Source organism: Triticum urartu, chromosome 7, assembly GCF_003073215.2.
Source record: "Triticum urartu cultivar G1812 chromosome 7, Tu2.1, whole genome shotgun sequence".
Lineage (NCBI taxonomy): Eukaryota > Viridiplantae > Streptophyta > Magnoliopsida > Poales > Poaceae > Triticum > Triticum urartu.
The window spans coordinates 193459633-193531721 of NC_053028.1; the positions used below are offsets into that span (position 1 = coordinate 193459633).

General features: G+C 45.7%; 1 protein-coding gene across 1 annotated transcript; it reads right to left on the reverse strand.

The window, feature by feature from the left end:
* Positions 1-16809: 16809 nt before the first annotated feature.
* LOC125520829 lies at positions 16810-18306 on the reverse strand. Its single transcript, XM_048685859.1, has 2 exons — positions 17824-18306; positions 16810-17678 (listed from the first exon to the last, which is right to left on the reverse strand). Exons 1-2 carry the CDS (start codon positions 17960-17962, stop codon positions 17020-17022), a joined length of 798 nt encoding a protein of 265 aa, XP_048541816.1. The 5' UTR covers positions 17963-18306; the 3' UTR covers positions 16810-17019.
* Positions 18307-72089: the final 53783 nt, after the last annotated feature.

A 72089-nucleotide genomic window follows, 5' to 3' on the forward strand; every position in this document is an offset into this window, starting at 1 on the left:
CAGCAAGGTATTTTTGTATTTTTGGTTTAATAGATCTGAAAATAAAAGCAAAGGAAAAGTAGATCGCAAAGGCAAATAATGTGAGAAAAAGACCCGGGGGCCGTTGGTTTCACTAGTGGCTTCTCTCGAGAAAAATAGCAAACGGTGGGTAAACAAATTACTGTTGGGAAATTGATAGAACTTCAAATAATCATGATGATATCCAGACAATGATCATTATATAGGCATCACATCCAAGATTAGTAGACCGACTCCTGCCTACATCTACTACTATTACTCCACACATCGACCGCTATCCAGCATGCATTTAGTGTATTAAGTTCATGGGGAAACGGAGTAATGGAATAAGAACGATGATATGATGTAGACAAGATCTATCTATGTATAGATAGACCCCCATCATTTTATCCTTATGTAGGATCAAAAGTATGTCTAGATGTGGGGTGATTAGACTACTTGACCAAATAAAAATCTAGCATTTTCCCAATTTTAAGTCTTGACAGATTTTAGCAAATTATCACAAGTCAAGCAATCAACCTACACATGCAATTCTGAGAGTATAGCAACGGAATGTAAATAATTGCATATGAAGGTAAAGGGGAGGAGTTTGGAGGGAGAAAACGCAATGTAGACACGGAGATTTTTGGCGTGGTTCCGATAGGTGGTGCTATCGTACATCCACGTTGATGGAGACTTCAACCCATGAAGGGTAACGGCTGCGCGAGTCCATGGAGGGCTCCACCCACGAAGGGTCCACGAAGAAGCAACCTTGTCTATCCCACCATGGCCATCTCCCACGAAGGACTTGCCTCACTTGGGTAGATCTTCACGAAGTAGGCGATTTCCTTTCCCTTACAAACTCCTTGGTTCAACTCCACAATCTTGACGGAGGCTCCCAAGTGACTCCTAACCAATCTAGGAGACACCACTCTCCAAAAGTTAATAGATGGTGTGTTGATGATGAACTCCTTTCTCTTGTGCTTCAAATGATAGTCTCCCCAACACTCAACTCTCTCACACAGATTTGGATATGGTGGAAATATGATTTGAGTGGAAATCAACTTGGGGGAAGGCTAGAGATCAAGATTCTTGTGGTTGGATTGGAATATTTTGGTCTCAACACATGAGTAGGTGGTTCTCCATCAGAAAATGAATGCTGGAAGTGTAGGCATGTTCTGATTGCTCTCTCCACAAATGGAGGATGGGTGGAGGGGTATATATAGCCTCCATACAAAATCTAACCATTACACACAATTTACCAAACTCGGTGGGACCGAATACTGAAACTCGGTCAGACCAATTTAGTTCAAAATGTGAACGTTAGGCTTTTTGGTGGGACCGACATGTCAACTCGGTGGGACCAATTGTGTTAGGGTTACGGCATAACGTAATCTCGGTGAGACCGATCACATGAACTCGGTGAGACCGATTTCTGTAATAGGCAAACAGAGAGTTGGTCAGGCAAACTCGATGGGACCGATCGTTCATTTTCGGTGAGACCAAAATGTTACAAAAAGGAAACAGAGAGTTTGCATTGTGAACTCGGTGGGACCGATCGCCCATCTCGGTTAGACCTAAACGTTACGAAGGGAAACAGAGAGTTTGCAATCCCGTCTCGGTGAGACCGAGATCCCTATCGGTGAGACCAAACTGATTAGGGTTTTTGGCTATGGCTATGTCAAATGAATTCGGTGGCGCTGGATAGATCAAATCGGTGGGGCCGAGTTTGACTTTTGGATTGGGACATATGTGGATATGAGAAAGTGGTTGAGGGATTTTGGAGCATATCACTAAGAATTTTGAGCAAGCAAGTCATTAAGCAACACCTCATCCCCTTTTAATAGTATTGGCTTTTCCTATGGACTCAACGTGATCTTGGATCACTAAAATGAAAATTTAGAGTCCTGAGCTTGAGCCAATATGTGTCCTTAGTATTTTGAGGGGTCCACATCTCTAGTCCATGCCATGCCAGTCATTGAACTTTCTGAAATGATTATCTTTAAAAAGTATTAGTTCAATGAGCTATATGTTGTTAAAAATTACCAAAACCACCCAGGGATTAGTTGCACTTTCAATCTCCCCTTTTTTGGTAATTGATGACAACATATAGATCAAAGCTTCGACAAGTGATTATAAGAATGAAATACATCGTCGCTTTGAGAAGTATGTGATAAGCAAGAGCTCTCCCTAAATTTGTGCATTATTTAAAATTTGTTTTTGAATTCAAATGCATAATCGATTAGAATCATGGGTTACTCTTCCATGCCACATACATCTTGGTGGAGCGCTCAAAATGATAGAATATGAAATATGCACTCATCCCAAGGCAAGATGTGAATGATCATACATGAGAGATAGATAATATCATCATCCAAGCACAAGCATTAACGTATGATATGATCAAACACATGAACATACAAGTATCTCACACACACATAGAGTATCATCCAAGCAAGCAAACAAATAAGTAGCAAACAAGTAGCAGCAAAAGAAGCAAAGCTCTCTCTCTCTCTCTCTCTCTCTCGAAGCCTATGATCTATTCACTTTCCCCCCCTTTGGCAACAAGTTACCAAAAAGCTCGAAAATGCATAGTGTTATGCGTCTCTCTAAGCTTGATCTTCGGGAGGTGGCGTGGAGAGGACTCCCGCGACAAATGCATCTGTTGGGGTTGTAGGAGCTGGTGGAGTTGCAACCGAAGGGGTAATTGAAGTTGTGGCTGCAGGTGATACGTCTCCAACGTATCTATAATTTTTGATTGTTCCATGCTATTATATTATCTGTTTTGGATGTTTAATGGGCTTTAATAAACATTTTTGTATTATTTTTGGGACTAACCTACTAACCAAAGGCCCAGTGCAAATTGCTGTTTTTTTGCCTATTTTAGTGTTTCGCAGAAAAGGAATATCAAACGGAATCCAAACGGAATGAAACCTTCGGGAGAGTTATTTTTGGAACAAACGTGATCTAGGAGACTTGGAGTGGAAGTCAAGAAAGAAGCAAGGAGGCCACGAGGCAGGAGGGCGTGCGCAGGGGGGCCAGGCGCGCCCCCCACCCTCGTGGGCCCCTCGCAGCTCCACCGACCTACTTCTTCCTCCTATATACCCATATACCCTGAAAACATCCAGGAGCACCATGAAACCCTATTTCCACCGCCGCAACCTTCTGTACCCATGAGATCCCATCTTGGGGCCTTTTCCGGCGCTCCGCCGGAGGGGCAATCGACCACGGAGGGCTTCTACATCAACACCATAGCCTCTCTGATAATGTGTGAGTAGTTTACCACAGACCTTCGGGTCCATAGTTATTAGCTAGATGGCTTCTTCTCTCTCTTTGGATCTCAATACAAAGTTCTCCTCGATTCTCTTGGAGATCTATTTGATGTAATTCTTTTTGCGGTGTGTTTGTCGAGATCTGATGAATTGTGGGTTTATGATCAAGATTATCTATGAACAATATTTGATTCTTCTCTGAATTCTTTTATGCATGATCTAATATCTTTGTAAGTCTCTTCGAATTATCAGTTTGGTTTGGCCTACTAGATTGATCTTTCTTGAAATGGGAGAAGTGCTTAGCTTTGGGTTCAATCTTGCGGTGTCCTTTCCCAGTGACAACAGGGGCAGCAAGGCACGTATTGCATTGTTGCCATCGAGGATAAAAAGATGGGGTTTATATCATATTGCTTGAGTTTATCCCTCTACATCATGTCATCTTGCCTAATGCGTTACTCTGTTCTTATGAACTTAATACTCTAGATGCATGCTAGATAGCGGTCGATGTGTGGAGTAATAGTAGTAGATGCAGAATCGTTTTGGTCTACTTGTCGCGGACGTGATGCCTATATACATGATCATGCCTAGATATTCTCATAACTATGCAATTTTCAATCAATTGCTCGACAGTAATTTGTTCACCCATCATAGAATTTGATATCTTGAGAGAAGCCACTAGTGAAACCTATGGCCCCCGGGTCTATTCTCCATTATATTATTCTCCCGTCAACAAGCTATTTCTGTCGCCGTTTATTTTGCAATCTTTATTTTCCAATCTATACAACAAAAATACCAAAAATATTTATCTTATTATCTCTATCAGATCTCACTTTCGTAAGTGACCATGAAGGGATTGACAACCCCTTTATCGCGTTGGTTGCGAGGTTCTTGTTTGTTTGTGTAGGTACGAGGGACTTGCGTGTAATCTCCTACTGGATTGATACCTTGGTTCTCAAAACTGAGGGAAATACTTACGCTACTTTGCTGCATCACCCTTTCCTCTTCAAGAGAAAACCAATGCATGCTCAAGAGGTAGCAAGAAGGATTTCTGGCGCTTTTGCCGAGGAGATCTATGCACAAGTCAAGACATACCAAGTACCCATCACAAACTCTTATCCCTCGCATTACATTATTTGCCATTTGCCTCTCGTTTTCCTCTCCCCCACTTCACCCTCGCCGTTTTATTCGCCCTCTTTTCCGTTCGTCTCTTTTTGCTTGCTTCTTGTGTGCTTGTGTGTTGGATTGTTTGTCACGATGGCCCAAGACAATACTAAATTGTGTGAATTTTCCAATACCAACAATAATGATTTTATTAGCACTCCGATTGCTCCTCTTACCGATGCTGAATCTTGTGAAATTAATACTGCTATGCTGAACCTTGTTATGAAATATCCGTTTTCTAGCCTTCTTAGTGAAGATGCCGCTACCCATCTAAACAGTTTTGTTGATTTGTGTGATATGCAAAAGAAGAAAGATGTGGATAATGATATTGTTAAATTGAAGCTATTTTCGTTTTCACTTAGAGATTGTGCTAAAACTTGGTTTTCCTCTTTGCCTAAAAATAGTATTGATTCATGGAATAAGTGCAAAGATGCTTTTATCTCTAAGTATTTTCCTCCCGCTAAGATCATCTCTCTTAGAAACGATATTATGAATTTTAGGCAACTTGATCATGAGCATGTTGCACAATCTTGGGAGAGGATGAAAGTAATGATACGTAATTGCCCTACTCATGGATTAAACTTATGGATGATCATACAATTTTTTATGCTGGATTGAATTTTGCTTCTAGGAATCTTTTAGATTCAGCCACGGGAGGCACTTTTATGGAAATCACTTTAGGAGAAGCTACTAAACTCCTAGACAATATTATGGTTAATTATTCTCAATGGCACACCGAAAGATCTACTAGTAAAAAGGTTCATGCGATAGAAGAGATTAATGTTTTGAGTGGAAAGATGGATGAACTTAGGAAATTGTTTGCTAATAAGAGTGTTTCTCTTGATCCTAATGATATGCCTTTGTCTACTTTGATTGAGAATAATAATGAATCTATGGATGTGAATTTTGTTGGTAGGAACAATGTTGGTAACAACACGTATAGAGGAAACTTTAATCCTAGGCCGTTTCCTAGTAATTCCTCTAATAATTATGGTAATTCCTACAACAACTCTTATGGGAATTTTAATAAGATGCCCTCTGATTTTGAGACTAGTGTTAAAGAATTTCTGATTTCGCAAAAGAATTTCAATGCTTTGCTTGAAGAAAAATTGCCTAAGATTTATGAGTTGGCTAGGAACGTGGATGGAATTTCTCTTGATGTTGATTCTTTGAAACTTAGATCTATTCCACCTAAGCATGATATCAATGAGTCTCTCAAATCTATGAGGATTTCCATTAACGAGTGCAAAGAAAGAACAACTAATAACATGCCCATCAACATTATCGACCACGAGATCTTTAACCATAGCAACATTAGGTTCAACTTTAATTTGTTCAGAGGGTCTAGGTGTTCTAATATTACTTTTGTTAACCACGGTTGAAACCTTAGCATGTTCCTTTATCCTAACAGGGAAAGGTGGTTTCTCAATTTAAGCAGTAGGAACAACTGAATCAAAATTGTAAATGATAGTTTCATCTTTAACTACAATGGGTTCCTCAATCTTTTCTTTAATAGGGGGGAGGTGATATTTAAACCACTTCTGCTTAGGGAGATCAACATGAGCAGCAAATGATTCACAAAAGGAAGTTACTATCTCAGAGTCAAGTGCATATTTAGTGCTAAACTTATGAAAAGCATCGGTATTCATAAAAGATTTAACACAATCAAACTTAAGCATTATACCTGACTCTTTACCTTTGTCGAGTTCCCAATCTTCAGAGTTGCATTTAATTCTTTCTAGAAGATTCCACTTGAATTCAATAGTTTTCTTCATAAAGGAACCAATTGAAGAAGAATCAAGCATGGTTCGATCATCATGAGAAAGCCGAGCATAAAAGTTTGTAAGATGATTTATTTTGAGAGGTCATGATTGGGGCATGTGTACATCATGTGCTTAGGCCTCCCCAATTTTGAGTGATACTTTCTCCTGTTGGGGAACGTAGTAATTTCAAAAATTTCCTACGCACATGCAAGATCATGGTGATGCATAGCAAGGAGAGGGGAGAGTGTGATCTACGTACCCTTGTAGACCGACAGCGGAAGCGTTAGCACAACGCGGTTGATGTAGTCGTACGTCTTCACGGCCCGACCGATCAAGCACCGAAACTACGGCACCTCCGAGTTTTAGCACACGTTCAGCTCGATGACGATCCCCGGACTCCGATCCAGCAAAGTGTCGGGGAAGAGTTCCGTCAGCACGACGGCGTGGTGACGATCTTGATGTACTACCGTCGCAGGGCTTCGCCTAAGCACTGTTACAATATTATCGAGGATTATGGTGGAAGGGGGCACCGCACACGGCTAAGAATATGATCACGTGGATCAACTTGTGTGTCTATGGGGTGCCCCCTGCCCCCGTATATAAAGGAGTGGAGGAGGGGAGGGCCGGCCCTCTCTATGGCGCGCCCTAGGGGAGTCCTACTCCCACCGGGAGTAGGATTCCTCCTTTCCTAGTCCAACTAGGAGTCCTTCCATGTAGTAGGAGTAGGAGACAAGGAAGGGGAAGAGGGAAGAGAAGGAAGGAGGGGGCGCAGCCCCTCCCCCTAGTCCAATTCGGACTAGGCCTTGGGGGGCGCGCGGCCTGCCTCTCCCTCTCCCCTAAAGCCCAATAAGGCCCATATACTTCTTCTCCCGTATTCCCGTAACTCCCTGGTACTCCGAAAAATACCCGAACCACTCGGAACCTTTCCGATGTCCGAATATAGTCGTCCAATATATCGATCTTTACGTCTCGACCATTTCGAGACTCCTCGTCATGTCCCCGATCTCATCCGGGACTCCAAACTCCTTCGGTACATCAAAACTCATAAACTCATAATATAACTGTCATTGAAACCTTAAGCGTGCGGACCCTACGGGTTCGAGAACAATGTAGACATGACCGAGACACGTCTCCGGTCAATAACCAATAGCGGAACCTGGATGCTCATATTGGCTCCCACATATTCTATGAAGATCTTTATCGGTCAGACCGCATAACAACATACGTTGTTCCCTTTGTCATCGGTATGTTACTTGCCCGAGATTCGATCGTCGGTATCTCAAATACCTAGTTCAATCTTGTTACCGGCAAGTCTTTTTACTCGTTTCGTAATACATCATCTCGCAATTAACTCATTAGTTGCAATGCTTGCAAGGCTTATGTGATGTGCATTACCGAGAGGGCCCAGAGATACCTCTCCGACAATCGGAGTGACAAATCCTAATCTTGAAATATGCCAACCCAACATGTACCTTTGGAGACACCTGTAGAGCTCCTTTATAATCACCCAGTTACGTTGTGATGTTTGGTAGCACACAAAGTGTTCCTCCGGTAAACGGGAGTTGCATAATCTCATAGTCATAGGAACATGTATAAGTCATGAAGAAAGCAATAGCAACATACTAAACGATCGAGTGCTAAGCTAACGGAATGGGTCAAGTCAATCACATCATTCTCCTAATGATGTGATCCCGTTAATCAAATAACAACTCTTTGTCTATGGTTAGGAAACATAACCATCTTTGACTAACGAGCTAGTCAAGTAGAGGCATACTAGTGACACTCTGTTTGTCTATGTATTCACACATGTATTATGTTTCCGGTTAATACAATTCTAGCATGAATAATAAACATTTATCATGAAATAAGGAAATAAATAATAACTTTATTATTGCCTCTAGGGCATATTTCCTTCATCTCCTTCGCGAGGCCAAAAATTATATATATAATTTCGATCACGATGAACCAGATGCATAGGATAAAACTTTTGATGAAATTCCAATCTCAATCGGTTTCAATCCCAAGTTTGAATATCATCACATAGCCTATACCATGTAAATGCTTTTCCCCTCAAAGATAAAGGGAAAACCTTCTTCTTAACTTCATCTCTAGGTAGACCTGCATCTTAAATAATCCACAAACTTCATCCACATAGATTATGTGCATATCAGGATGTGTTGTTCCATCTCCCACATAATGATTTGCTAGTAGTTTCTATATCATACCCTAAGGAATCTCATAATAAATATTTTCAGTAGGTGCAGTAGGTTGAGGAGCAACTCTTTGTGCTTCCGGTCGAGGTGAAGATACCCCAAACAAACCCCTCAAAGTATTCTTTTCCATAGTAACAAGTGAAAGTAAATTTTAGCACGCAATATAAATGTTTCCTTACCAAATTACACTCACCGAAGGCGCTTCACTCCCCGGCAACGGTGCCAGAAAATATTCTTGATGACCCACAAGTATAGGGGACCAATCGTAGTCCTTTCGATAAGTAAGAGTGTCGAACCCAACGAGGAGCAGAAGGAAATGATAAGCGGTTTCAGCAAGGTATTTTCTGCAGGCACTGAAATTGTCGGTAATAGATAGTTTGATTACAAGGCAACTTGTAACAAGCAAATAATAGTAACAGTAACTAAGGTGCATCAAGGTAGACCAATCCTTTTTGTAGCAAAGGACATGCCGGAAAGGTCTCTTATACTAGTAAGAAAAGCGTTCTTGAGGACACACAAGAATTTCATCTAGTCATTTTCATCATGTTTGTTTGGTTCACATTTGTTACTTTGATAATTTGATATGTGGATGGACCGGTGCTTGGGTAATGTTCTTACTTGAAAAAGCCTCCCATTTATGATTCCCCCTCCCGCAAGCATCTGCAACTACGAAAGAAGAATTAAGATAAATCTAACCATAGCATGAAACATATGGATCCAGATCAGTCCCTTAGAGAATAGTGCATGAACTAGGGTTTAAGCTTCTGTCACTCTAGCAACCCATCATCTAATAACTACTCCACAATACTTTCCCTTAGGCCCAAAGATGATGAAGTTTCATGTAGTCGACGTTCACATAACACCACTAAGGGAAATGATGACGTACATATCATCAAAATACCGAACGAATACCAAATTCACATGATTACTTATGACAAGACATCTCCCATGCCCTCAAGAACAAATGTAACTACTAACAAAACACATTCATGCTCAAGATCAGAGGGGTATTGAATAGCATAATGGATCTGAACATATGATCTTCCACCAAATAAACCAACAACATCAACTACAAGATGTAATCAACACTACTAGCAACCCACATGTACCATTATGAGGTTTTGAGACAAAGATTGAATACAAGAGATGAACTAGGGTTTGAGATGAGATGGTGCTGGTGAAGATGTTGATAAAGATTGGTCCTCCCACAATGAGAGGATCATTGGTGATGACGATGGCTTCGATTTCCCCCTCCCGGAGTGAAGTTTCCCCGGCAGAATCTCCTCGTCGAGAGCAAAAGTGCTCCTGCCCAGGTTCCGCCTCAAGGGGGATCTCTCCGCCGGCGCAACCTATTAATGCTGGATCTAGTTTTAAATATCTCAAGGGGAGATAACCAATCGTTAAAATGGTCCGGGATTTGGGCTCATGGTTTAAGAGATAAAACGTTTCGAATAGACGAATCTACGAAAAAAAAAGAAAACTCGCAGGTTCCGCCAAGTGGCCCACATGTAGTGCGCCACATGTCGCGAATAGGGAAGGTTGAAGTGATCTTTGGAAAGGGTACTCCTTAACTACTAATTTCGAATGTCTCGCTTGTTGCGAGACGTACGACAGCCTCGCCTCTGCACAAGTGACATTGGGCCGGCCCAGTGCACAGCAGGCCACATGCCACATGCAACCGCTTCGTTCTTTCTGTTTCTTTTGAGTTTTTTTGTTTTTGATTTGTTTTTTACCTTTGTTTATATTTACAGATATTCCAACTATATATAATATATTACAAAAAAGTTATATAAAACATTTGAAAAATATTAAATGTGTATAGAAAAGTATTTCTCGTGTATAGAAAAAATGTATACGAAAAATATACAATGTTTAAGGAAAAAATTGTTCATGTATTTAAAAAATGTTAATCAAACTTTTGAAAAAAAAATTAGTGAAGCTTATGAAAAATGTTAATCAAGCATTTGGGAATTGCTAAATGTGTGTAAAAATGTTTTGATGTATACGAAAAATGTACAAATGTGTATGAAATTATAGGCATCAAAACATATATAATAAAAAATGTTAATCATACATTTATAAACATGTATAAAAAGTGTTCTTAATGTATAAAAAATCTACAAAGTTTATGAAAATATAGACATCAAAACATGTGTATGAATTTTTAATCATGTATTTAAAAATGGTTAAACTTGTGTAGGAAAATGTTCCTTTGTATTAAAAAGGTAAAATTTATGTATAAAAAATGTATAATATGTATAAAAATGTAGAAATTAAGAAGTGTATTTGAAAAAATGTTAATACTATACTTACAAAATGTTAAAGTGTATAAATAAATGATTATGATGTATATAAAAAAATTGTACAATCTGTATGAAAAAAAGTAGACATCAAAAAATATATCTAAAAAATATTAATTATATATTTGAAAAAATGTTAAAGATGTATAAAAAAATCTTTATTGAGTATAGGAAAAATGTACTATCTGTATGAAAAAAGTGGACATAAAATGGATACTGAAACATATATTATTAAGTATTTCTAAAATGTTAAATGAGTAGAGAAAATGTTTCTACTGTATCAAAAATGTATAATCTATATGAAAAAAGTAGACTTTAAAAAATATATATTTCGAATAAAAAATTATCATGTATTTTGAAAATGATAAGCATGTATTAAAAATGTTTCAAGTTGTATACGAAATTTTACAATTTGCAAGAAAAAGGTTAAATAACCAACAAAACCAGTAAGAAATAAAGAAGATAATAAAAGGAAAACAGACAAAACTGATCCAAACAGTGCAGCATAGTGAAAAATGAAAAACCTGAAGAAAACCAAGAAAGAAGCAAATAAAACCAAAGGAAAAAAGATAAAGAAAATAACCAAGAGGGAACAAATGCAAACCAGGAAAAAATTCAAAAAACATGTTATTTGTGTGAAAACACAGGATATTTATTTAAACAAAAGAAAAAAACAAAAACAAAAACAGAACTAAAAAAAACAGGAGACCCCCCCCCCCACCCCCCCACCACCCCCCCCCCCCTCCCCCCCCCCCACCCCCCACCCCACCCCCCCCCCCCCCCCCCCCCCCCCCCCCCCCCCCCCCCCCCCCCCCCCCCCCCCCCCCCCCCCCCGCCCCCCCCCCCCCCCCCCCCCCCCCCCCCCAAAAAAAAGAAGCAAAACAGTGAACACAGTGAAAGAATGGTGTACAACACTGAGCGGGCTCAGCACTGTAGCGGCCAGAAAGTGCTTCAAGCGAGAGAAGCATATATGTCGCTAAAAGCGAGATATAGGTCTCAGGCATGCTGTAGTTCCCTGTTGATAGTTCTAGCTTGGTGCTCTGTTTCCCTCAAAAAATAAATATGCTTGATGCTCTGTTGATAACCATTCATGTGCTGGTTGATCCGGTTTAGTTGGCACTTTGGCCAGGGGATTGTGCCCTTTTGGTTGTGATACGTTCCTTTCTTTCAGTTTGTTTTCTGGACTTTTTTCAGCGAAGAAATAGTTAGTTGTTTTCTAAAACTGGTGTTCTATTATGACAAGTAATGGAATCCGGTCTCCCTTTGGGAAACAAATGAAAACAAGGTTGGAGTGGGGAGCCCACCGGTTCAGACATGATTTTTTTTTAAGTTTTATTCGAAGTTAGCCAATGGTCAGAGAATAATTTGTAGTTTTCTGAATATTTTTTCGTAGTAATTATGCGAATATGATACTTGTAGTAGTGTGTAGAACAGTAGGGGAGGCTAATGACACTAGTGTGTTTTAGTTTTGTGATGAACACCATAAAGTTTAGTGGTGCTCTCTGGCTGGTGGTCATTTGTTCTATGTTTTGGCTTATATTCTCCCTGTCCCGTGGGTTGCATTTTTCAGAGAAGTCGGCGAAGTAATTACTCCCTCCGTCCCATGATACAATAACGTGTAGTGTCAAAAACACTCTTATATTATGATATAAAAACATGTAGTGTCTCAAAAAAAAGACAAACTAAAAATTTACATTTAACCACTTCAAAAAGAAGACGCAGTTTTACTATCTAAATTCACAATACGGAAAATCAAGTTGACACTAATGCTCAACGGACCAGTAGCCTCCCATTGGTAGTGGTGAGGGTCATCACTTACGGGTCACCACCGACCTATCGGTGTTGATGTTTAACACCACGGGTAAAAAAGCGACCGATCATGTTTTACACTAAATTTCTCATATGATATTTAGTCAGTGGTTACAAAATCACAATCGTGAAGTGCTTTTGAGTACAAACCAGGTCCGGTCTAAGATTTCAGGGGGGCGGGGCGAAAAGAGAACATGGGGCCCTTTAAAATAATTCTATTATTCTTAGTCAAGAACAATGTATCAAAAAGGAGAATTGGAGATATGTCTTCTTTGACATTGTGCCATCAGGATTCTTCTCTCGACCACTCCCCTCTCAACATGGCCTCGTGGGGCTGGTGATGTGACATCTTCAGTCAAATCGTACTGGAGACCAAGCTTTGGTGGTAGGCAGGAGGCAGCCATGCATGGGCCGATTGCACGAGACATTCAATTTTCCTTTACCATCATCTGAGCCAAAATGTTTCTTAATTTTTCTTTTCATATGGATAGCACCATGATGAAATATTGAAATATATGTGATTAAAATTACAATCAGCCAGATAACCACTACGAACAGCCTAGACGAACATACAGAGACCAAAGTATGATATAAAAAAGTACAAAAATAAAGTTTTTTTTTTGAAGGGAAGTACAAAAATAAAGTTGATAGAACAATCAGCTAACTTGGAATAAAACCTTTTTAAAAAATCATGTTTGAACCCGTGGGCTCCCCACTCCAACCTTGTTTTCATATGTTTCCCAAAGGGAAACCGGATTCCATTAGTTGTCATAACAGAACACCAGTTTCAGAAAACAACCAACTTTTTCTTCCCTAAAAAAAGTTCAGAAAACAAACTGAAAGAAAGGAACAGATCACAACCAAAAGGGCACAATCCCCTGGCCAAAGTGCCAACTAAACCCGATCAACCAGCACATGAATGGTCATCAACAAAGCATCAAGTTGTTTTTTTGAGCGAAACAGAGCACCAAGCTAGAATTATCAACAAGGAACTACAGCATGCCTGAGAGCTATAGCGACATATATGCTTCTCTCGCTTGAAGCACTTTCTGGCAGCTACAGTGCTGGCCCCGCTTAGTGTTGTAGCACCATTCTTTCGCTGCGTTCACTGTACCGCTTCGTTCTTTGTTTTTTTCTGTTTTTATTTATCTTTCTTGTTTCCGATTTTCTTCAGTTTTTTTTGTTTTTATTAGTTTTGACATTGTTTCACTGTTTTACATTGGTTTGTTTGTTTTTTATTTTTATTTTTCTTTTCACTTCAGATTTCTTCGGTTTTATTTGCTTCTTTTTGTTTTTCCACGGTTTTATTCATTTTTCACAATGTTGCACTGTTTGGATCAGTTTTCCTATTTTCCTTTTATTCTCCTCTTCTTCATTCTTCGGGTTTCTTTGTTTCTTACTGGTTTTCTTGGCTTTTTAACATTTTTCTTACACATCGTATATAGCATGAAACATTTTTATACATGTTTATCTCAAAATACATTATTAACATTTTTCTAAATATATAATGTTTGAGGTCTACTTTTGTCATACAGATTATAGTTTTTGATACACTAGAAATATTTTTTCTAATCATTTAACATTTTATAAATACATATAATACAATTGAGGGTATAATTTTTCTTGTCTACTTTTTTTCATACATATTACACATTTTTCCTATAATTAAGAAACATTTTTTATACATCTTAAACATTTTTCAAATATATAATTAATAGTTTTTTCAGATATACGTTTTGATGTCTGCTTTTTTTCATACAGATTGTACAATTTTTTTATAAAAAATAATAATCATTTATTTATGTACCTTTAACATTTTGTAAGTATAGTATTATGATTTTCCTAAAATATACAATTTTATTTATACATTTTTAAGCATATTTTACATTTTTTATACATCAGGGACATTTTCCTATACAAGTTTAACATTTTTTAAATCCATTATTAACATTTTTTTCGTATATATGCTTTGATGTCTATTTTTTCATATACATTGTACATTTTTACATACATTAAGAACACTTTTCTAATATATATGTTTTGATGCCTATTATTTCATACACATTTGTACATTATTTTTATTTATGAAAACATTTTTAGACTCATTTAGCAATTTCCAAATGCTTGACTAACATTTTTAAAAAACTTTACTAACATTTTCTTTCAAATGTTCGATTAATTTTTTTAAATACATGAACAATTTTTTACATGCACGTAGTAGAATTTTTCTATACATGAGAAACATTTTTTCTATACACATTTAACATTTTTCAAATGTTTAATGTAACTTTTTTAATATATATAGTTGGAATATTTGTAAATGTAGAAAAAGGTAAAATGGAAATAAAAAACCAAATACAAAACCTCAAAAGAAACAGAAAGAACGAGGCGGTTGCACGTGTCCTGTTGTGCACTGGGCCGGCCCGGTCTCACTTGTGTGTAGGCGAGGCTTCCCTACGTTCGCAACAAGTGAGACATGCGAAGTCACTGGTTAAGGGGTACCCCTTGCAAAGATCATTTTCACCTTCCCTGTTTGCGACAGGTGCACTGCGTGTGTACTGCTTGGTGTAACCTACGAGTTCTCTTTTTTCCGTAGATTCGTTTATTCAAAATGTTTTATCTCTTAAACTATGCCATTTTCACCGTTAGATTTCTCGCATCAAGACCTTCGAAACTAGGTCAATGTTAGTAGGTTTCTACAAACTTTTTTCATGAAAAAACCCAAAAGCCCGGAAGAAAAAATGAGCCAGAAGCATGGTTTTATTTTTCACCTTTTTCCCTTTTCTGGGAGGCACTGTTGAGTATATGTGTTGTGCATATTTGTGTATTGTGATACGTTCCTTTCTTTCAGTTTGTTTTCTGAACTTTTTTCAGCGAAGAAATAGTTAGTTGTTTTCTAAAACCGGTGTTCTATTATGACAAGTAATGGAATCATGTCTCCCTTTGGGAAACAAATGAAAACAAGGTTGGAGTGGGGAGCCCACCGGTTCAAACATGATTTTTTTGTTTTTAGTTTTATTCCAAGTTAGCTGATTGTTCTATCAACTTTATTTTTGTACATTTTTCGTATCATACTTTGGTCTTGGTATGTTCATGTAGGCTGGTTGTAGTGGTTATGTGGTTGATTGTAATTTTAATCACATATATTTCATCATGGTGCTATCGACATGGGAAAAATTAGTTCATCCTCCTCTAGGGCATGTGATAGCAATTTTGGCTCACATGATGGTAAAGGAAAATTGAATGTCTCGTGCGATCGGCCCATGCCTGGCTGCCTATGACCAACGCTTGGTCTCCAGTGCAATTTGACTGGAGATGTCACATCACCGGCCCCACGAGGCCATGTTGAGAGGCGAGTGATGAAGAGAAGAATCTTGATGGCACAGTGTCGAAGAAGACATATCTCCAATTCTCCTTTCTGATATATTATTCGTGATTTAGTATTATCTAAGAATATTAGAGTTATTTTAAAGGGCCCCATGGTCTCTGTTCGCCCCCCCCCCCCTTGTTCAGCATTTAGGCTCGGACTAGTCCTAGTTTGTACTCAAAAGCACTTCACGATTATGATTTTGTAACCATTGGCTAAATATGCTATGAGAAATTTAGTGTGAAAACATGATCGGGCGTTATTTTACCAATTGTGTTAAACATCAACAATGATAGGTAGGTGGTGGCCCGTCAGTGATGACCCTCACCACTACTGATAGATGTCTATTGGTTTGTTCAGCATTTAGGCTCGGACACTAAGAGCATCTCCCCCCCCCCCCTCCAGGACGCTCTCAGGACACTTTTTTAGGCTCGGGCGACGCTTTTGCAAAAAACGGCCCAGCCACGCCCCCAGTGCCTCCCAGGACGTCAAATTAGCGCCGGCAAACCCAGGCGAAACCCAGTGCGTTGGGGGGCTCTTGGGGGCGCCAGCGAAAGTTTCGGCGAATCGTGTCTCCCCACATGTCCTTTTTCTTGCCCCATTTAATCATTTCCCTCACAAATTTTTGGTTGGGTTGGGGTGTGGCTAAGAAGGTGCCCTTCTCATGCACTTCTATTTTGCTTGGATGAAGCATTTGGCCCCTCAAGACACCATTTTTTTTGTTCGGTGGTGTTCTTGGAGGCTCCAACGGCTGGAGATGCTCTTAGTGTCAACTTAATTTCCCATATTGTAAATTTAGATAGTAAAACTATGTTTTCTTTTTGGAGTGGCTAATGTAAATTCTACATGCTTTTATATTATGGGACAAAGGGGTAGTTACTTCTGCCGACTTCTCTGAAAAATGCAACGCACGGGACAGGGAGAATATAAGCCGAACCATAGAACAAATCCATTCCACCAGCCAGAGAGCACCACTAAACTTTACGGTGTTCATCACAAAACTAAAACACACTACTGCCATTAGCCTCCCCTACTGTTCTACACACTACTGCAAGCATCATATTCGCATAATTACTACTGTACGAAAAAATATTCAGAAAACACAAATTATTCCCTGAGCACTGACCGCCCAGTGGTTCAGACTATGGTGCAAGCGTTGGGATTCTCCTCGCTGAAGATGGCCGTGAGCCGGTTGGCGTCAGTGGCCATGCTGTAGATGCCCTCGCGCACCGGGGTGGGGTAGTACCACCGGTACTCGCCTGAGAAGTACTCGTGCCGCCTCGGCGTGCCCCCGGCGCCCAGCATCTCCCACCGCGTCAGCGGCGACGGCGCGTACCTGCCGTATCCGTATCCGTACCCGTGCCCGTGCCCCTGCGGCGGCGCTGGGGCGTACGCGTGGGAGGCCGCCGCGTGGTGCTGGTGCTGGTCGCCGTACGCCGCGTCACCGCTCGTCCCTGCCGCCGGCGGTGCATGCTGATGCTGGTACGCGTCGGCAGCGCTCGGCGGCGGCCCCGGCCCCGGCCCCGGCCCCGGCGTGTTGAACCGGACGTGCTTGGACTTGGACTTGGACTTCTTGCGCTTGCGTGGCTTGCCGTCTGCTCGAGGCGGCGCGCCGGCGGCAGGGCCGTACGGGCCGTGGACTGGCGGTTGCTGCGCCGGCATCGCGTGGGAGCTGGGAGGGTTGCTGGTGGTGGTGTAGGTGACCGTGCGTGCGTCTGGCCGCACGTAGTGTGTTTGAGCGTGAGGGTGCGCCATGGCGTAGTCCAGATGCTCGTGCCTCGTCCGTCCTCTCCGCCCTGTGAGACGTTGCACCGAAATTGAGATAGTCGTACATGATTCAGAAGTGAGACTACAGAAAAAGCTCACAAGGAGAGACGGATAGAAACTTGTATATCATGCATGATTTGGACTTTCAGTATGAGTAGTATATATATAACGTACCGTTGCATTTCTTGATGACTTTAGATATCATCCTGCCCAAGGGAAAGCAACCCATTTGCCTATCAGGAGCTGCGTAAGCGTAATCCATCTCTCTCGCTCTCCCATCTGCGTATATATGTGTCCGCACATGTGAACTCATCGACTTTCAGCTCCCACACTTCTTAACGAACGTCTCTCTCTCTCTCTCTCTCTCTCTCTGTGTGTGTGTGTCTCTCTCTCTCTATATATCTATCTATCTATCTATCTATCTATCTATCTATCTATCTTTCTCTCTCTCTCGTCCAGTCTCCAGAGTATGTAACACATGGATTAGAAGGAATGATCTTTTGATCAAGAATAGTCCTCTTTTGGCTCGGTTGGTGAAGGAAATTGTGCTAAAGGGAGCTAGGTAGCTACGGAGAATCGAATGACAAAATGGGCTCACCAACCTAATGCACGGTGCCATGGATTGCACTGCATGTTGCTTGTAAGTCTAACGGAAGGAGTTCAGCATCTGGGCCAGAAAATGTAGGTAAAAGCGCACAAATTAATGGTCCCTTGTTTTGTCGTGTGGATAATATACACAGAGCAGACGACGAAGCGGAGTCAGTGGTGTCAGAATATATGCTTCGGGAGAAATATCAATTCATCCGAGAAAAGCGACTTTGCTCGGATGCTTGTTCCTAGCTGGTCCAAATCAGGGAGATATGAAGCGGCTTATTTTATTTTAAGCACAAACCGTAGAACAACAATTGTTCTACGCAGTGGCGAATCTTTGATGAAAATGAATGGCATGCTCAACTTCAGTATAAGGGGCTGGAACGGGGAAACAACAGGCTAGACACTTAGATAGTGGGTTGAGATAGGCTGGGAACTAGTAGTAAATTTTTGTTTTTCAATTTTGAAGGGCAGGCTTGAGCCTGTTGAAGCATGCCCAGCAGAATCGCCACTGGTTCTACGGTATTTTCATTAATTTAATTATTAAAGAAGTAATATGTACAGACAAAACAAACAAAAAGAATAAGAAAATAAGAAGGCTATCCAGTTCCAAGTTGGTATCATCATGAGTGGAAAATTCTGGTGGAAAGCTATCCTCAACCATGAAGACATCCCATGGGTCAACATTATATGGGAGACTTATTATCAACATGCATTACCTAGCAACAGAGAGATTCGATCATTCTGGTGGAAAGCTATCCTCAAACTACTACCTTGTTATAAACATCAGGCCACATGCATAGCAGGCACAAGGAACACCATTTCTTTCTTAGAGGATGTTGGCATGAACAACCATTGAAACTTGCTTGGCCAGAACTATACTCATTCACCAACAACCGGGATATCTCTTTGGAGAAGGCTCAGATGACAGAGGATCTTGCTCAATTATTTCATAGACCCTTCTCACAGCAAGCATTCCAGCAGTTTACTCAACTCAATTTGTTACTTGCTGATGAGAACCACTATTCATCTATGAAAATGTATAAGTACCTGATGGGACAGAGCATTGCTCATTTCATCTTCAAACTTATTTGGAGAAGCCCAGACAGGCTCAAACATAAAATCTTCTTCTGGTTGCTTCCGTATGACAGAATCAACACAAGAAATCTTCTCCACAAGAAAACCATGTACTTGGAAAGTTACAATTGTGCTATGTGTTCATACCACACCAAAGAAACACTCTTCCATCTACTCTGGGATTGTCCATTTGCACTTCCATCCTGGGATCTTATTTTGTCACAGAAGCTAAGATGAATTTCTAGCTTTGATGAGCTCAGTATATCTTTAAACTTGTTACCAGGAGAGATTGGTATGACTATTCTCGTTGAGGGTTGTTGGGGCATTTGGCATGTTCGTAATAACAAGATTTTTAGAAGTGTTTTCCCTCATCTACACGGCTGGACTTACCACCTCAAAGACTTAAAGCTACTATGATTAGAGCCAAGCTAGCACTGCTGAGAAGATCAAGAACTGGATTGAGCTTTATCTCTAATTTTTTATAATGTTGTTGTTTCCTAGAACAGGTGTTGGATGAGGACTCTATCCTCCATTTAATTTACCTTTTGTACATATTTAATTAATGAAATACCATAGAACAATTGTTCTACGGTCATGAGATTCAAAAAATGAGTGGAAAAATTTAGCAATATGGTATCATCCTCCTAGATGAGAACTAATCCAATCCTTGAGTGTTGTCACACGCTTTTGCTTGGTCATGTGTACTAGAAGGGAAAGGTCCTTCTTGAGCATGTATTTCCATGAGTTTCTGCATGTCACTTCTCTCCTAAACACTTACCATTTCTTTGATTCCAAATACTCCAACATCCAAGGACGAGGATGTCCGTCGCAATAGCTTTAGCCAAATTTTAATGAGCTATAGCAGATCATCATCATAGATAGAAGTTCCTCCATGTCTAGAGGGGATGATGGGGGCCTAGCAATCCTGAGCAAATGTGCAATACTGAAAGAGATGTAGTGAAGTCTCTTTGCCTCCATCATTGTAGAAAACACAGTCATATCAATCTAAGTGCATAGATTTTGTCTTGATAAGATTCCTTGTGATGAATCTATCATGAAGCAACAACCAGAAACATATTTTGTGTCTAATTATGCTAGCACTTCTTCATAAGCATTTGAAAACTATATGGCATACATTGAGATTGAGGAGTATTTGTTGCCTACACCTTGAAAAATCCACTTATCTTGACCTTGCTTGTTTGTTTGTTGATCAATCAAGAGTTGGAAATCAGTCAGTTGCGCAAATGCTCGAGCTGAGATGGGGTATGGAAAAATTCAGAGATGTCCAAAGAATTAACCATATAATTCAGGAATTGATTTTCATTCTTAGCAAAGGAGTGTAACTCAAGGAATTTTGGCCGTAGAGGCTTGTCCACCCAAGTATCATGCGAGAGCTTAATTATGAAACTAGAGGCAACCTTCCAAGATATATTTCTTTTAAAAGCTAGATGGAGATTAATATGAGCCCTCCACCAACAGATCCCGCCATTCTTTCACCAAGGATCTTAGTGGTTTAATATTTTTCACAAATCATATGCACCCAAGGAAGATTTTTCTTTGTTTAAGAACTTCTAAAGGTTTTTCATGAGCAATGCTTTGTTATGAACATCAACATTTAAAATCCCAGTACTACCTTGATCTTTTGGATTGCAAACTTTGTCCCATCCAATTAGGGTTGAACATGTGCTTTCCTGGCCATATTTCCCCCAAAAAATGCATGAGATATTTATTCACTTGCCTAAGATACTAGCGAGAAAAGCAAGTTCACACACATGAATAAAATAGGTAGAGGTCATAGGATATCAAAGTGGAGCATCCGGTGAATCTTACTTCAATTATCTGACATATGGGAGTGAAATCTTCATTCCTTATTCTGTTGGCACTAAGAGGAAGCCCAAGATAAGTGAATGGAAATTTTCTAAGTTTGAATTCTAATAACCCAAGAATTCTATTAAGTTTGTCATCGGGTACATTCACGGGTACCAAAACTGACTTGTTGTAATTAATAATCAAACCAGTTTGTGTAGAAAAGTGAGCCAACAGATTATTGATTTGATGAAGTTGAGCTTCTACTGCAGGATCGAAATTTTCATCTACATAATGTATAACTAGAAAGTACTTATTGGCTTGAGATAAAATTGGTACCTGAAAAAGCTGAACCTTCATGGCCCAATTCCGAATGGACTGCAAGAGATCAACAACTAGGATAGATATGAGAGGAGGAGAGAATCACCTTGCCTCACCCCTCTATTACATTGAAATTTCTTGACTAACACACCATTCAACAACAATGAAGAGAAACCAAAGCTACAAATCATGGAAATCCAATTGATTCATCTACTGCCAGAACCATTAGCTTTCAGAATTTGGAAGATTGTTTGTTCAATCATATCAAGGCTTTCTCAAAGTCAAGTTTCAGTAACACAATTTTCTGTTTTCGTTGTTTACGCTGATGAATTTACTCAAAAGCCCATGCCAAACAATTTTTAATAAATCTAATTTGTAAGAATCCATATTGATTTGTGTGTAACAACTAGAGAATGACTTTCTGTCGTCTGTTGGCCAATAAGTTGGTGGTGATCTTCATTGTACAGTTGAGCAAGGATAGTCTAAAATCATTAGGAGTTGAGGGTTGTCTTTTTTAGGGATCAACGTAATAAAAGAACTATTTGAAGGAAATATGCCCTATAGGAAATAATAAATTTATTTATTTCCTTATATCATGATAAATGTTTATTATTCATGCTAGAATTGTATTAATCGGAAACTTAGTACATGTGTGAATACATAGACAAACAGAGTGTCCCTAGTATGCCTCTACTTGACTAGCTCGTTAATCAAAGATGGTTAAGTTTCCTAGCCATGGACATGTGTTGTCATTTGATGAACGGGATCACATCATTAGAGAATGATGTGATGGACTAGACCCATCTGTTAGCTTAGCACTATGATCGTTTAGTTTATTGCTATTGCTTTCTTCATGACTTATACATGTTCCTATGACTATGAGATTATGCAACTCCCGGATACCGGAGGAACACTTAGTCTGCTATCAAACGTCACAATGTAACTGGGTGATTATAAATATGCTCTACAGGTGTCTCCGATGGTGTTTGTTGAGTTGGCATAAATCGAGATTAGGATTTGTCACTCTGATTGTCGGAGAGGTATCTCTGGGCCCTCTCGGTAATGCACATCACTATAAGCCTTGCAAGCAATGTGACTAATGAGTTAGTTGTGGGATAATGCATTACGGAACGAGTAAAGAGACTTTCCGGTAACGAGATTGAACTAGGTATGAGGATACCGACGATCGAATCTCGGGCAAGTAACATACCGATGACAAAGGGAACAACGTATGTTGTTATGCGATTTGACCGATAAAGATCTTCGTAGAATATGTAGGAGACAATATGAGCATCCAGGTTCCGCTATTGGTTATTGACCGGAGATGTTTCTCGGTCATGTCTACATAGTTCTCGAACCCGTAGGGTCCGCACGCTTAATGTTCGATGACGATGTGTATTATGAGTTATGTGATTTGATGTACCGAAGGTTGTTCGTAGTCCCGGATGAGATCACGGACATGACGAGGAGTCTCGAAATGGTCGGGACGTAAAAATCGATATATTGGAAGGCTATATTCGGACATCAGAAAGGTTTCGAGTGATTCGGGTATTTTTCGGAGTACCGGAGAGTTACGGGAATTCGCCGGAGGAAGTAGCGGGCCTTAAGGGAAAGGAGAGAAGGGCCTCAAGGGTTGGCCGCATGCCCCCCATGGGCTGGTCCGAGTTGGACTAGGGAGGGGGCGGCGCCCCCCCCTCTTTCCTTCTCCCTCTCCACTGCTTCCTTCTTCTCCTACATGGACTAGGAAAGGGGGAAACCTACTCCTACTAGGAGTAGGAATCCCCCCTTTGGGCGTGCCCCTTGAGGCCGGCCCTTCTCCACCTCCCCTTCTTTATATACGGGGGAGGGGGCACCCCATAGACACACAAGTTGATCTCTTAGCCGTGTGTGGTGCTCCACAGATTTCCACCTCGGTCATATTGTCGTAGTGCTTAGGCGAAGCCCTGCACCGGTAACTTCATCATCACCGTCACCATGCCATCATGCTGACGAAACTCTCCCTTGGCCTCAGCTGGATCTAGAGTTCGAGGGACGTCACCGAGCTGAACGTGTGCAGATCGTGGAGGTGCCGTGCGTTCGGTACTTGATCGGTTGGACCGCGCAGACGTTCGACTACATCAACCGCGTTACTTAATGCTTCCGCTTTCGGTCTACGAGGGTACGTGGACACACTCTCTCCGCTCGTTGCTATGCATATCCTAGATAGATCTTGCGTGATCGTAGGAAATTTTTCAAAATACCGCGTTCCCAACGGTGGCATCCGAGCCAGGTCTATGCGTAGATGTTATATGCATGAGTAGAACACAAAGGAGTTGTGGGCGTGGGTATATACATATTGCTTGCCGTCACTAGTTGTTTCTTGATTTTCCGGTATTGTTGGATGAAGCGGCCCGGACCGACATTACATGACCGCGTTCATGAGACTGGTTCTACCGACGTGCTTTGCACACAGGTGGCTGGCGGGTGTCAGTTTCTCCAACTTTAGTTGAATCAGATTCAATGAACAGGGTTCTTTCTGAAGATCAAAAAGCAATCACTATACCGCGTTGTGGTTTTTGATGCGTAGGTAAGAATGGTTCTTGCTAGAAGCCCGTAGTAGCCACGTAAAAATTGCAACAACAAAGTAGAGGACGTCTAACTTGTTTTTGTAGGGCATGTTGTGATGTGATATGGTCAAGATGTGATTATATAAATTGTTGTATGAGATGATCATGTTTTGTAACGAGGTTATCGGCAACTGGTAGGAGCCATATGGTTGTCGCTTTACTATATGAAATCCAATCGCCATATAATTGCTTTACTTTATCACTAGGCGGTAGCGATAGTCGTAGAAGCAATAGTTGGCGAGACGACAACGATGCTACGATCGAGATCAAGGTGTCAAACCGGTGACGATGGTGATCATGACAGTGCTTTGGAGATGGAGATCAAAGGCACAAGATGATGATGGCCATATCATATCACTTATATTGATTGCATGTGATGTTTATCCTTTATGCATCTTATTTTGCTTAGTACGGCGATAACATTATAAGATGATCTCTCACTAAATTTCAAGGTACAAGTGTTCTCCCTGAGTATGCACCGTTGCGACAGTTCGTCGTGCCGAGACACCACATGATGATCGGGTGTGATAAGCTCTACGTTCACATACAACGGGTGCAAGCCAGTTTTGCACATGCAGAATACTTGGGTTAAACTTGACGAGCCTAGCATATGCAGATATGGCCTCGGAACACTGAGGTCGAAAGGTCGAGCATGAATCATATAGTAGATATGATCAACATAGTGATGTTCACCATTGAAAACTACTCCATCTCACATGATGATCGGACATGGTTTAGTTGATATGGATCACGTGATCACTTAGATGATTAGAGGGATGTCTATCTAAGTGAGAGTTCTTTAGTAATATGATTAATTGAACTTAAATTTATCATGAACTTAGTCATGATAGTATTTGCATATCTATATTGTAGATCAATTGCTCGCGTATAGCTTCCCCGTTTTATTTATGATATGTTCCTAGAGAAAACTATGTTGAAAGATGTTAGTAGCAATGATGCGGACTAGCTCCGTGATCTGAGGATTATCCTCATTGCTGCACAAAAGAATTATGTCCTTGATGCACCGCTAGGGGACAGACCTATTGCAGGAGCAGATGCAGACATTATGAATGTTTGGCAAGCTCGGTATGATGACTACTTGATAGTTTAGTGCGCCATGCTTTACGGCTTAGAACCGGGACTTCAAAGACCTTTTGAATGCCACAGAACATATAAGATGTTCCAAGAGCTTAAATTGGTATTTCAGACTCATGCCCGAGTCGAGAGGTATGAGACCTCTGACAAGTACTTTGCCTACAAGATGGAGGAGAATAGCTCAGCTAGTGAGCATGCGCTCAGAATGTCTGAGTACTACAATCACTTGAATCAAGTGGGAGTTAATCTTCCAGATAGGATAGTGATTGACAGGGTTCTCTAGTCACTATCACCAAGTTACTAGAACTTCATGATGAACTATAATGTGCAAGGGATAACGAAAATGATTCCCAAGCTCTCCGCGATGCTGAAATTGGTGAAGGAAGAAATCAAGAAAAAGCATCAAGTGTTGATGGTTGACAAGACCACTAGTTTCAAGTAAAAGGGCAAGGGAAAGAAAGGGAACTTCAAGAAGAATGGCAAGCAAGTTGCCACTCCCGTGAAGAAGCCCAAAGTTAGACCTACCCTGAAATCGAGTGCTTCTACTGCAAAGGGAATGGTAACTGGAAGCAGAACTACCCCAAATACTTGGCGGATAAGAAGGATGGCAAAGTGAACAAAAGTATATTTGATATACATGTTATTGATGTGTACTTTACTAGTGTTCATAGTAACCCCAGGGTATTTGATACCGGTTCAGTTACTAAGATTAGTAACTCGAAACAGGAGTTGCAAGATGAACAGAGACTAGTTAAGGGCAAGGTGAGGATGTGTGTTGGAAATGATTCCAAGGTTGATAAGATCACCATCACACACTCCTTTTACCTTCGGGATTAGTGTTGAACCTAAAATAAATGTTATTTGGTGTTTGCGTTGAGCATGAATATGATTGGATCATGTTTATTGCAATACGATTATTCATTTAAGTCAAAGAATAATTGTTGTTCTGTTTACATGAATAAAACCTTCTATGGTCATACACTTAATATAAATGGTTTATTGAATCTCGATCGTAGTGATACACATATTCATAATATTGATGCCAAAAGATGCAAAGTTGATAATGATAGTGCAACATACTTGTGGCACTGCCGTTTAGGTCATATTGGTGTAAAACGCATGAAGAAACTCCATGCGGATGGACTTTTGAAATCACTTGATTATGAATCATTTGATACTTGCGAACCATGCCTCATGGGAAAGATGACTAAGACTTTGTTCTCCGGAACAATGGAGCGAGCCACTAACTTATTGGAAATAATACATACCGATGTATGCGGTCCGATGAGTGTTGAGGCTCGCGGCGGGTATCGTTATTTTCTGACCTTCATAGATGATTTGAGCAGATATGAGTATATCTACTTAATGAAACACAAGTCTGAAGCGTTTGAAAAGTTCAAAGAATTTCAGAGTGAAGTGGAGAATCATCGTAACAAGAAAATAAAGTTTCTACAATTTGATCGCGGAGACGAAATATTTGAATTACGAGTTTGGCCTTCAATTGAAACAATGTCGAATAGTTTCACAACTCACGCCGCCTGGAACACCACAGCGTAATGGTGTGTCCGAACGTCATAATCGTACTTTATTAGATATGGTGTGATCTATGATGTTTCTTACTGATTTACCACTATCGTTTTGGGTTATGCCTTAGATACAGCTGCATTCACGTTAAATAGGGCACCATCTAAAAACTCCGTTGATATGACACCGTATGAACTGTGGTTTAGCAAGAAACCTAAGCTGTCGTTTCTTAAAGTTTGGGGTTGCGATGCTTATGTGAAAAAAAGTTTCAACCTGATAAGCTCAAACCCACATCGGAGAAGTGCGTCTTCATAGGATACCCAAAAGAAACTGTTGGGTACACATTCTATCACAGATCCGAAGGCAAGCTATTTTTTTGCTTAAAATGGATCCTTTCTAGAGAAGGAGTTTCTCTCAAAAGAAGTGAGTGGGAGGAAAGTAGAACTTGATGAGGTAATTTTACCTTCTCCCAAATTGGAAAGTAGTTCATCACAGAAATCAATTCTAGTGATGCCTACACCAATTAGTGAGGAAGTTAATGACGATGATCATGAAACTTCAGATCAAGTTACTACCGAACCTCGTAGGTCAACTAGAGTACATTCCACACCAGATTGGTACGGTAATCCTGTTCTGGAGGTCATGTTACTTGACCATGATGAACCTACGAACTATGAGGAAGCGATGATGAGCCCAGATTCCGCAAAATGGCTTGAGGCCATGAAATCTGAGATGGGATCCATGTATAAAGAACAAAGTATGGACTTTGATTGACTTATCCGATGATCGGCGAGCCATTGAGAATAAATGGATCTTCAAGAGGAAGACGAACGCTGATAGTAGTGTTACTATCTACAAAGCTCGAATTGTCGCAGAAGGTTTTCGACAAGTTCAAGGTGTTGACTACGATGAGATTTTTCTCACTCGTATCGATGCTTAAAAGTCTGTCCGAATCATGTTAGCAGTTGCCGCATTTTATGAAATCTGGCAAATGGCTATAAAAACTGCATTCCTTAATGGATTTATTAAAAAAGGAGTTGTATATGATGCAACCAGAAGGTTTTGTCAATCCTAAAGATGCTAACAAAGTGTGCAAGCTCCAGCGATCCATCTATGGACTGGTGCAAGCATCTCGGAGTTGGAACATGCGCTTTGATGATTTGATCAAAGCATATAGTTTTATACAGACTTTTGGAGAAGCCCGTATTTACAAGAAAGTGAGTGGGAGCTATGTAGCATTTCTGATATTATATGTGGATGACATATTGTTGATCAGAAATGATACTAAATTTCTGGATAGCATAGAAGGATACTTTAATAAGATTTTTTCAATGAAAGACCATGGTAAAGCTACTTACATATTGGGCATCAAGATCTATAGAGATAGATCAAGACGCTTGATAAATTTTTCAATGAGTACATACCTTGGCAAGTTTTTGAAGTAGTTCAAAATGGAATAGTCAAAGAAGGAGTTATTGACTGTGTTGCAAGGTGTGAAGTTGAGTAAAGACTCAAAACCCAACCACGGCAGAAAATAGAAAGAGAATGAAAAAGGCATTCCCTATGCCTCGGTCATAGGTTCTATAAAGTATGATATGCTGTGTACCAGACCTATTGTATAACTTAGCATGATTTTGGCAAGAGAGTACAATAGCGATCTAGGAGTAGATCACTGGACAACGGTCAAAATTATCCTTAGAGGACTAAGGAAATATTTCTCAATTATGGAGGTGATAAAAGAGTTCGTCATAAAGAGTTACGTCGATGCAAGCTTTTGACACCAATCTAGATGACTCTAAGTCTCGATCTAGATACATATCGAAAGTGGGAGCAATTAGCTAGAGTAGCTCCGTGCAAAGTATTATGGACATAGAAATTTGCAAAATACATACTGATCGGAATGTTGCAGACCCGTAGACTAAACTTCTCTCACAAGAAAAACATGATCACTCTTTGGGTGTTAATCACATAGCGATGTGAACTAGATTATTGACTCTAGTAAACCATTTGGGTATTAGTCACATGGAGATGTGAACTAATCACATAAAGATGTGAACTATTGGTGTTAAATCACATGATGATGTGAACTAGATTATTGACTCTAGTGCAAGTGGGAGACTGAAGGAAATATGCCCTAGAGGAAATAATAAAGTTATTATTTATTTCCTTATATCATGATAAATGTTTATTATTCATGCTAGAATTGTATTAACCTAAAACTTAGTACATGTGTGAATACATAGACAAACAGAGTGTCCCTAGTATGACTCTACTTGACTAGCTCGTTAATCAAAGATGGTTAAGTTTCCTGGCCATGGACATGTGCTGTCATTTGATGAACGGGATCACATCATTAGAGAATGATGTGATGGACTAGACCCATCTGTTAGCTTAGCACTATGATCGCTTAGTTTATTACTATTGCTTTCTTCATGATTTATACACGTTCCTATGACTATGAGATTATGCAACTCCCGGATACCAGAGGAACACTTAGTGTGCTATCAAATGTCACAACGTAACTGAGTGATTATAAAGATGATCTACAGGTGTCTCCGATGGTGTTTGTTGAGTTGGCATAGATCGAGATTAGGATTTGTCACTCCGATTGTCGGAGAGGTATCTCTGGGCCCTCTCGGTAATGCACATCACTATAAGCCTTGCAAGCAATGTGACTAATGAGTTAGTTGTGGGATAATGCATTACGGAATGAGTAAAGAGACTTTCCGGTAATGAGATTGAACTAGGTATGAGGATAGCGACGATCGAATCTCGGGCAAGTAGCATACGATGACAAAGGGAACGACATATGTTGTTATGCGCTTTGACCGATAAAGATCTTCGTAGAATATGTAGGAGACAATATGAGCATCCAGGTTCCGCTATTGGTTATTGACCGGAGATGTGTCTCGGTCATGTCTACATAGTTCTCGAACCCGTAGGGTCCGCACGCTTAACGTTCGATGACGATTTGTATTGTGAGTTATGTGATTAGATGTACCGAAGGTTGTTCAGAGTCCCGGATGAGATCACGGACATGACGAGGAGTCTCGAAATGGTCGAGACGGAAAGGTCGATATATTGGAAGGCTATATTCGGACATCGGAAAGGTTCTGAGTGATTCGGGTATTTTACAGAGTACCGGAGAGTTACGGGAATTCGCCGGAGGAAGTAGTGGGCCTTAATGGGCCATATAGGAAAGGAGAGAAGTGCCTCAAGGGTTGGCCGTGCACCCCCCATGGGCTGGTCCGAATTGGACTAGGGAGGGGGCGGCGCCCCCCTCTTTCCTTCTCCCTCTCCACTCCTTCCTTCTTCTCCTACATGGACTAGGAAAGGGGGAAACCTACTCCTACTAGGAGTAGGAATCCCCCCTTTGGGCGCGCCCCATGAGGCCGGCCCTCCTCCTCCTCCCCTCCTTTATATACGGGGGAGGGGGCACCCCATAGACACACAAGTTGATCTCTTAGCCGTGTGCGGTGCCCCCCTTCACAGATTTCCACCTCGGTCATATTGTCGTAGTGCTTAGGCGAAGCCCTGCGTCGGTAACTTTATCATCACCGTCACCATGCCGTCGTGCTGACAAAACTCTCCCTCGGCCTCAGCTGGATCTAGAGTGCGAGGAACGTCACCGAGCCGAACGTGTGCAGATCGCGAAGGTGCCATGCGTTCGGTACTTGATCGGTTGGATCGCGAAGACGTTCGACTACATCAACCGCGTTACTTAACGTTTCCACTTTCGGTCTACGAGGGTACGTGGACACACTCTCCCCGCTCGTTGCTATGCATCTCCTAGATAGATCTTGCGTGATCGTAGGAAATTTTTCGAAATATTGCGTTCCCCAACACTATTGATTGATTTCAGATCAATGCTTCCATGGTAAAAATCTTCCATAAGCTCATAGAAGTCCTTAGAGATAATGTCCCAACAAGCTTTATAGGTCAGTAAAAGGCCAAGGGTCTTCACACCGCGCAGTAAAACTCACCAGTTCCCAACATATCGTGCAATATATGCGCGCGAGGATTACGAGATTGTGTTGATGATATCGCTTGAAATCCGGAGCACGACCTCTTTATTGACAAGACATGCCAATAGAAACAGCCTTGGGCAGCGACGTAGCCAGTAATAACTGTTGACAAGATGACTCAGCTGCCCAATAAGTGGTGAAGGTTCGGTTCTTAGCCATAAAGTTGTCAGGGCTCAACCCACTCACCTGTCGCACCCACATGGCAAGCCTTCATGGCTAAGTTAAAGGAGTCTTCAGACCAAGTAAAAATGAAAACTACCTCAAGGAGTGCTTTGTAAAAAAAATCTCCCCTTTATTTGATGGAGTAAATCATGGAGCACATCTATGCCCGGTAATGTTCAAAGGGAATACTAATTATCAAGAACATAAAGGAGAGACTTCGGATCAATGGGTCCTCAGATCTGGAAGCCGACATGGAAGATAGAACTTGCCTATGAAGCCGAAGACCACAACATTGAAGCTATTGTGAAGATAGAAGCCCAAGTCCTCGGCTTGAAGACCATTCTAGGGGCTACTGACGGTGTCCTAGATTAGGGGGTGTGCATCATGTCGGCCCGTCGATCATGGGCCGGGCCGAGGGCCCGATCACAACTGAAGAATGGGCCCCATATGCCCTGGCCCTCGACGTACTCAAGATTGAATCCTCTAAAGACTTGGCTTACACTTCAAGATGTGTTTAAATGTTCAACATGTTTATCCCTAGATTGTAATCGACCATATGTAAACCCTAAATACCCTCGGTGCCTATACAAGTCGAGGGGTTTGTCGGATTTCGGGTTCCGGTAGACCCTTGAGGTTCGAACACTGGGGTGCGCGCGGAGATCTCTCCCCTACCGATCTACGTCCAATCTCCTCGCGTGATCTAAGTTGGAAACAACGAACAACACAAGGGACACGAGGTTTATACTGGTTCGGGCCACCGTAGTGGTGTAATACCCTACTCCAGTGTGTGGTGTGGTGGATTGCCTCAAGGGATGATGATGAACAGTACAAGGGGAAAACAGCCTCGCGAGAGGTGTTCTTGAGCCGGTGCGATGAACTGTTTGGGTGAGTTCAGTCGCCCCTCTCTCTCTCTCTCTGCTAGGGCTCTACCAGATCTCTAGATGTCCTCCCCCTCTGCTAGGGCTTTACCAGATTTCTAGATGTCCTCTCTACTTTGTGGTGGCTAGCTCTATTTATAGAGGCCCTGGGCCTCTCCCCAAATAATGAGCGGGAAGGGCGCCAACAATTGGCCATTTTGAAGGGGAACATCTAGTACAAGTTATCCTGACCAAAGGTGGTCTTCGGCTGCCAAAAGCACTGGTGGTGACGCCGTCTTGGGCTCCACAGTGACCTCCGTCCTGCCGCTCTGCTGGTCTTGGTCTCGTTGCACCGGAATGGTAACCTTTTCCCGATGCCTTGGCCTGTGCTTGCCCCCTTTGCACCAAAGGGGAAACAAGGACACTGCGCAGGCCAGCGCCCGCCTGGTCTCGATCGTCAAGGATTGCGTCACGGCCTCCTCGCGAGGTACCTCTGCCTTGATCTCTTCGCCTCCTTGTGAGCCTGCCTGATGAGGCTGCCTTTGAGGAAGCTTTCGGTCGTCCGCCCCACGAGGCTTGGCCCCTCGCAAGGGTCTTTGAGCTTGAGCTGATGAAGATGGGTCGCGCTGGGCCCCCACTTGAGCCACGCCATAGGCTGCAGGTAGGCAATTCTGGGGAGCCCCGTTCCCAGAATGCCGACAGGGTTTAATCTATAGAGGCACACATTCAAGGCTTAGAGGTTAGAACTCATTCATATGATCTCGAGGTAGATCATCTGTATTTTGTACCCCATCCACAATCAATGTAATACAAGCATGACGTAGGGTTTTGCCTATTCGAGAGGGCCCAAACCTAGGTAAAACGGTGTCCCCTTTACTTCCTGCACACCATCGTACCAAGATCACCAGCTCGGGACCCCCTACCAGAGATCCACCAGTTTTAGCATTGACAGCAGACCAACACCAAGACGGGCACGCAGCAGGCCAACACCAGGACGGGCACACAACAGCCGGTTTGGGCCGCCAGACAATAGTGGGAGGAGGAGGAGGAAGATGAGGGCGAGGACAATGATGTTGGGTAACATTGCATGGGAAACAAAAAAATTCTACGCTCACTAAGATCCAATCTAGGAGATGACCATCTACGAGAGGAGAGATTGGATCTACATACCCTTGTAGATCTACGAAGGGAGTTGGTGGATGTTTCTCTATGGATGATCGAGGTGTTGTTTTCTTTGAGAATCGCTTGGTGGTTCCCAAGAATCAACATCTGCGACAACTGATTCTTAAGGAGGCCCATGAATCTCCTTTCACAATTCATCCCGGTAGTACTAAGATGTATCAGGACCTGCGCCAGAGGTTCTGGTGGACTAGGATGAAGAGAGAAATTGCTCAGTTTATTGCTAACTGCGACGTTTGTCGTCGCGTTAAGGCAGAGCATCAAAGACCTGCTGGCACCCTTCAACCTTTAGCTATTCCTGAATGGAAATGGGATAAAGTTGGTATGGACTTCATCACCGGCTTTCCCAGGACCAAGAGAGGGAATAATGCTATCTTCGTAGTCATTGACCGTCTTTCCAAAGTGGCTCACTTCCTACCTGTTCGAGAGAGTATCACTGCTAGTCAGCTCGCTGACTTATATATTTCTCGAATAGTGTCACTTCATGGTGTTCCACTAGAGATCAATTCAGACCATGGTAGTCTTTTCACTTCTCATTTCAGGGAGAGTTTCCAAACTGCCATGGGCACCCATCTTTCCTTCAGTACCGCTTTCCACCCTCAATCAAGTGGTCAGGTGGAAAGGGTCAACCAAATCCTCGAAGACATGCTTAGAGCGTGTGTTATCTCATTCGGTATGGATTGGGAGAAGTGCCTTCCTTTCGCCGAGTTTGCTTATAACAATAGCTACCAATCCAGTCTCAAGAAAGCTCCTTTTGAGATTCTGTATGGACGAAGATGTCGAACACCTTTGAACTGGTCAGAAACTGGTGAAAGACAATTCTTTGGACCAGATATGATCCAGGAGGCAGAAGAGCAAGTTCGCATCATTCGTGAGAATTTGAAAACAGCCCAATCTCGTCAAAAGAGCCAGTATGACCGTCTTCATAAGGAAGTGGCTTATGAAGTTGGCGACAAGGCTTACCTTCGGGTTACCCCTTTGAAGGGTACCCATCGTTTTGGTATCAAGGGCAAGTTGGCTCCTCGTTACATTGGTCCTTTTCTCATTCTCGCTAAATGAGGAGAGGTTGCCTACTAGTTGGAACTACCCCCACATCTTTCCCAAGTTCATGATGTCTTCCACGTCTCTCAACTCAGGTGTTGCTTCTCGGATCCCATCCGCGGAGTGGACCATGAAATGCTTGATCTCCAAGATAACCTCACATATCGAGAGTACCCCGTCCGCATTCTGGATCAAGCAGAGCGTGTCACTCGACGTCATAACATCAAGTTTCTCAAGGTTCAGTGGTCTCATCATTCTGAGAGAGAAGCTACCTGGGAGCGTGAAGATCGTCTTCGACTTGAGTACCCCGCTTTCTTTCCACCAACTCCTGAATCTCGGGACGAGATTTTTTCGAGTGGGGGCGAGTTGTCACATCTCTAGTTCTGGTATGACCTAGACCAGCTAGTCAATTGTGCATCATGTTCAAATTCCATTTAAATATGAAATGGGGATTTGTGAAACCCTCAGAATCATTTCTGGAAATAACCCAGATAAAAATTGCTCCAAAAAGGTCCAAGAAAATGTTCATGTAGCTCTCTGAAAATATTGGTTAGAGGTAAAATTGAAACAAATATTTTCAGGAGCTCATAAGTATTTATTTTGGCCATTTGGAATTAATGCAATAATTATTTGCATTGGATATATATATGCTATATTTATTTATATATGTCCAACAATTCTGATTTTTATGTGAGGGGCTCTGGAATACTTCAACTAGCTCCTACAATAAATTTCAGAAGAAAATAAATTGATTTAGTATTTTTATTAAATCAAAACAAATGTCAGACAATAGAAAAGAAAAGAAATGGAAAAACCTACCTGGACCTTACCTGCGGCCAGCTCCTGTGCTGGCCCAGCACTGTGCGGCCTGGCCCGGCCCAACTGGCCAAGCCAGTCATCCTCCTCCTTGCCAGGAGGAGGCGAAGGAGGGCACGGCGAGCGCGCGCATGCACGCCACGCTCCTGCTTGCCTGCCCCCTTCCCCTCGGCGCTGTCCACCCTAGAGAGCTCCACCGAGCCCCCTGGCCTCTCCTCACTCTCTCCCGAGCTCTCTCCTCTCCTCTGCTCGTCTTCTCTCCTGCGCGCGAACGCCACCGCAGCACGTCGCCATGAGCCACCACGACCATCGCCACCGCCCCGTCCCTTGCTGCTGTCCAGGAGCACCGCCGCCCTCGACTACGCCTCCTCGTCAAGCAGGACGACGCCAGGAGCACTGCAGTGTTGCCACCGCCATCATCCCCTTCGTCGGAGCCGCGGATCGCCGCCGCTAAATTCGTCGCCGACTGGTCCTCCCTGAGCGCACTGACGACGCCTTCGAGTTCGCTGTGAGCTCCCCTTCCTCCTCCCCTAGCCCCGTAGCTCGAGCGCCCCCTAGCCCTGTCGGCCACCTTAGCCGAGAGCTCGGCTCCGCCGTTCATGTCGCCGTCGTGGCCACAGCCGAAACAGCTCGCAACCGAGCTCACCGCCGTTCTCAGTGCCCTCCCGCGCATCGTTTGCACCCAACCGTAGCCCCCCTAGTGCCCCACAGCACCTAACCTGCACGCACCCGACTCCGGCCGCCGCCGCGAGCTCTGCTCCGGCGAGCTCCGCCGTTCCCGCGGCCTCCCCTAAGCGCGGCTGGATGCGCCGTGCACGGGCTACCCGCCGGTGGCCTCCGTGTGCCAAACCATGGCCTCCAGCTCGTTCCGACGAACTTCCGCCGTGGCTCGAGGTCGTCGCCGGCGAAACTCCGGCGGCTGACGTGGCGCGTGATTAGCTGCTAACCCTGCCACTTAATCCACCCCTAAGCCACTGACTATGGGCCCCAGGTCTCGGTCAAACCCTGGTCAGCTGGGTTTGACTCGGGTTTAGCCCCGGTGTCACTGACGTGTGGCCCCCACACGTCAGGTTTGACCTAGTCAGCCCTGCTGACGCCTCTGTGACGTCATGCTGACGCAATAATGATTTTTTCTGGATTTTAAATAATTCAGAGAATTCCAGAAATTGATATAAACTTCAAAAATTCATATAAATTCAACCGTAGCTCAGATTGAAATAATTTATATATGAAAAATTATCAGAAAAATTCAATCTATCCATCTATACATGTTTCATGCATGTCTAACCAACTTTTACTTGCTGTATAGTTGAAAACATATAAATGGCATTTATAAAGATTTAATTTAGAGTTGCATTTGAACCTTTGGTTCAAATGGACCTCTTCCAAATAGAATGCTAAATGCATTAGCTCAAAGCACATCACATACTCATGCCATGATTATGCATCATATTGTTGCATATGCTTGTGTTTGATTATCGACACCATTCCTTCTTGATAGGTCCTGCTCCGGAGACCTTTCCAGAGTACCTGTCTGAGGAGCAGTGCCTTCCTTGTTGATCTACCAGGCAAGCAAACCCCCTTGTTCATTCCGATACAATCCTACTCTCTCGCTCCTGCTCTCATTTATTGCATTAGGACAACAACTATTCAACTGCTACTTTATGCTGCGGTAGTTGAACCCATTCCTCTGCATGACCTGTCATTGCCACAGTAAATAGTTAAAACCCACTAGCATGTGTAGGAGTTGATTGAGCCATGTTGTGTTCTTGCCATGCCATGCCTGCTATTGCTTAGAGTTGTGTCAGGTCTGATTCATCGAGAATGAATTGGAGTGGTACGATATGTTCTGGTGCTGAGAGTTAAGCGTGTGAACACGATTTGGTAAAGGTAGCGATGAGAGGCCATGTAGGAGTACATGGTGGGTTGTCTCATTGGAACCGTCCTTAAGCACTGAGTTCCGTGTATGTTGTCCAATTACTAGCTACTACCACACATTGGAATGCTTAAGTGCCCCTCTCGACTTATTAGCCAACTTGATCTCTGTCCAGGAGTCGCAAATAGTTTCTGGTGTTTGTAGGTAGTGTTAGTAGTCTACCAAGTGGCACCCGGCCAGGTGGTCTTAGGACAGACTAGGCACAAGTGGCACGGTGTACCAAGCGTAGATCCATCCGGCGAGGTGGGCTTGGGAACCCTACACATATCGTTTGGGGCCGTGAGCGACACCCCGGTCGGATCTCCTTGCGGATGGACCCGAATAGGCGATAAACCTGGACTAGAGTCTTGTGTGGTTAGTCAGGTCATGGCCGACACCATCGCCAGGCTTCCGCTTGAAGGTTGCCGAGATACATGACGTGTACATGGTGATAAGTGGTGAGAGCGTGTGTGAAGAAGTACACCCCTGCAGGGTTATCATGATCTATTTGAATAGCCGTGTCCTCGGTTATGGACTTCTTGGATTCTTACGTGGTACATAGACAACTTAAAGCGGATACCCTAAAATGCTCAAGACAAGTGTGAGTGCTATGGATGGCCTTCTCGTAAGGAGACGAGGATGAATCCATAGTAGTGTATTTGATGTGGTGTTTAGTGGACTCGTGTGCGCTGCCTCACCTCAAAGAAGTTTCTCGTTGTCGTAGAACAGGATAGCCACTGAGTCAAAGCTGGCTTGCTGCAACTAAACCCCACATTAACTTCTTGATACAAATGCATGTATGATAGGATCTGATGTAAGTCTTGCTGAGTACCTTTGTACTCACGTTTGCTTTATTTATGTTTTGCAGGTGAGACATCTGTCTCACTAGTAGTACCGCTTGGACTTCGACGAGTAGCGTGTTACCTCAGCTACGATCTTATACCCTTGGGAGGGACTTGTAGATAGTCAGGCTTCTTAGCCTTTTCCTTTTGTAGTTGTCTGTACTCAGACATGTAATGCTTCCGTTGCTTGTATGCTCTGAATGATGGGTCATGTGACCCCTGTTTGTATTAATGCTATGTGGCTCTTCTGGGCCTTAGCTATATGAGTTGCGTTATGTTGTGATGCCATGTTGTACAGCACATACTTGCATGTTATGCGTACGTGTATTGCTATGTGTGAGATCCGACAATCTAGTTGTTTATCCTTGGGAGCCTCTCTTATGGGGAAATGTAGTCTAGTGCTTCTTTGAACCATAGTAGTCCGCTACAGCCCGGTTCACCGGAGTCCTGCTAGCCCAGCACTACTGCTCAGGACACTTGACTGGCCGGCATGTGTTTCATTTTGTTCCTGTGTGTGTCCCTTCGGGGAAATGTCACGCGATGACCTCCGGAGTCCTGTTAGCCCAGTGGTACAGCCCGGATTCACACGCTGCTGACCGACATGCTCGATGTGAATCATGTATGCCTGTCCCCATAGGTTAGTGCCGCTTTGGGTTCACGACTAGCCATGCCGGCCCGGGTTCTCTGTCATATGGATGCTAGCGACACAATCATATACGTGAGCCAAAAGGCGCAAACGGTCCCGGGCCAGGGTAAGGCGACACCTGTGGGAATACCGTGCGTGAGGCCGCAAAGTGATATGAGGTGTTACCGGCTAGATCGATGTGACTTGGGATCGGGGTCCCGACAGTTTTGGTATCAGAGCCTGACTGCCTGTAGGATTTCCAAGCCAACCTGGTCGAAGTTGAGTCTAGAAACTCTTTAGTTATTTAAGGGAATTGATTGTGGAATGGAACATAAGGCTCTTTTTACTCCTTTCACCTCTTGGCCTTCTGATCTGAGTCATCCTATATTTCCTACGAGGTTAAGGAACTAGGCTTCCTCTTCTGTCTATCAGGATCACGTGTTACTACTCCGTAGTCCCATAGGATTGGTTGATCAGAGTCATATTCCAGTTTTCAAGTACTTCCGGTGTATTCTGCTTAGTAATATCTCAGAACCCTGAGTGATGATGTTGAGTTTGGTGCTACCCCGTCCTTACAGAATGTTTCATTTGAGCATTCTACTACCGTTATGCTGCCGGAATTGTCCTAGGAGTTCAAGAGATAGTATTTTCCTTGTACTATATTCTACATCCTTATGATGATGCTGAATCCATCCTTGTTTCCGTGGTTTCATTCTTCAGGATGTTGTCGGTTAACCGAAATTCTGTTGCTCGTAGCCGGAACCACGGAGATGGTAGGGATGAGGATCCTCCCGATCAGTCTTCGTTGGAAAAGTTCATGTTAGAAGTTGAGATGAACAAGCGTGAGACCAACCGCTTGTTAGCACGTATCGAGGAGAACACCGCACCCAAGTGCAAGGAGTCAGCGACCATTTATGATTTCATTGGTCTGAAACCACCTACCTTCCATCATTCCATCTAACCACTCGATGCATATGACTGGCTTCGTAGTATCACTCACAAGCTGCGTTCTATGAACGTAGCTGAAAGTGACAAGGTCACCTATGCTACATATCACCTGGAAGGTCCTGCTAGTCTTTGGTGGCAGAACTATGAGGCTATGCTTCCAGCTGGCCAGATAACCACCTGGAGAGATTTCACTGAGGCCTTTCGTGAGCATCACATTCCTCAGGCTCTCATTGACCGCAAGAGAGAAGAGTTCTGTAGTTTCACCCAGAGTAAGATGGCTGTTGATTCCTATAGTAGGGAATTTGAGAACCTTGCCCGCTATGCTACAGAAGAGGTGTCCACAGACGCCAAGAAGCAGGCTAGGTTCCGGAAGGGTCTCAACCCCAAGTTGCGTCGTGATCTCCACTTGCACCATTGCAATACATTCCAGGCTCTTGTGAATAAGGCCATTAATTGAGAGACAGCTCAACTCACTTACGAGGAGTCTTGTAAGCACACCTGTGATTTGGGTTCTTCCTCCGGTTCTAGTTCTCAGAAGTGCCGGATTTGGGTTCCGAACTCCGCTCTTCCACCCGGTTATACACCAAGGCCTTCTTGTGTGGCACCTCACCCAGTTCAACCGTATGCTACACCCATGCCTATTGGTAGACCACTTGTCAATGCGGGTCCTTGTCCTACCTCCAAGATTTGTTACAAGTGCGGAGAGCCAGGCAACATTGCCCGTAATTGCACTCAGACCCGTATTGCTCCACCCCAGCCCGAGAAGTCTGTTGGCCGTGGTAGTAAGCCATCACGCAAGATGATCAGTGCCAAGTCAGCTCCCACTGAACTTGGACGTGTGCATCACGTCTCAGCTAAAGACGCTCATGATGATCCAGATGTCGTTCTTGGCACACTCCTTGTCAACTGTCATCCAGCTTCGGTTCTATTCGATACTGGAGCATCTCACTCCTTCATTTCCGAAAGTTATGCCCGCTTGCACGACATGTCATTTTGTGATATTCCCTCCCCACTACTCATTCAAACTCCTGGATCCAAGTGGCAAACTTCTAGGATAAGTTATGGCAATGAAATACATGTTGACAGACTTGTATTCCTAGCTTCCTTGATATCCCTTAAGTCTTCAGATATTAACATCATCTTGGGTATGGACTGGATGAAAGCTCATTATGCCAAGATTGACTGTTACACCAGGTCTGTTCAGCTCACACACCCCTCTGGCAAGATAGTCACTGTCTCCACCAAAATTGCAAAGCGTCAACTCTATTCTCTAAATGCCAGCCCTCTTCCTGACCTTGAAGATATCGCGGTAGTCCGCGACTTTCCGGATGTCTTTCCAGAGGAACTGCCAGGTATTCCACCTGACAGAGATGTAGAGTTTGTCATAGATCTTATCCCCGGAACCGCCCCAATTTCTAGGAGACCTTACAAGATGGCACCCTTAGAGCTAGCCGAGCTTAAGAAACAACTTGATGAGTCCTTGCAAAAGGGTTTTATCCGCCCTAGTTCTTCTCCCTGGGCTTGCCCCGTCCTCTTTGTCAAGAAGAAGGATGGTACAGACCGGATGGTTGTAGATTATCGCCCCGTTAATTTGGTCACGATAAAGAACAAGTATATGCTCCCCAGGATCAACGATCTGTATGATCAGCTCGCTGGATCCTCAGTCTTCTCCAAGATGGATTTGAGGTTAGGCTACCACCAAATCAAGATCAGAAATGGGGACATTCCTAAAACGGCTTTTGTCACTCGTTATGGTCAGCACGAGTACACCGTCATGTCCTTTGGTCTAACCAATGCTCCAGCTACATTCTCTCGCTTGATGAACTCGATCTTCATGGAGTACTTAGATAAGTTCGTCATGGTTTACCTCGATGATATTCTTATTTACTCGAAGAACGAGGAAGAGCATGCTAAACATCTTAGGCTTGTGTTAGAGAAACTCAGAGAACACCGCCTTTATGCCAAGTTCTCCAAGTGCGAATTTTGGTTGCCAGAAGTGACCTATCTCGGCTACGTAATCTCTGGTAAGGGCATTGCTGTCAATCCCGAGAGAGTTCAAGCCGTTCTTGATTGGACTCCACCTGAAACGGTTAAGCAAGTTAGGAGTTTCCTTGGCCTAGCCAGTTATTGTCGCCGCTTCGTTGAGAACTTCTCCAAAGTGTCCAAACCTCTCACGGAACTTCTCAAGAAAGATAAAAAGTTTGAGTGGTCCCCACAGTGTGAGTACAACTTTCAGGAACTGAAAAGACGCCTGACTTCTGCTCCCATACTTGTGCCACCGGATTTCACTAAGGACTTTGTTATCTATTGTGATGCCTCACGACAGGGACTAGGTTGCATTCTTATGCAAGATCGTCATGTGATTGCCTATGCATCTCGACAGTTGCATCCACATGAGGAGAATTATCCTACACATGATCTAGAGCTTGCAGCTGTAGTCTATGCACTTAAGACATGGCGACATTACCTTCTCGGTAAACGTTGCGAGATATACACCAACCACCAGAGTCTCAAGTATATCTTCAGCCAACCAGATTTGAACCTTAGGCAAAGACGTTGGTTGGAGTTGATCTCAGATTATGACTTAGGAATTACCTACACCCCAGGCAAGGGGAATGTCATGGCTGATGCGCTAAGTCGTAAGTCCTATTGCAACAATCTCATGTTGCAACAGGGCCAGGCACTTCTCCATGAGGTATTATGTAAGCTTAACCTTCACATTGCTCCTCACGGATTCCTTTCTACCTTGGTGGCGAAACATACCCTTGAGGATCAGATCATTACCGATCAGAAGTTTGATAGGGGTGTTATTCGCATCAAGAGAAACATTAGGAAGGGAGTTGGTGGATGTTTCTCTATGGATGATCAAGGTGTTGTTTTCTTTGAGAATCGCTTGGTGGTTCCCAAGAATCAACATCTGCGACAACTGATTCTTAAGGAGGCCCATGAATCTCCTTTCACAATTCATCCCGGTAGTACTAAGATGTATCAGGACCTGCGCCAGAGGTTCTGGTGGACTAGGATGAAGAGAGAAATTGCTCAGTTTATTGCTAACTGCGACATTTGTCGTCGCGTTAAGGCAGAGCATCAAAGACCTGCTGGCACCCTTCAGCCTTTAGCTATTCCTGAATGGAAATGGGATAAAGTTGGTATGGACTTCATCACCGGCTTTCCCAGGACCAAGAGAGGGAATAATGCTATCTTCGTATTCATTGATCGTCTTTCCAAAGTGGCTCACTTCCTACCTGTTCGAGAGAGTATCACTGCTAGTCAGCTCGCTGACTTATATATTTCTCGAATAGTGTCACTTCATGGTGTTCCACTAGAGATCAATTCAGACCATGGTAGTCTTTTCACTTCTCATTTCAGGGAGAGTTTCCAAACTGCCATGGGCACCCATCTTTCCTTCAGTACCGCTTTCCACCCTCAATCAAGTGGTCAGGTGGAAAGGGTCAACCAAATCCTCGAAGACATGCTTAGAGCGTACGTTATCTCATTCAGTATGGATTGGGAGAAGTGCCTTCATTTCACCGAGTTTGCTTATAAAAATAGCTACCAATCCAGTCTCAAGAAAGCTCCTTTTGAGATTCTGTATGGACGAAGATGTCGAACACCTTTGAACTGGTCAGAAACTGGTGAAAGACAATTCTTTGGACCGGATATGATCCAGGAGGCAGAAGAGCAAGTTCACATCATTCGTGAGAATTTGAAAACAGCCCAATCTCGTCAAAAGAGCCAGTATGACCGTCGTCATATGGAAGTGGCTTATGAAGTTGGCGACAAGGCTTACCTTTGGGTTACCCCTTTGAAGGGTACCCATCGTTTCGGTATCAAGGGCAAGTTGGCTCCTCGTTACATTGGTCCTTTTCTCATTCTCGCTAAACGAGGAGAGGTTGCCTACCAGTTGGAACTACCCCCACATCTTTCCCGAGTTCATGATGTCTTCCACGTCTCTCAACTCAGGCGTTGCTTCTCGGATCCCATCCGCAGAGTGGACCACGAAACGCTTGATCTCCAAGATAACCTCACATATCGAGAGTACCCCGTCCGCATTCTGGATCAAGCAGAGCGTGTCACTCGACGTCATAACATCAAGTTTCTCAAGGTTCAGTGGTCTCATCATTCTGAGAGAGAAGCTACCTGGGAGCGTGAAGATCGTCTTCGACTTGAGTACCCCGCTTTCTTTCCACCAACTCCTGAATCTCGGGACGAGATTTTTTCGAGTGGGGGCGAGTTGTCACATCCCTAGTTCTGGTATGACCTAGACCAGCTAGTCAATTGTGCATCATGTTCAAATTCCATTTAAATTTGAAATGGGGATTTGTCAAACCCTCAGAATCATTTCTGGAAATAACCCAGATAAAAATTGCTCCAAAAAGGTCCAAGAAAATGTTCATGTAGCTCTTTGAAAATATTGGTTAGAGGTAAAATTGAAACAAATATTTTCAGGAGCTCATAAGTATTTATTTTAGCCATTTAGAATTAATGCAATAATTATTTGCATTGGATATATATATATCCTATATTTATTTATATATGTCCAACAATTCTGATTTTTATGTGAGGGGCTTTGGAATACTTCAACTAGCCCCTACAATAAATTTCGGAAGAAAATAAATTGATTTAGTATTTTTATTAAATCAAAACAAATGTCAGACAATAGAAAAGAAAAGAAATGGAAAAACCTACCTGGACCTTACTTGCGGCCAGCTCCTGTGCTGGCCCAGTACTGTGCGGCCTGGCCCGGCCCAACTGGCCAAGCCAGTCATCCTCCTCCTTGCTAGGAGGAGGCGAAGGAGGGCACGGCGAGCGCGCGCATGCACGCCATGCTCCTGCCTGCCTGCCCCCCTTCCCCTCAGCGCTGTCCACCCCAGAGAGCTCCACCGAGCCCCCTGGCCTCTCCTCACTCTCTCACGAGCTCTCTCCTCTTCTCTGCTCGTCTTCTCTCCCGCGCCCGAACTCCACCGCAGCACATCGCCGTGAGCCACCGCGACCATCGCCACCGTCCCGTCCCTTGCTGCTGTCCAGGAGCATCGCCGCGCTCGACTACGCCTCCTCATCGAGCTGGACGACGCCAGGAGCACTGCAGCGTCGCCACCGCCATCATCCCCTTCGTCGAAGCCGCGGATCGCCGCCGCTAAATTCATCACCGACTGGTCCTCCCCGAACTCACCGACGATGCCTTCGAGTTTGCTGTGAGCTCCCTTCCTCCTCCCCCTAGCCCCGTAGCTCGAGCGCCCCCTAGCCCTATCAGCCACCTTGGCCGAGAGCTCGGCTCCACCGTTCATGTCGCCGCCGTGGCCACAGCCACCACAGCTCGCAACCGAGCTCACCGCCGTTCTCAGTGCACTCCCGCGCGTCGTTTGCACCAAACCGTAGCCCCCCTAGTGCCCCGCAGCACCTAACCCGCACGCACCCGACTCCGGCCTTCACCGCGAGCTCTGCTCCGGCGAGCTCCGCCATTCCCGCGGCCTCCCCTAAGCGCGGCTGGATGCGCCCGTGCATGGGCTACCCGCCGGTGGCCTCCGTGTGCCAAACCATGGCCTCCAGCTCGTTCCGGCGAACTTCCACCATGGCTCGAGGTCGTCGCCGGCGAAACTCCGGCGGTTGACATGGCGCGTGATTAGCTGCTAACCCTGTCACTTAATCCACCCCCTAAGCCACTGACTATGGGCCCCAGGGCTCGGTCAAACCCTGGTTAGCTGGGTTTGACTCGGGTTTAGCCCCGGTGTCACTGACGTGTGCCCCCCACATGTCAGGTTTGACCTGGTCAGCCCTGCTGACGCCTCTATGACGTCTTGCTGACGCAATAATGATTTTTTCTGGATTTTAAATAATTCAGAGAATTCCAGAAATTGATATAAACTTCAAAAATTCATATAAATTCAACCGTAGCTCAGATTGAAATAATTTATATATGAAAAATTATCAGAAAAATTCAATCTATCCATCCGTACCTGTTTCATGCATGTCTAACCAACTTATACTTGCTGTATAGTTGAAAACATATAAATGGTATTTATAAAGATTTAATTTAGAGTTGCATTTGAACCTTTGGTTCAAATGGACCTCTTCCAAATAGAATGCTAAATGCATTAGCTCAAAGCACATCACATACTCATGCCATGATCATGCATCGTATTGTTGCATATGCTTGTGTTTGATTATCGACACCGTTCCTTCTCGATAGGTCCTGCTCCGGAGACCCTTCCAGAGTACCTGTCTGAGGAGCAGTGCCTTCCTTGTTGATTTACCAGGCAAGCAAACCCCCTTGTTCATTCCGATACAATCCTACTCTCTCGCTCCTGCTCTCATTTATTGCATTAGGACAACAACGATTCAACTGCTACTTTATGCTGCGGTAGTTGAACCCATTCCTCTGCATGACCTGTCATTGCCACAGTAAATAGTTAAAACCCACTAGCATGTGTGGGAGTTGATTGAGCCATGTTGTGTTCTTGCCATGCCATGCCTGCTATTGCTTAGAGTTGTGTCAGGTCTGATTCATCGGGAATGAATTGGAGTGGTACGATATGTTCTGGTGCTGAGAGTTAAGCGTGTGAACACGATTTGGTAAAGGCAGCGATGAGAGGCCATGTGGGAGTACATGGTGGGTTGTCTCATAGGAACCGTCCTTAAGCACTGATTTCCGTGTATGTTGTCCAATGACTAGCTACTACCACACATTGGAATTCTTAAGTGCCCCTCTCGACTTATTAGCCAACTTGATCTCTGTCCAGGAGTCGCAAATAGTTTCTGGTGTTTGTAGGTAGTGTTAGTAGTCTACCAAGTGGCACCCGGCCAGGTGGGCTTGAGACAGACTAGGCACAAGTGGCACGGTGTACCAAGCGTAGATCCATCCAGCGAGGTGGGCTTGGGAACCCTACACATATCGTTTGGGGCCATGAGCGACACCCCGGCCGGATCTCCTTGCGGATGGACCCGAATAGGCGATAAACCTGGACTAGAGTCTTGTGTGGTTAGTCAGGTCATGGCCGTCACCCTCGCCAGGCTTCCGCTTGATGGTTGCCGAGATACATGATGTGTACATGGTGATAAGTGGTGAGAGCGTGTGTGAAGAAGTACACCCCTGCAGGGTTATCATGATCTATTCGAATAGCCGTGTCCTCGGTTATGGACTTCTTGGATGCTTACGTGGTACATAGACAACTGAAAGTGGATACCCTAAAATTCTCAAGACAAGTGTGAGTGCTATGGATGGCCTTCTCGTAAGGAGACGAGGATGAATCCATAGTAGTGTATTTGATGTGGTGTTTAGTGGACTCGTGTGCGCTGCCTCACCTCAAAGAAGTTTCTCGTTGTCGTAGAACAGGATAGCCACTGAGTCAAAGCTGGCTTGCTGCAACTAAACCCCACATTACCTTCTTGATACAAATGCATGTATGATAGGATCTGATGTAAGTCTTGCTGAGTACCTTTGTACTCACGTTTGCTTTATTTATGTTTTGCAGGTGAGACATCTGTCTCACTAGTAGTACCGCTTGGACTTCGACGAGTAGCTTGTTACCTCAGCTACGATCTTGTACCCTTGGGGGGGACTTGTAGATAGTCAAGCTTCTTAGCCTTTTCCTTTTGTAGTTGTCTGTACTCAGACATGTAATGCTTCCATTGCTTGTATGCTCTGAATGATGGGTCATGTGACCCCTGTTTGTATTAATGCTATGTGGCTCTTCTGGGCCTTAGCTATATGAGTTGCGTTATGTTGTGATGCCATGTTGTACAACACATACTTGCATGTTATGCGTACGTGTGACGTGTATTGCTATGTGTGGGATCCGACAATCTAGTTGTTTATCCTTGGGAGCCTCTCTTATGGGGAAATGTAGTCTAGTGCTTCTTTGAGCCATAGTAGTCCGCTACAGCCCGGTTCACCGGAGTCCTGCTAGCCCAGCACTACTGCTCAGGACACTTGACTGGCTGGCATGTGTTTCATTTCATTCATGTGTCTGTCCCTTCGGGGAAATGTCACGCGGTGACCTCCGAAGTCCTGTTAGCCCAGTGCTACAGCCCGGATTCACACGCTGCTGACCGACATGCTCGATGTGAATCATGTATGCCTGTCCCCATAGGTTAGTGCCGCTTTGGGTTCACGACTAGCCATGTCGCCCGGGTTCTCTGTCATATGGATGCTAGAGACACAATCATATACGTGAGCCAAAAGGCGCAAACGGTCCCGGGCCAGGGTAAGGCGACACCCGTGGGAATATCGTGCGTGAGGCCGCAAAGTGATATGAGGTGTTACCGGCTAGATCGATGTGACTTGGGATCGGGGTCCCGACAGTGAGCCCCTTCAGTCCATCCCTTCCTACTGCTCCTTTCCTTCTTCTTCCTCGTTCTTGCTCCTCCTTACACCAATGGCACCAATCCGCCGGTTTTCTGCAGAAGAGAAGGGAAAGGCCCTCCGAGAGGGTCCTGACCCACTTCCGTCGAAGAAACGGCTAGTCCTCTGCCACCGAGATCAGGGTGCTCAGCAGGAGGCATCGAGGCCCTAGTACGAGCGGTCGCTGCCTTGGTTTCTGCTACCCTTGTACGCCCGCATCGTGGGTCCTGGGGGAGAAGGCATCGAGCGACATCGACGGTGCCGCCGTCAATGCCAGCGAGTCACGGTGGTGCACGTCGTTCCTCCTGGAGTCCACGCCGAGCACTCCTCTCGCGAGCTCGTGCTCCACGCCGCCATGCCTCCAAGATCTTGGATTCGCCTTCCTCCTTCCTTCGCCTTCGAGATGCCGCCGAGCGGGGCTCTGGAGCTCTGGCTATAGCACGCTGACTGCAGTACCCTTGCGACCGGAGCGGAGGTCGCGGTCGTCGCTCCGGGCAAGGTCTTCATGACCCGGGACTGGGGCGAAATCGCCCGGGTCTGCCGGACGGTAGGTGCCCTCATAATTCATCTTGAATACGACGGCGCCTCCCTGATGTTCTTCAAGGTCTTCGATGCTGAAGGACGCCGGCTGGAGTGCTGCCCCAGGGAGAGCGGCAGGGGCAACAAACTGGCGAGGACCTAGCCCGCCCATCGGTCCTCCAGCAGCTCCTCAAGCAGCAGCGGAGGAGCTGGGGAATCCATCGGCTCCCCCGAGCTCCTCGCGACTCCGGAGATGAGCGACAACAGCTACGAGCCCCCGAGCTCGCGCCGTGCTCGGAGCGGGGAAGCTGCGTCCAGCCACCGATGCCACGGATCTGGATGGGGTTGGCGCCGACGTTGGGCAGCCCACTGTTGATGATGGCGTCCCTCGCGGAGGTGCGGGCGATTAGCGCTCCTTAGGATTAGTACTTTTTTCCCTGCGAGGAATCGAAGCAACACCCCGTGGGGGTATGTAAGGCGCCTGCCATGTCTTTTGTGAACATTATATCTTAATATGAATCAATGCGAGGTGCTTGTCGTGTCTCGGCTCGGCTCCCCCTTTCTATCCTTACAAGGACTTGGAGCTCTACGTTGACAGGTCCCAGTCCCTAGGCAGGCTTCAGCCGTTGCTGGTATGCCAGGTCGTGATGCCGTGGTCAAGGCCAGGAGGTGAGTGGCTCGAGGTCTGGTAAGAGCCCCCGAGTCACGATGCTCGAGAGGTCCCCTTTAGCGCTCATGCAGCCCTCGCCGGGCGAGAAAGGAAGGCAATGTCGCTGTGACAGAGCCGCATTGGGCGAGGGTTAGGCGCTGCGTTGGTCCAACTCCTGTAAGGGCGTGACTTATCTCTTGAGTCTGGTGTAGTTCCTCGATGAAGCGCCCGGCCCGAGTGGTGGCAGCTGAGGCACTGCTGGGTTAGGTCCTCGCGAGCTTCTTCCCACTCCCCCGCACTTTCCTTAATGCTCTACGTCCTCAGGTCCCGGCCCTCGAGTGAGCTCAGCCACCGCTGGTATGACAGGTCGCGATGCCGTGGGTCAAGGCCAGGGGGTGATGGCTGGAGAGCCAGTAGGAGCCCATGAGTTGCGATGCTCAGACGCCCCCCTTTTAACGTGCAAGCGGTCTGTGCTGGAGAGAGGGAGGGACAGCTCGCGACGTCCCCAGCATTGCTCCTGGAGTGGGTCCTGCACACCAATCATGAAGAGAAACAAGACCTGTTGTTACGGTTGCCAGCCAATCTTTGGTCGCTCCGGGGAAGTGATTGGGGCACTGAGGGCCTGGTGAGGTGGCGCCTTGGGGGGCTGCCGCGGCCAGAGCTCGACCACTCAGATTTATCGGTGTTGCAGGGACGGACCCGTGCGCAAATGCCGTGCCAGAGCGAGAGGCTCCATAGGTAGGTGTCAATCGAGCAGGCGATTAGGTCGGGCACGTTAAGCACGCAAGAGGAAATTCATTTTAAGTAGACGCGGGAAAAGCAAACGCTGCTGGGCCAGGCCCGAGCAGCTCGGGGTTGATGCAGCCCGAGGGGCGCCCCCAACAAGGTAGGTAAAGAGTATAAGCAAAACGGATACATGCCGTAGGGACGGACCCACACGACCTGGGAATGATGCGGCCCTGTGGGCGCTCCCATCTAAAAACGGAACTTAGAAAGATGTCACCTAGTGCCGTTGAAGATGAAGTGATGCTGAAGAAGCGGGCGATGCGCGATGAGGACGTCGACCCTCACGAGCCCCCAGGCCCAGGAGCCTTGGGAGGCTCCGGGGGCACAGGTGGGTCTCCGAGGGCCATCTCCATCTCCGCCAGGAACGCACAATGCCTGACCTCCTGAGCCTCCAGAATGCTCCTCAGTAGGCGCTGATGAGTGGCGACCGCGTTCGGTAGGCCGAAAGGCCTGCGAACATAGCTGTGAGGTGGACCCTCGCAACACCCCACGCGCGAAGGCCAGAGGCACTCCTGAGACGCGGCTCGGTTGAGCCCTGGAACGTCAATGCAGACGCGCAGCCCACCATCCTCGCCTGGATGTGGGGCTATGGCTGGCAAGCAGCAGCTGCCGCGCATGACTCTCGACTCCTGTAGCTCCTGGGTGTTTCTTGCGATGAACTCCTAAGGGTTTGGTCTTCCTTGCCTTGTACCTTCCTAAGGGAAACGTGCCTGGAAGCACCCCTCCAAGTGGTGCCCGAGCGCCTCCCTCGCGACCTTGGCAAAGTCGGTGGCTCTCCAAGAAAGAGCCCCCGAGCCCTGCCTGAGGAGGGCGCCGGGCGCGCCTTCCTATGCGAGAGAGGGTGGCGCTCCCTGATTGGGCGCAGATCCTAACACAACACCTCCGGAGGCGCCTGCCTCCTTATGGCTTGGGCCAGACGAAACCTTCTTCTTCTTAAGGGTCGCCTCGGGAAGTCTTCCGTTCCTGTGGTCCGGGTCTTCAATTGCTGCGGCTTGGAACGCGTGCTCTAGTGAACACACTGCGTCCCTTTCTTCATAGGGTATGGTGATGACTCCACCGCTTCCTGGCATCTTGAGGACATTGTATCCATGATGAGTCACTGCCATGAACTTGGCCATTGCTGGGTACCCGAGGATGGCATTGTATGGCAGACGGATGCGGGCGACGTCGAGGTCGATGAGCACGGTGCGGTAGTTGTTGCGCTGCCCGAAGGTGACTAGAAGGCGAACCTGCCCTATTGGAACAGTGGAACCATCAGTGACCCCTGAGAAGGGCTTGGTTGGCTGAAGCTGATCGTACTGATCCCTGCCTCGCTTGGTGCCTAGTTTCGCTGCTAGCACGGCAGCCCCCTTGCGCTTCACGTCCTTGGCCTTGGGCTTCTTATCTTCTGGGTCGGCAGCCGGGAGTTCGAGGAGGGAAAGTCTCCCTTCCTCAGTCGTGGCGCACTTGGTCGCCAAGTTGAACAGCTCCAGGGATGTGCACAGGTCTTCATGGATTGCTAGCTCCTCCTTCATCTTGATGTCGCGTACGCCATCGGAGAAGGCCGAGATGATGGCTTCTTCAGTCACCTTGGGGATCTTGAGGCGAGCGTTGTTGAAGCGCTGGATGTATTTCTGCAGGGTTTCCCCTTGCTGCTGCTTGATGCGGCGCAGATCGCTTACGGCCGGGGGCCGGTCGCGAGTGCCCTGGAAGTTGGCGATGAAGCGAGTGCGCATCTCGTCCCAGGAGGAGATCGTGCCAAGAGCCAGGTTCACGAGCCAGGTGCGGGCCCCGTCCTTGAGTGCCATGGGAAACCAGTTCGCCATGACCCTTTCGTCTCCGTTGGCGGCTTTGATGCATAGCTCGTAGAGTTGTAGGAACTCCGCGGGGTCCGCCGTGCCATCGTAGCGAGGGGGAAGGTCAGGCTTGAACTTGCCTGGCCATGCGACGCCGCGTAGCTCGGGGGTGAGGGCACGGCAGCCTGCTGTGGCCAGCGGCGCCTTTTGCTGGTGCTGGGCTTATTCCTGAGGATTACCGCGCGCCGCCGCTTGGAGCAGCGCGGGGTCTTGGCATGGAGGTGCAGGGACACGATCTTGGTGCGCCGGTGCTGGGAACGCGCGAGCACCTTCTTGGGGACGAGGGATCTCTTGGCAGCTCGTTTCTTGCTGCACAGGTGCCGGACGCGGAGGGTCTCGCCCTGGGGCTGCGCGCCTTGGAGCCAGGGCACCTTCTTGGGGAGGAGGTGGTGGAGGCACCTCCTGATCCTTGCCTCCTGCGCGGAATAGAGGGTGAGGCAGCGAGAGGGACGGCAAGGGGGAGCCCCCTGCGGCGCTGATGAGCTCGGTGATGCGGGCGAGCCAGTCCTCGTAGAGGTCGTCGACGGGGCGGTAGTGCAGGAGCTCTCTTGCCAGGAGCAGCGCGGCGTGCACGTCCGTGGGGGCGCGACGGGCGTGGGACGACAAAACGGCTGGAGTCAGCGACGGGGTGGCGGTGCGGCCCTCCCGCCGTACCGAAGGATGCTGGAACGAGGCCTTCTGCTCGTTCCCCACCGGACGGTGGCGGCGTTGGCGGCAGGCGATGGGGAACCACGAGGGCGTCCGCCGACGGGCGCCGTATGGGCGACGCGGGTGGCGAGAGCAGCCCAGCGCTCGGCGCGAGCCCGATGAGCGTCAGCCATGGACTCGACGGAAGATCGCACGCGAACAGTGGAAGAAAGATTCTGGCGCACCCCTACCTGGCGCGCCAAATGTCGGATTTCGGGTTCCGGCAGACCCTTGAGGTTCGAACACTGGGGTGCGCGCGGAGATCTCTCCCCTACCGATCTACGTCCAATCTCCTCGCGTGATCTAAGTTGGAAACAATGAACAACACAAGGGACACGAGGTTTATACTGGTTCGGGCCACCGTAGTGGTGTAATACCCTACTCCAGTGTGTGGTGTGGTGGATTGCCTCAGGGGCTGATGATGAACAATACAAGGGAAAAACAGCCTTGCGAGAGGTGTTCTTGAGCCAGTGCGATGAACTATTTGGGTGAGTTCAGTCGCCCCTCTCTCTCTCTGCTAGGGCTCTACCAGATCTCTAGATGTCCTCCCCCTCTGCTAGGGCTTTACCAGATTTCTAGATGTCCTCTCTACTCTGTGGTGGCTAGCTCTATTTATAGAGGCCCTGGTCCTCTCCCCAAATAATGAGCGGGAAGGGCGCCAACAATTGGCCATTTTGAAGGGGAACATCTAGTACAAGTTATCCTGACCAAAGGTGGTCTTCGGCTACCAAAAGCACTGGTGGTGACGCCGTCTTGGGCTCCACGGTGACCTTCGTCCTGCCGCTCTGCTGGTCTTGGTCTCATTGCACCGGAATGGTAACCTTTGCCCGATGCCTTGGCCTATGCTTGCCCCCTTTGCATCAAAGGGGAAACAAGGACACTGCGCAGGCCAGCGCCCGCCTGGTCTCGATCGTCATGGCTTGCGTCACGGGCTCCTCGCGAGGTACCTCTGCCTTGATCTCTCCGCCTCCTCGCGAGCCTGCCTGATGAGGCTGCCTCTGAGGAAGCTTTCAGTCATCCGCCCCGCGAGGCTTGGCCCCTCGCGAGGGTCTTTGAGCTTGAGCTGATGAAGATGGGTCGCGCTGGGCCCCCACTTGAGCCATGCCGCAGGCCGCAGGCAGGCAAGTCTGGGGACCCCCGTTCCCAGAACGCCGACAGGGTTTAATCTGTAGAGGCACACATTCAAGGCTTAGAGGTTAGAACTCATTCATATGATCTCGAGGTAGATCATCTGTATTTTGTCCCCCATCCATAATCAATGTAATACAAGCATGGCGTAGGGTTTTGCCTATTCGAGAGGGCCCAAACCTGGGTAAAATGGTGTCCCCTTTACTTCCTGCACACCATCGTACCAAGATCACCAGCTCGGGACCCCCTACCAGAGATCCACCAGTTTTAGCATTGATAGCAGGCCAACACCCAGACGGGCACGCAGCAGGCCAACACCAAGACGGGCACACAATAGCCGGTTTGGGCCACCATACAATAGAGGGAGGAGGAGGAGGAAGATGAGGGCGAGGACAATTATGTTGGGGAACGTTGCATGGGAAACAAAAAAATTCTACGCTCACCAAGATCCAATCTAGGAGATGACCATCTACGAGAGGAGAGATTGGATCTACATACCCTTGTAGATCGCTAAGCGGAAGCATTAAGAAACGTGGTTAATGTAGTCGAACGTCTTTGCGATCAAATCACGATCCGTCCCGCGAAATTCCGATCCAAGTGCCGAACGGACGACACCTCCGTGTTCAACACACGTACGGCTTGATGATGCCTTCACCTCCTCGATCCAGTGAGCGACGGTGAAGTAGTAGCTCGAGTCCTCCGGCAGCACGATGGCGTGGCGGCGGTGGTGGTGGCTGATACGTCTCCATCGTATCTACTTTTCCAAACACTTTTGCCCTTGTTTTGGACTCTAACTTACATGATTTGAATGGAACTAACCCGAACTGACGCTGTTTTTAGCAGAGTTGCCATGGTGTTATTTTTGTGCAGAAATAAAGTTCTCGGAATGACCTGAAATTCAACGGAGAATATTTTTGGAATATATAAAAATACTGGTGAAAGAATCAAGGCCAGGGGGCCCACACCTTGTCCACGAGGGTGGGGGCGCGCCTACCCCCTAGGCGCGCCCCCTGCCTCGTGGGCCCCCTGGTGCTCCACCAACCTTAACTCCAACTCTATATATTCATGTTTGGGGAGAGAAAAAATTAAAGAGAAGGATTCATCGCGTTTTACGATACGGAGCCGTCGCCAAGCCCTAATCTCTCTCGGGAGGGTTGATCTGGAGTCCGTTTGGGGCTCCGAAGAGGGGAATCCATCACCATCGTCATCATCAACCTTCCTCCATCACCAATTTCATGATGCTCACCGCCGTGCATGAGTAATTCCGTCATAGGCTTGCTGGAGGGCGATGGGTTGGATGAGATTTATCTTGTAATCGAGTTAGTTTTGTTAGGGTTTGATCCCTAGTATCCATTATGTTCTGAGATTGATGTTTCTATGACTTTGCTATGCTTAATGCTTGTCACTAGGGCCCGAGTGCCATGATTTCAGATCTGAACCTATTATGTTCCATGAATATATGTGAGTTCTTGATCCTATCTTGCAAGTCTATAGTCACCTATTATGTGTTATGATCCGTTAACCCCGAAGCGACAATAATAGGGATACTTACCGTTGATGGCCGTAGTTTGAGGAGTTCATGTATTCACTAAGTGTTAATGCTTTGGTCCGGTACTCTACTAAAAGGAGGCCTTAATATCCCTTAGTTTCCAATAGGACCCCGCTGCCATGGGAGGGTAGGACAAAAGATGTCATGCTAGTTCTTTTCCATAAGCACGTATGACTATATTCAGAATACATGCCTAAATTACATTGATGAACTGGAGCTAGTTCTGTGTCACCCTATGTTATAACCATTGCATGAGGAATCGCATCCGACATAATTATCCATGATTGATCCAATGCCTATGAGCTTTTCACATATTGATCTTTGCTTAGTTACTTTTCCGTTGCCACTATTATAATCACTACAAAACTGCTACCGTTACTTTTGCCACCGTTACCGTTACTTCCATACTACTTTGCTACTAAACACTTTGCTGCATATATTAAGTTTTACAGGTGTGGTTGAATTGACAACTCAACTGACCTGGATGAGCTGGAGCACCAAGTCACCTTCTTGAAAGGTTTTTAACGGCGCAGGTCCTGTTGGTAAATTTCCGATCGGGCCGCTGCCAAGTCTCGCTCCTCATCTAATAAGTCAAATGCATCCTGTCGGGCTTGCTCGTTATCAGCTTCAACGTAAGCCGCCACGCGGGGCGAGTCATGATGGATGTCATAGGCAGGACTACTTCTGCTCCATAAACCATGAAGAAAGGTGTATAACATGTAGACCTGTTAGGGGTAGTATTGATGCTCCATAGCACCGAAGGTAACTCCTCCACCCAACAACCTGGCGTCTGTTGTAAAGGAACCATAAGTCGGGGCTTGAGACCTTTTAAGATTTCCTGATTTCCTCTCTCGGCTTGACCATTAGATTGGGGGTGAGCCACTGACGAAACATCAAGCCAGATATGCTCACGTTGACAAAATTCCTCCGTAGCACATTTGGACAGATTAGTACCATTGTCAGTTATAATGCTGTGTGGAAAGCCAAAACGAAAGATCACCTTTTTCATGAACTGAACCAATGTGGCTGCATCACACTTACTAACCGGCTCTGCCTCAACCCACTTTGTGAATTTTTCAACGGCCACCAAAAGATGTGTCTTTTTATCGGATCTTTTGAAAGGTCCAACCATATCGAGCCCCCAAACTGCGAACGGCCAAGTGATTGGAATCATCCGCAATTCTTGAGCCGGTACGTGCGCTTGTCGTGCAAATTTTTGACACCCATCACACCTACTGACCAGATCCTCCGCATCGGCGTGAGCCGTTAGCCAGTAAAAGTGATGACAGAAAGCTTTGTCCACCAGAGACTTTGAACCGACATGATGGCCACAATCCCCTTCATGGATCTCACGAAGAATTTCTTGACCTTATTCAGGAGAGACACAACGTTAAAATGCTCCGGTGACACTGTGATGATACAACTCTCCATTGGAAATTGTCATTGACTTAGACCACCGGGTTATCTGTCTAGCCAAGGTCTCATCCTCCGACAACTCACCCCGGGTCATATAGGCCAAATATGGCACTGTCCAATCTGGAATGACATGAAGAGCTGCCACCAATTGTGCTTCTGGGTCTGGAACAGCCAAGTCCTCATCAATAGGCAACTTAATAGAATGGTTATGCAGAACATCTAAAAAGGTGTTAGGCGGCACCGGCTTACGCTGAGATCCCAACCGGCTTAAAGCATCAGTCGCTTCATTCTTTCTGCGGTCAATGTGCTCCACCTGATAACCCTTGAAGTGTCCAGCAAGAGCGTCAACCTCACGGCGATAAGCCTCCATGAGAGGGTCCTTGGAATCCCACTTGCCCGATACTTGCTGAGCCACTAAATCTGAGTCGCCAAGGCACCGTACCCGGCTTAAACTCATTTCTCTAGCCATTTGAAGGCCATGGAGTAAGGCCTCGTACTCAGCTGCGTTGTTAGTACAAGGAAACATCAATCGCAACACATAACAAAATTTGTCACCTCAAGGAGAAGTTAAGACAACTCCAACCCCTGAGCCTTCCAATTGTTTGGACCCATCAAAATGAATCGTCCAATATGTGTTGTCTGGCTTCTCTTCAGGTATCTGCAACTCTGTCCAATCGTTAATGAAATCCACCAGTGCTTGAGATTTGATGGCAGTACGTGGCACATACTTTAAACCATGAGACCCAAGTTCAATGGCCCACTTGGCGACTCGTCTTGTGGCTTCTCTATTTTGAATAATATCTCCTAAAGGAGCAGAGCTAACCACAGTGATAGGATGACCCTGAAAGTAATGCTTAAGCTTCCGGCTTGCCATGAACACCCCATAAACAAGCTTCTGCCAATGTGGATATCTCTGTTTGGACTCAATGAGCACCTCACTGACGTAATAAACCGGCCGTTGAACCGGATGTTCCTTGCCAGCCTCCTTGCGCTCTACAACAATGGCCACACTGACAGCACGTGTGTTAGCAGCCACATATAACAACAGTGGCTCCTTCTCAATGGGAGCAGCAAGAACCGGCGGCTCAGCGAGCTGTCTATTCAGATCTTCAAAGGCAGAGTTAGCATCGTCACTCCAGACAAAGTTATCCCTTTTCTTCATCATCTGATACAGCGGCATAGCCTTCTCACCTAACCGACTTAAAGCTGCGACATGACCTGCCAGCCGCTGAACGTCATTGATGCACGCCGGCTTAGCCAAAGACGTAATCGCCTTAATTTTCTCTGGTTTACCCTCAATGCCTCTGTTAGACACCAAAAACCCAAAAGCTTACCAGCTGGGACTCCAAAAACGCACTTGGCCGGGTTAAGCATCATCTTGTAGACCCAGAGGTTATCAAAGGTTTCCTTTAGATCATCTACCATAGTTTCCTTCTCTCTGGATTTCACCACTATATCGTCCACATAAGCATGAACATTATGCCCAATCTGATTATGAAGATAGTTCTGTACACACCGCTGATAAGTTGCCTGGGCACTCTTAAGCCCAAAAGCCATAGATACATAGCAGAAGACTCCAAACGGAGTAATGAAAGCCGTCTTCTCTTGGTCCTTCACTGCCATCTTGATCTGATGATAGCCAGAATAAGCATCCAGAAAACTCAAACACTCACAACCGGCCGTAGCATCAATGATTTGATCAATACGAGGGAGAGCAAAAGGATCATTCGGACAAGCCTTGTTTAAATCTGTGTAATACACACACATACGCCAAGTGCCATTCTTTTTTAGCACAAGCACCGGGTTAGCCAACCACTCTGGGTGAAAAACTTCAACAATAAACCCGGCCGCCAAGAGTCGGGCCACCTCTTCTCCAATAGCCTTGCACCTTTCCTCGTTGAACCGCCGAAGAAACTGTCTGACCGGCTTAAACTTGGGTCAATATTGAGAGTGTGCTCAGTGAGTTCTCTCGGTACACCCGGCATGTCATAAGGCTTCCATACAAAGATGTCCCGGTTCTCACGGATGAACTCGATGAGCGCGCTTTTCTATTTGGGATCCAAGTTAGCACTGACAATGAATTTTTGGATGAGTCACTAGGCATAAAATAAATCATCTTGGTATCGTCAACTGACTTAAACTTCAGCGCCGGCTCATGCTCTGTGGTTGGCTTTTTCAAAGACGTCATGTCCGCCGGGTCGATATTATCCTTGTAAAACTTCAACTCCTTTGTCGCACAAACAGATTCGGCGTAAGCAGCATCACCTTCTTCACATTCCAAAGCTATCTTTCGACTTCCATGCACTGTGATAGTGCCCTTATAACCCAGCATCTTGAGCTGTAGATAAACATAAAGCGGTCGTGCCATGAATTTTGCATAAGCTAGACGTCCAAACAGGGCGTGATATGGGCTTTTGATTTTGACCACTTCAAAGGTTAACTTCTCCGCCCTAGAATCATGCTCATCTCCAAAGGCTACTTCTAGCTCAATCTTACCAACTGGATATGCCGACTTGCCAGGCACTACTCCATGGAAAACGGTGTTGGGTGTCTTAAGACTCTTGTCAGTCAACCCCATGCGACGAAACGTCTCATAATAGAGGATATTGATGCTACTGCCTCCGTACATGAGTACTTTAGTGAATTTATATCCACCAACCTGAGGGGCCACCACCAAGGCCAGGTGACCCGGATTATCGACCCGGGGAGGGTGATCTTCCCTACTCCACAAAATAGGCTGCTTAGACCATCTCAAATAACGTGGAACCGCCGGCTCAATAGCGTTCACATCTCTCTTATGAAGTTTCTGGTCCCTTTTGCATAAACTAGTGGTGAATACGTGATACTGCCCACTGTGTAGCTGCTTTGGGTTGCTCTGATACCTGGATTGCTGCTACCGCTGACTACCTTGGCCAGATTGCTGATTATAGCCGCCTTGATTGCCTTGAGGGCCATGGCCATGAAAACCGCCACCGCCTGAGCCGCCGCCCGGGCCATGAAAACCACCACCACCTGAGCCGTTGTCGGGTCCATGATTACCGTCGAACATGTTAGAATTCTTGAAAGCCGTCATGATCGTACAATCTTTCCACAGATGGGTGGCCGGCTTCTCCCGGGTGTCGTGTCTTGGGCAGGGTTCATTTAGCAACTGCTCGAGGGTGGGACCTGACCCGCCTGACCGAGGAGGTGGCCTCCCCTTACGCCATTGATTGTTGCCCTATGCGTTGGTGTTAGCCACAAACTCCAGACTACCATCGGCCTTACATTTATTATTAGCTCCTTGATTTGTCGGGTTATGCTAATGACCTTTGTCGTTGTCGTTCTTCTTTCCCTTTCATGTCTTCTCTTTGTCAGATGCGGGATCCTTGATACTATCAGAATCGGCGTATTTGACCAGAGCCGCTATAAGCTGGCCCATGTCATTGCAATCACGCTTGAGCCGCCCCAGCTTCTGTTTCAGAGGTTCAAAACGGCAATTTTTCTCCAACATTAAGACCGTGGAGCCGGCATCCATCTTATCAGGTGAATGTATTATCTCCTTCACCCGGCGCACCCAATGGGTCGTGGATTCACCTTCCTCTTGCTTGCAATTAGTCAAGTCCACAATCGACATGGGTTGCTTGCATGTATCTTTGAAGTTCTGAATAAAACAGGCCTTTAACTCTGCCCATGAGCCGATGGAATTGGGTGGCAACCCCTTCAACCAAGTGCGAATTGTTCCATCCAACATCATGGTGAAGTACTTGGCCATCGCTGCGTCACTGACCTCCAATAACTCCATGGCCATCTCGTAACTTTCAATCCATGCCCCGGGTTGTAAGTCAGCTGTGTAATTAGGCACCTTACGAGGCCCCTTGAAATCCTTTGGCAAGCGCTCATTACGCAGAGCCGGCACCAAGCAAGGGACATCTCCAGTCCTCGTGGTCACACCTGCTTCAACAGAGGTCATTGGATAAACCGGAAAAGCTTGGTGAACCGCCTGCTCCGCTGCCTGTTGAACCGCCCGCTCAGCCTCTTGGAGAATCCTCTCCTGGTCAGCTAAGTTAAGAGCTCCATCACGCACCGGGTCATACATGTGCGGCTGGTTACGGCGCTAGGCGTTGCTTGACACGGTCGCCGAATCCATATGCCTGCTATAGCTTGGGCTCTGGCTTGGGCGAGGGGTTGAATGAATCCTGTCTCGACTGTAAGAGTATGACTCCTGCTGTGCCAGAGCCATCTGAAGAAGTTCTCTGACCCTTCGCGTCTCGACCGCCGCCGGAGAGTCACCTTCCATGGGGAGAGCCGCCAAACGTGCCGATGCAGCGATCAGATTCTCCAGAGGGCTAGGAAAATGACCCGATGGTGTCGGTGTATAACAAGGTGAAGCAGTATTCAGACGAGGGGGCTCCATAGCCCGCGGCTGGCCCGCCGCCCCGGCCCCGGGTGTTGTAATCCGATTTGCCTTCGGCGGGTTACTGGGACCGGCTCTGGGTGTGTGGAAGAGGTTCCTAGGATCATAAGTCAGGGGCAGACGTGATTGAGTCTTCTGGTGCCTCCTCCTCATGACCTTGTTTGATGCGTTCAGATTCATCGAGAGCTGAAAAGCCTCTGATTGAAGCTGCTGAGCCTGGGCGTCCAAAGCCGCCTGCTCTGTAGCCATCCAGACGTCCTCCGCCGTCAAGTTTTCCTTGGCTTGAGCTACCTCCCCACGTAACCGTGCCACCTCCGCATCATGCTGAGCCTTACCCGCCGGTTCGACCACGACGGTCAACAGGGTCGTCATTCTATCCATGAGATCCATTAGCACCTGAGCCGGCGGTCGCACGGGGTCTCCTGACCCAGCCCCTGCCGACCCGGTGGTTATCGCTGCCGCAGTCGTAGAGTTTTGATCGGGGTGTGTGCCAGTCATGAAGATCCCCGCTCTGTTCGGCGGCTCAAAGGGGTCTGGAATACTGCTGCCATTGGAATAGCCCCCAAGCCCGCCATCTTGTAGTTGATACAATGAATCCGTCTCACCTGTGGACAACTTGCCGTCAGAGCAGACAGCCGTCTCACCGCCATCCACAGATCCTTCAGAGAACTCCCCTCCATGGAAGCAACCCACGAAGGCACGCTTCATGGCGGGCTGAGTCCGGGCGGGTCTCGCACGCTGAGCCATCTCGATGAGGTAGGTGCAAATGTCCGGCTCAGGGCCCGGCTCGCCGATTCGGCCGATGAAGACGTGGATTCCACCAAAGGGGACCCGGTACCCGTACTCAATTGAGCCGGCGTCGGGGCCCCAGCCTGCGTCGTCGATGTAGAGCTTGCCGCGATGACTCTTGGTCATCCGGCCCACAATGTATCCCTTGAGCCCTTCGAAGCTACCCTTCAAGAACTCAAATCCACCGTGCGCTGGCCCCACGGTGGGCGCCAACTGTCATGGAATAGTCACGGCAGATGTCCTAGAGAAAGGACTTAGTCGTGGAGCCATCACAACTAGGAAGCTTAAAGGGGGTTAATCGGGACAAAGGACACGAGAGGTTTATATTGGTTCGGCCCCTTGCGGTGAAGGTAAAGCCTAGTCTAATTGATGTGGTACTGCTAGGTTTCGAAATACGCTAGCTTGGCTCTCGATCGGTTGTTTTCTTTCCCTAAGCCACCGCCGGGTCGTCCCCTTACATACACGGGTTGACGCCCTGCGGCCTACAGAGTCCCGGTCGGCTCATACAATGTGTCCGGCTCGATGACAAATCTTACATGCCTTATCTTACAAGTCTTACTCATATATGGCGATTTACACTTGCGGGCCTTAAGCCACCTCTGGGCTTGGGACTACTACAAGCTTTATCATAAACCATCACCTTGTATACTCTTCGGGCTTCCTTTTAAGTAACCCGCCATTGGGATTGACCCGGCCCCTCCTGGGCGGGTCATACCTGGTAGTCATATCCCCAACAGATCGGATTCGATGAAAAGGGTCCTTATGAATGGTAAATAGCAATTGGCATATCACCGTTGTGGTTTTGCGTAGGTAAGAAACGTTCTTGCTAGAAACCCATAAGCAGCCACGTAAAACATGCAACAACAATTAGAGTACGTCTAACTTGTTTTTGTAGGGTATGCTATGTGGTGTGATATGGCCAAAAGGATGTGATGAATGATATATGTGATGTATGAGATTGATCATGTTCTTGTAATAGGAATCACGACTTGCATGTCGATGAGTATGACAACCGGCAGGAGCCATATGGGTTGTCTTAATTTATTTATGACATGCGTGTCAATGAAAATGCCATGTAATTACTTTACTTTATTGCTAACCGTTAGCCATAGTAGTAGAAGTAATAGTTGGCGAGGCAACTTCATGAAGACACGATGATGGAGATCATGGTGTCATGCCGGTGACGATTGTGTTCATGACGCACCTCAAAGATGGAGATCAAAGGCGCAAGATGATATTGGTCATATCATGTCACTTTATGATTTGCATGTGATGTTTGTCATGTTTACATCTTATTTGCGTAGAACGACAGTAGCATAAATAAGATGATCCCTCACTAAAATTTCAAGAAAGTGTTCCCCTAACTGTGCACCGTTGCGAAGGCTCGTTGTTTCGAAGCACCACGTGATGATCGGGTGTGATAGATTCTAATGTTTGAATACAACAGGTGTAAGCCATATTTACACATGCAAAACACTTAGGTTGACTTGACGAGCCTAGCATGTACAGACATGGCCTCGGAATATGAGAGACCGAAAGGTCGAACATGAGTCGTATAGTAGATACGATCAACATGGAGATGTTCACCGTTGATGACTAGTCCGTCTCACATGATGATCGGACATGGCCTAGTAGATTCGGATCATGTATCACTTAGATTACTAGAGGGATGTCTATCTGAGTGGGAGTTCATTGATTAATTTGATCAGGTGAACTTAATAATCATGAACATAGTCTAAATTGTCTTTGCAAATTATGTTGTGGATTAATAGCTCGTGCTTTAGTACTTTGTTTTAATATGTTCCTAGAGAAAGACTAAGTTGAAAGATATTGTAAGAAATTGTGCGGACTAGGGCCGTAGTCTGAGGATTGTCCTCACTGCTACACAGAAGGCTTCTGTCCTTGATGCACCGCTCGGTGTTCCAACCCCTCTAGCATCGTCTATGGATGTTTTGAACATCTGGTAGACACGTTCTGATGACTACCTGATAGTTTAGTGCGACATGCTTTACGGCTTAGAGTCGGGGCTCCAAAAGCGTTTTGAACGCCATAGAACATATGAGATGTTCGAAGAGCTGAAATTGGTATTTCAGGCTCATGCCCGTGTTGAGAGGTTGAGACCTCTGACAAGACCTTTGCCTACAAGATGGAGGAGAATAGCCCAGCCAGTGAGCATGTTCTCAGAATGTCTAGGTACTTCAATCACTTAAATCAAGTGGGAGTTAATCTTCCAGATAAGAGAGTGATTGACAAAAGTTCTCCAGTCGCTATCACCAAGCTACTAGAGTTTCGTGATGAACTATAACATGCAAGGGAAGATAACCCCGGAGCCGTTCGTCGTGCTTAAGGTCGTAAAGGTAGAAATCAAGAAGGAGCATCAAGTGTTGATGGTTAAAAAGAGCACTGGTTTCAAAGAAGGGCAAGGGCAAGAAGGGAAACTTTTGAATGGCAAGCCAGTTGCCGCTCCAGTGAAGAAACCCAAGAATCCAAACCCGAGACAAAGTGCTTTTATTAGGGGAACGGTCACTGGTAGCGGAACTGCCTCAAATACTTGGTAGATAAGAAGGCTGTCAACTTCAACAAAAGTATATTTGATATATGTGTGTGACTAGTACTCCTAGTGGCACCTGGGTATTAGATACCGGTTCAGTTGCTAATATTGGTAACTCAAAACAAAAGCTACAGAATTAATGGAGACTAGCTAAGGGCGAGGTGACGATGTGTGTTGGAAGTGTTTCCAAGGTTGATGTGATCACCATCGCACGCTCCCTCTACCTTCGGGATTAGTGTTGAACCTAGATAAATGTTGTTTGCATTGGTGTCTACGTTGAGCATGAACATGATTAGATCATGTTTATTGCAATATGATTATTCATTTAAGTCAGAGAATAATGGTTATTCTGTTTACATGAATAATACCTTCTATGGTCATGCACCCAATGTGAATGGTTTATTGAATCCCGGCCATAGTTATACACATGTTCATAACATTGATGCCAAAAGATGTAGAGTTGATAATGATAGTACTGCTTTCATGTGGCACTGCCGCTTAGGTCATGGTGTAAAGCGCATGAAAGAACTTGCATGCTAATGGACTTTTGAAGTCACTTGACACATGCGAACCATGCCTCTTTGGCAAGATGACTAAAACCCCATTCTTTGGAACAATGGAACGGGCAAGTGACTTGTTGGAAATCATACATGCTGATGTGTGTGGTCCGATGAGTGTTGACGCGCGCGGTGGATATCGTTATTTTCTCACCTTCACTGGTGAATTGAATAGATATGGGTATATTTACTTAATGAAGCATAAGTCTGAAATGTTTGAAAAGTTCAAGCAATTTCAGAGTGAAGTTGAGAATCATCGTAACAAGAAGATCAAGTTCCTTCGATCTGATCAAAGGGAAAGTATCTGAGTTATGAGTTTGGCAATCACTAAAGACAAGGTGGAATCGTTTCACAGTTGACGCCGCCTGGAACACCATAGCATGATGGTGTGTCCGAATGTCGTAATCGAACCTTATTGGATATGGTGTATGCCGTCTCTTACCAATCTACCATTATTTTTGGGGGTTATGCATTAAAGACAATTACATTCACTTTAAATAGGGCACCATATAAGTCCGTGGAGATGACACCGTATGAACTATGGTTTGGCAAGAAACCAAAGTTGTTGTTTCTTAAGGTTTGGGGCTACGATGCTTATGTCGATAGGCTTCGGTCGGAAAAGCTCAAACCCAAAGCGGAAAATTGTGTCTTCATAGAATACCCAAACAAGATGATTGGTTATACCTTCTATCTTAGATCTGAGGGCAAAGTGTTTGTCGCTAAGAATAGGTCCTTTCTCGAGAAAGAGTTTCTCTCGAAAGAATTGAGTGGGAGGAAGATAGAACTTGATGAGGTTGTTGAACCTTCACTTCAACCAAAGAGTAGCGTATCACAAAAAGATGTTTTTGTGGCACTTACGTCAGTTGAGGAGAAAGCTAATGATGATGATCATGAAGCTTTAGATCAAATTACTATCAAACATCATAGGTCGACAAGGGTGTCTACAACTTCTGAGTCGTAACCCTGTCTTAAAGGTCATGTTGTTGGACCACGATGAACCTATGAGCTATGAAGAAGCGATGGTGGGCCTGAATTCCAACAAATTGCTAGAAGCCATGAAATTCGAGATAGGATCCATGTATGAGAACAAAGTATGGACTTTGGTGGACTTGCCCGATGAACGGCAAGCCATTGAGAATAAATGGATCATTAAGAAGATGACAGACACTGATGGTAATGTCACCATTTGTGAAGCTTGACTTGTCACGCAGAACTTTCCAACAATTTCAAGGAGTTGACTATGATGAGACTCTCAATCATAGCGATGCTAAAGTCTGTTAGAACTATGTTAGCAGTTGCTGCATTTTCATTTACGAAATCAGGAAGATGGATGTCAAAACAAAGTTTCCTTGACGGTTTCCGTGAGGAAAGGTTGTATGTGATACAACCAAAAAAAATTTGTCAATCCTAAGGATGCTAAAAGGTATGCAAACTCCAACGATCCTTCTATGGACTGGAGCAAGCATCTCGGAGTTGGAACATACGCTTTGATGAGGCGATCAAATCATTTGGGTTTATACAAAGTTTGCAAGAAACTTGTATTTGCAAGAAAGTGAGTGGGAGCACTACAACATTTCCGATAGGTATATATGGATGACATATTGTTGATCGTAAATGATGTAGAATTTCTAGAAAGCATAAAGGGTTGTTTGAATGGAGTTTTTCAAAGGAAGACCTGTGTAAAACTACTTACATGTTGGGTATCAAGATCTATAGAGATAGATCAAGACGCCTGATAAGACTTTCATAGAGCACATACCTTGAGATGACCTTGAAGGAGTTCAAGATGGATCAGTCAAAGAAGGAGTTCTTGCCTGAGTTGTGAGGTGTGAAGTTAAGACTTGAAGCTCAACCACGGCAGAAGAAAGAGAAAGGACGAAAGTCTTCCCCTATGCCTTAGCCATAGGCTCTATACGATATGCCATGTTGTGTACCGCGATGTGCCTTGCCACGTGTCTGGCAAGGGGGTACAAGAGTGATCCACGAGTGGATCATTGGACAACGGTCAAAATTTTCCTTAGGAATAAGGAAATGTTTATCGGTTATGGAGGTGATAGAGAGTTCTGCGTAAAGGGTTACGTCGATGCAAGCTTTAACACCTATCCGGATGACTCTGAGTAGCAAACCGGATACGTATAGTGGAGAAACCATTTGGATTAGCTCCAAGTGGAGCATAGTAGCAACATCTACAATATGAAATCGAGATTTGCGAAGAACACACGGATCTGAATGTTGCAGACCCATTGACTGACACTTCTCTCGTAAGCATAACATGATCATACCCTAGAACTCATTGAGTGTTAATCACATGGTGATGTGAACTAGATTATTGACTCTAGTAAACTCTTGGGTGTTAATCACATGGCGATGTGAACTAGATTATTGACTCTAGTAAACTCTTCGGGTGTTAGTCACATGGTGATGTGAACTATGAGTGTTAACCACATAACGATGTGAACTAGATTATTGACTCTAGTGCAAGTAGGAGACTGTTGGAAATCTGCCCTAGAGGCAATAATAAAATGGTTATTATTATATTTCCTTGTTCATGACAATTGTCTATTGTTCATGCTATAATTGTATTAACCGGAAACCGTAATACATGTGTGAATAAATAGACCGTAATATGTCCCTAGTAAGCCTCTAGTTGACTAGCTCGTTGATCAATAGATGGTCATGGTTTCCTGACCATGGACATTGGATGTCATTGATAATGGGATCACATCATTAGGAGAATGATGTGATGGATAAGACCCAATCCTAAGCATAGCACAAGGTCGTGTAGTTCGTCTGCTAAAGCTTTTCTAATGTCAAGTATCTTTTCCTTAGACCATGAGATTGTGCAACTCCCGGATACTGTAGGAATGCTTTGGGTGTGCCAAACGTCACAACGTAACTGGGTGTCTATAAAGGTGCACTACGAGTATCTCTGAAAGTGTCTATTGGGTTGGCACGAATCAATACTGGGATTTGTCACTCTGTATGACGGAGAGGTATCTCTAGGCCCACTCGGTAATGCATCATCATAAGGAGCTCAATGTGACTAAGGAGTTAGCCACATGATCTGTAACACCCACGATGCGGCTATATCTCCCACGTGTCGGAGCATGACTTATAGGCATAACCACATAGTAGGCATGTCGCAAGAGGGGTAATCTTTACACATCCCATGTACTGAATAAGAAAGGGATAAAGAGTTGGCTTACAAACGCCACTTCACACAATACATAAATATAGCATTACATCATCCAGAATACAATCAAGGTCCGACTACAAAACCAAATAAAGAAAGACAACCCCTAATGCTAGATCCCCGATCGGCCCGACTGGGCTCCACTACTGATCGACAGGGAACGAAACAACACAACGAACACGGTCCTCATCGAGCTCCCACTTGAGCTAGGTTGCATCACCTGCACTGGTATCATCGGCACCTGCAACTGTTTGGAAGTATCTGTGAGTCATGAGGACTCAGGAATCTCACACCCGCGAGATCAAGACTATTTAAGCTTATGGGTAGGAAAGGGTAGTGAGGTGGAGCTGCAGCAAGCACTAGCATATATGGTGGCTAACTTACACAAATAAGAGCGAGAAGAGAAGCAAAGCAACGGTCGTGAACTAGAAGTGATCAAGAAGTGATCCTGAAACTACTTACGCAAAACATAACCCAAGAACCGTGTTCACTTCCCGGACTCCGCCGAGAAACCATCACGGCTACACACGCGGTTGATGCATTTTAATTAAATTAAGTGTCAGGTTTTCTACAACCGGATATTAACGAATTCCCATCTGCCCATAACCGCGAGCACGGCTTTAGAAAGTTCAAAACCCTGCAGGGGTGTCCCAACTTAGCCCATCACAAGCTCTCACGGTCAATGAAGGATATTCCTTCTCCCAGGAAGACCCGATCAGACTCGGAATCCCAGTTACAAGACATTTCGACAATGGTAAAATAAGACCAGCAAAGCCACCTAGATGTGCCGACAAATCCCGATAGGAGATGCACATATCTCATTCTCAGGGCACACCGGATGAGCCAGACGTCGGGTTGGCATAGACCCTGGTTGCCCAAGGGGCGCCGGACATCGCTCAAGTTGGAGCAACACTTAGAGAAGCACTGGCCCGGGGGTTTAAAATAAAGATGACCCTTGAGTCTGCAGAACCCAGGGGAAAAAGGCTTAGGTGGCAAATGGTAAAACCAAGGTTGGGCCTTGCTGGAGGAGTTTTATTCAAAGCAAACTGTCAAGGGGTTCCCATAACACCCAACCGCGTAAGGAACGCAAAATCAAGGAACATAACACCGGTATGACGGAAACTAGGGCGGGAAGAGTGGAACAAAACACCAGGCATAAGGCCGAGCCTTCCACCCTTTACCAAGTATATATATGCATTAATTAAATAAGAGATATTGTGATATCCCAACAATAACCATGTTCCAACATGGAACAAACTCCATCTTCACCTGCAACTAACAACGCTATAAGAGGGGCTGAGCAAAGCGGTAACATAGCCAAACAATGATTTTCTAGGACAAGGTGGGTTAGAGGCTTGACATGGCAATATGGGAGGCATGATATAGCAAGTGGTAGGTATCGCGGTATAGCAAAAGAACGAGCAACTAGCAAGCAAAGATAGAAGTGATTTCGAGGGTATGGTCATCTTGCCTACAAAGTTCTCCGAGTTGACATAAGCTTGATCCTCGTAAGCGTACTCAACGGGTTCCTCGATCACGAACTCGTCTCCCGGCTCTACCCAAAGCAAGAACACAAGAAAAAGAACCAACAATCAAACATAGTGCAATGTGCAAGCAACATGATGCAAAACATGGCATGACATGCGGGATGTGATATGCAATGCATATGCGTCTCTGGAAGGAAAAGATTGAACCATGCATCCACTTGGCAAACCAAGAGTGCTGCTGGAAATATGAGTTGATTTTGGTCGAAATCGATATAAAGATCACCGGAATCGGATGCACGGTTTGCAAATGGCAAGCAAAACAATAATGGCACAATTCTGCGATCAACAGCAGGATGATATATAGAATGCACCAAGAAACTAAGCTACTGCACTACAACATAGCAACAAAGCACATGGCAGTGATCTACTCAAGATGCTTGACAAAAGATGAACACTAAGCTACGGCTAAATCACACAAGAGCAGGTTCAAACAAGCATGGAAAAAGTGCAAAAGATATCAACTTCACAGACTTAGTGAAAATATCAACATGCCAGGAATTAACATCAGGAAGACATGTTTAGAGAAAGCTAACAACATGCTAACGGAACATATCATAGCAATACAAGGCATGGCATGAATCTACTCAAAGCATATAATAAAAGTCCCTTACTGACCATAAGCCAAAAGGGCACAGAAAATATGATGGCACCCATGTAAACATAGCAAGTTTCGTTAACAGATTTCAGACTTGGCAGAAAACTGAGCATGGCAAAAATAGAATTATGAAGGCATCTTTGCGAGCTCGATTCACTCAACACAAGGCATTGCATGACAATATAAGCATAAAAATAGCAAGAAGACATAATCATGAAACTAACAAAGGCAATATCAAGTTCATAGCATGCATGGATCAACTACAACAACCTTGGCAAAATTGATTAACATGTAAACAATCTGCCAGGAACATTTTATAGCAAAAGTAGAGAAGGATTAAGTCATGCTAGGGTACTCCATAATTGCAAACAGGGGCATGGATGGATAGAGCACAACCATATGTCAAAATCATCCTTAGTGAACATACTCAAAAGAAGCATGGATATCATTGTAGCAACATGAATACATGGCATAAAAATAACAGCAGGAAAATGACTTAGTGAAATCCTAAGATCCTGAAATGAGCAATAACACAAGAGCTACTTTGCATGCTTGTGCTAGTCACCACATTGATCACAAAAATACATGGCATACACCCTTGTAAAGATGGCATGGCATAGCCCAAATCACATGTAGAGCTCATGCCCATATGCAGCACACAATAAATGTAGCAAAAATGACAAATGCTCATACTCTGCTAAGAAACAGGAACTAACATTTTATAGCACTCTTGCATCAACTATTTGGGCATTAATATGGACTCAAACAAGCATGGCACAATGGAACAAAATGAAGTGCACATCATGATGAACATTTTGATGTATCATGCATGCAAAACGGAGCTACGAATGAGAAGTTATGATGCGATGAACATGGCCTGAAAATATGAGGGGGGAAAGGACTTAGTAGAAATTAGACCTCGCGGGAAAATGGACGAAGGGGTTCGGGACGAGTAGGTACGGGGGCGCGTTTGGTTTGGATCCCGGTGGATCTCGTCCCACCTGGACGGATCTGACCGGATCCGAACTCCGGTGAGGGCGGCGGCCTCCGGCGAGGAATGCAGGCGGTGGCGGGCGCTGCGGTGGCGAGGTCGGCGGAGGATGCCGGCAGGGTTAAGAGGCGGCGCGCGGCGGCGAAGAAAGGCCGGTGAGGTCGGTCGGAGCGGATCCGGAGCACGCATCGGCGGAGGGGCAGGGGCCGGCGAGGGGCGCGCCGGACGAGGCGGCAGGGCGGTGCATGATGGAGTGGCGGGGTGCCGCGCACGCCGGCGAGGGGCGGAGCCAAGGCGGGGCGGCAAGCTCGAGTCGGCGACGGGGTGAAGGCGGCGGGGCGGATGGGCGAGCGGCACGGGCGGTTCCGGTGGCCGCGGGTGACGCGCGGGCCGGCAGCGGGCGCGGAGGAGAGAGAGGGCGGCGGCGTGCTGATGTGGCGGCGGGGGATTGGGCGCGGGGTGGCGGAGGCTGAGGTGGTGGCTTCGGATTGGCCGAAGGGACATGTCCGGCGGTGCGAGGAGGAAGACGGTTAGGGTTTCATCCGTGAAAATTCGGAGGGAGACACAAATATATATAGGTAGAGGGAGCTAGGAGAGTCCAAATGAGGTGCGGTTTTCGGCCAGGCGATCATGATCGAACGGCCGAGAGGATGGAGGGGGTTTGGATGGGTTATTGGGCCACTTTGTAGGGGTGTTGGGCTGCAACACACACGAGGCCTTTACGGTTCCCCGATTAACCGTTGGAGTATCAAACGAACTCCAAATGGCATGAAACTTGACAGGCGGTCTACCGGTGGTGTACCAAGGCCGCATGGAAAATCTCGATCCGTTCCGAGAAAGTATAACACCCGCTCATGAAAAGAGGCAAAAGGGGGGGGCATCAGGGGACATAGGAGTGTCGGATTGCAAAACGGACAACGGGGAAAATGCTCGGATGCATGAGACGAACATGAATGCAAATGCGATGCACATGATGACATGATATGAAATGCATGAAAATAACAAAATGCAAAACGAAAACAAAACCCAACCAAGAAGGGAAAATCATATCGCATCCCCGGAAAAGGCAAGAGTCGGAGTTACAAATATGGAAAGTTGTATCTGGAGTGTTACATGATCATGTGTTACAGAACGAGTAAAGAGACTTGCCGGTAATGAGATTGAACGAGGTATAGAGATACCGACGATCGAATCTCGGGCAATTAACATACCAATAGAAAAAGGGAATTGTATACAGGATTGATTGAATCCCCAACATCGTGGTTCATCCGATGAGATCATCATGGAACATGTGGGAGCCAATATGGGTATCCAGATCCCGCTATTGGTTATTGGCCGGAGAGATGTCTCGGTCATGTCTGCATGGTTCCCGAACCCGTAGGGTCTACACACTTAAGGTTCGGTGATGCTAGAGTTGTTATGGGAAATAGTATGTGGTTACCGAAGGTTGTTCGGAGTCCCGGATGAGATCCCGGACATGACGA

What these genes read in the sequence shown, in the direction of transcription:
- LOC125520829 (XM_048685859.1), bottom strand. Translation starts at nt 17,962, where the DNA reads ATGAGTTCACATGTGCGGACACATATATACGCAGATGGGAGAGCGAGA. An exon ending in AGTCATCAAGAAATGCAACG is followed by an intron (nt 17,679 to 17,823) that starts GTACGTTATATA and finishes AACGTCTCACAG; the next exon opens with GGCGGAGAGGACGGACGAGG.